A 72,089-nucleotide genomic window follows, 5' to 3' on the forward strand; every position below is an offset into this window, starting at 1 on the left:
TAAGGAATGCAGAAGAAGAACATTTCGAGATTGCATATGGCTTATTATGGGATGCGTAGGGGAGGAACCAAAGGCAAGGAAAGCGATAAGTTCAAGTCATTTGGGGAGAAGCAAGAATGGGAAATTAGAGGAATAAGGGTGTAAAAGAGTCTGGTCATGTGCGAATAGGGTGCTGGTGGGTACTCTTGTCTAGCTGTGCCCTGTGCCTGATCATCACAGGCTGTCCTGTCTTCCTGTTAAATTCCTTTCTAACTCTCTCTTGGGTAAGGGACTCTGAGGGGAGAGGGTATACATCTCAGTGCTAGCAACTGGAGTCAAACTGTGTTCATGGTGCTAGCAACTGGAACAAGTGAAGGCCTGGATGCCAGCAGTTAGGCTGGGACTCTGGGCTGGAAGACTGGGTGCCAGCTACCAAGGACACTTCATGGAGGGAGCAAATCCACATGTCGGCCACTGGAATGGGATTGGGGACCTATTTATTTGTGTTGCAGTACTGGAGCAAATATGAGTGTATGAGGGAGCATGTGGCTGCTGGTGAAGATGAAACTGGAATAGCTGGTGAGTGGGTGAATAAGGAGGGAGCTGAAGGGTGAGCTTGTATCTCCAAGAGCAAGACCACAGGAGGAGCTGTTGGGGGCACCAGGGAGTCCTGACCACCTGACTGTAAGGTCAAGGTGGAGACACATATGTGTGCCTGTGTGTCTCTGCAGGCAAGACTGCAGTGGGTTGGATTGGGTATTGGGGGACCAAGGAGTCCCAGCCAGCTCTGTGGGATGGCCTGTACCAGCAGTGGAGTTGGGCGGAAGACTTGGGGGCTCCCACACCTGGCTGGAGACAAGAGCAGGATGAAGCTGTTGGTGTGAGTACTCTGTGTGTCTGTCTGTGATTGCTGTGTCCAGCGGTGTAGGTGCATGGTGTGTGCATCTGCCTCCTGGGAGTAGATTTTCAGCCTTGCTGCTGGTTGAACCTGGGCATGGAATTGTGACTGCCTGGCCCCTTGGCTGTCAGATCCTGCACGATACATCTGCTCCTAGCAGTCGTTTGTAATTACAAACATTGGGTGGTCTCTGTAATGACACGGTGTTTTCATTGCCTGTAACTGTATCAGACATACCTCTATTACCAATTATTCATTTTTTCAGTCTATCAATTTGATCTTTTGGGAAAAAAAGATGAAGCTCTTCTCCTGAGTGGGGAATAGAAAATAACTCTCATTTTGCCTGACTTGGGAGCCTTTAATATTCTCCTACTCTTTTGGCACATGCATTTGTCATACAGGTTATTAGGATTTATGCAACGGGAGCTTCGCCTGTAACCTTATAATATAGAGAGAGGAAAAAGTCTAATACCTTAGAAATGTAAATAGGTCTTGGACCATAGTCTTGAAGATAAAAATATCACTGCTTGTACCTTCATATTACTGTAATTCTGCAGCTTGATTGCTCAAAAAGAATTGCCACAGAAAGTTCTAAGTGGTGCTTGCTATAAAAGATGCCAGAATGATGACAGGTTTCTTAAATGTGCTCCTGTCCCTAATTTTTCCTCCTATCAATCTCCTAGTGTTCGGGTGGTTCTCATGTGAAAGTTGCATGCTGCATTCCCTTTGCTCATGCTGCTGCTCTTTGAATTGAAGCTGGCAGCCACGGGACTGTATTGTAACCAAGCTGTAAAAATGAAGATAGCAAGGAATGTGGAGTCCCACGAGGCCTCTAAAAGCAAATTTTAAAATCTTGTTTGCGTAGCTTTTGGCTTACTTGTGTAGAGGATATAAGTTCAGTGAGTGGAAACACGTTATTTTGAAGAGGATCTGAGCATTGTGTTTAATTTGCCTGTGCAAGTTGAAAGGGCTTTGTAAAGGTGCAGTGAATAAGAGTGATGTTGAAAGACCATTATTAGGGAACAGTGTTTGATAATGAAGGCAGGTGTGGACTTAGAAGGCTTCTAAGATGAATGCCAAGTCAGTCTGATCTTCGATACAACAAAAAAAAAAAGTCTCAAATACTTAATGGCCTGTAATTCCTACCTAAGTAAATAGAATCGCTGTCACCATATTAATTTACCGTGGTGTTTTCCCTAAAATTGAATTGTAGCTGTTTAAAATATATGTGTTTTATTAGTGCTTTGTAGCTCATCTCTATTATTTTAGTTATGAATTGTGACAGATTTTGTAGGCTTTTTGTAGGATTTTGACAGGCTTTTAATCTGCCTCTTAGTCAGGTTTCTGAAAACAGAATCACCAAGTTTGGTAATTGCTAAGTAAAATCAGACACTTTTTTCTTCTTTCCTCACCTTTGTCTGACATTGCTGTTTGAAGGCTCAGGGCAAGCTTTTATAATGCCATATGTTCTTGCTGCCATCACTGTAAACTAGCTTAGGCTGCTCAGATAGCAGATTCAGGGTCTGGGGAGAAAACAAATTTTGCTATAGTTTCATGAAAACCTGTGTATGCAAAATCTCTCACGTTCCAGTGGTAGAGCCTGATTTTGCACTCTTTTTTTTTGGTGTTCTTGCAAGTAACCATCCCACACACACTACTTCCACTACCTGGGAAGGCATCAGTAGCTGGTGAGGTCGCTGACACTGTACTTGGCATCTTGGGGCAGCAGCTCTAACAGATGGTAATTTACCTGGGTAGTCACTTGGTTTTCATGAATGCCTGTGGTATGACAGGATATGCAACATGTTCTCACAGTCAGATGTCTGCTTACAAAGGATTTGAAGTACCCCAAGCCCAGTTGCTACTGAGACCATACTAATAACCTTAGATAAGAAAGACTTCTGTGAGGAACTTTAAACCAATGTGCCATTAATAGACTACTGCACAGAGAAGCAATACTGCAATTTTTGATGCATTTCTGTACTGTTGTTTCTGTGGAAGTCTTGGACACTTTCCTCTGCAAAGCCCTTCAAATGTGAACTCTTAAGGAAAAAGTTATGACCTGTGAATATTTGAAGCCTGCCTGGCACAGATCTACAGATCTCCGTTTTTATATATATATACATACATACATATATGTCTAGATCACAGTCACAAAGATGAGCTCTCTTCTTCCTCTGTTACACAAAGTTAGTACAGTTTGACAACTTGTAGTTGCAGTGATTTTACTGTCATCTGACTGCTTGCTATTTTACTGGTGGTGTTCAGCTGTGCTCAAAATAGGTTTGCTGTGGTTGAAAGACTTCAGGAAGAACTTAAGCGAAGTGACAGGAGGGAAGAGCATTCCCAAAGTGAAGTGACAGGAACTGTGCATTTCAGCGTAATACACCAGTTTTGCATACTTTATTTCTGTTCTTCATTTAGTATGGCTGTTGTTGTATTTGCAACAACTTTAATTGTTTTTAATATTTCAAAATGTTTCTTTCAGTCTTGGTGCATAGGAATCCAAATTATCTTAAAGTCAGGGTGATTTTGGTAGCTTCTTTAATGCTTAACTCACTGCAGTGAAGAAGCCATCCACTTTCCCTACATATGTGCATAAAGTGGCAAGTTCTTGTGTTCCGCCAGTGGTGACTTGTTTCTTTTTCTCATATTTAGGAAGGCTGTGGAGGAGTTACTTAAAGAGGCAAAACGTGGGAGAACCAGGGCTGAAACAATGGGAGCTATGGGTTGGTAAGTTGTGCCAAGAGGAAATGAATGCTTTGGCTGATGCCAAAATAAATTTTGTATTTAATGCGTGACAGAAGTCTCTACCTTTTTATGTGCTTTGTGTTTAAATAATTTGTCTTCATCCACATATTAATTTGGGCAAAAAATTGAGTCTAGGTAAGAAGTTCAAGTAAGTTCTGTCTGCATGAAATTGCTTGTCTGAATGTGTTGAAGTCAAAGCAGTTGGAAAATTGAGAATATCTTTTGTAATAATATGTCCTTATAATAGATGGAATTGCAAAGCTTGGGTTGGAAGCTCGTGAATCTTTAAAATGTCAGCTATCTGAAGTGTGCATGTGCTTACATACTATCCACATATTACTGGGTTAGATTCTGTCTTAAGTGAAAAGAATCCATAGCCTAACAAAGAAACCTAAAGCCTTATATTGAAAGTAATAAACTATCCTTTAGTAGAGAATTTGTGTGTAAATTGTAGCCAAAACCAAACTCAGTGAACTCAAGTATAACCCAGTTTTGGAAGATGGCTATTTTTTAATACTAAAAAAAACCCTAAAACCCAGGGGCTAGGCTAACCTTTATAGCAACTGGGAAAAGAATCACAGTATTTAAAACTTAAGTGAAATACAATGCAGTAGTCCAGATTTTACAGCTAGATTATAATGGAATGTAATGCAAGTAATTGTAATTTAAAAAGTAATAACATGCTGAGAAGAGTCATTCATCTTAAAATAATGTGTATGATTAGCTATTTGGTAAGAAGCTGTTGGATCTAGAGATGTTCACACAGGTAGTGCACCAGTTGACTGCATTAAACTTATTTGTAGATAAGGTTTGACTTCCTCCACCAAAGTAGTAAAAGATAAGTCTGCACTGTTAATGAAGTTCTCGGCTAATTTTAGTAGCTCTGAATAGTGTCTTGTTGAAAAAAAATTATTTCTTTATGTTTTCTAAGCAGGTTTGGGTTTTTCTGTGTGTTTTACTCAGTATTTCTTCTAGGAATGCAGTTGATACCGTTTATGTTAAAATAGCTTAATTGTTTGAATCCCCTAGAGTGGCTATAACAATTCTGATCCATCATGCTTTTACTCTGTCAGCCTTGCCAAAATGGCCAGGTAAAGGAGTGCAGATAATTAGCACCATGAAGTGTTATATGCATTCATTTACTGTGAATTTGCAAGTTAATTCCAGGCATGGAGACTAAAGATTTCTGCTGGGAGATAATCAACTGTCCTTGTGCAACTTCGCTGCAACTTGTGCAGCCTGGAATAGCTGCTGGGAGTGTACCTGAGCTTCTGCTCCTGGGTCTGGCTACTTATTCCTTGTCTGTAAAACAGTAGTGGACATGTTCAGCTGGCTGTGATGATCAGCTCGTGGCACCGGGCAGTTTGCTAAAGCCTGATCCCAAGACCTGCCAGGGGATGGGATAGCCAAGGGTGACCTGTTCTTCAGAGCAGCTGCAGATTCCACTAGAGCAAAGTAGTGTCTGGCTAGGCCAGGATTGTGTTAAAGGTGAAGAGGATTGTTGAGAAGGCTTCAGGCAGATGAAGACTGTTGACATAGGGGTTGTTGTGGTGATATCCTAAACTGAGACTGTTAAGTGAGGATCCTTTTCTCTCCAGAGGTACATGAGAATAGCTATACTGGATCAAACAAAGGATCCATCTCTGCAGTGCCCTGTCTCCATCAGTGGCTGATACCCAATGCCTAGGAAGCGCTTTGCTGAATATCTTTCTTTCTGAATACTCTCTATAGTAGCTTCAAGGTACTATCCCAGCTTCAGGCTGTCTGCAGCTCAGGATATCATGCTCTCAGAGGTGATTTCTTTGTAAGTAATGCATCTTTGGGGACTTTCCCCTTTCTGAATTTATCCTTAGAGAGACTAGTAGTAATCCCAGTTGTCACAAATCTGCTGCTGTAGAGTTTGGCATAGGGTACTGTACAGCTGGCATGTGTTGCTGTAAGGAAGGTATAAAACCCCCCATAGGCAGAATCCTGTTAAGCCTTTGCTGTCTAGTTCTGCAAGAACAATGGACAGAACAGCAGCTGCAAGCTGCCACTGCTCTCGTCCCTTTAATATTATTCATGTCCTGTTGTGCTGCTCTGGTGCTTCTGAACTGGCCCGACAAATAGGTATTGCATATAGATGTCAGAAATTATATAATCAGTAAGATATTGGAAGGAAATTTAACTATGCTAGGTTGAGTATCACACTCCAGCAAAATGCCATCAGGTGTAACTGATCCTGGAACAAAGTAAATCCTAAAGGGCTTCAGAGATTACATCCAGGGCTGATATGTAACCTTCCAGGGTGTGAACTACTGAGAGGAAAGTAACTGCTGCTCAGAGCTTTGTGGATAGCAAATGAAATGAGCAGAAAAGTTGGTTCATGAAAATGTGTATTAATGGACCAGATCCTGCAAAGCATAACTGATAGAAGCAGAGATGAGGTCATCACCAACTTGTCTAAGAGCACAGCGTTAACAGGTGAAATGCAAAAACTTCCTTCCTTGCCAAACTCGAAATGCTTACAGGTGTGTTTCATGAGGACTTCTGGGATTTCCTCAACCCTTTGTCAGAGGAGTCCTGGAGAAGAGATGCACAAACCCTGGAGACATCTAGTGTAAGGCCATCAGTCCTGCATTGGCACTGGAAAGTTGAAGCAACTCGGACTGTGAAGAAAAGATATGTTCTACCATCTGTCTTTGGGTAAGGAGAAGCAGAGGCTACTACTGCTCATACTTCACTGATTCCAGCATATGTTGCTCTCCAGCAGCCGTTCAATACTGGGAAATACATTTCTGGAGTCAGTGGCATTTGACAGGAGTTGGTTCAAGGGAGGTGTATGGAGAAGTGGCGTTCCTGGGGAGGGAATTACGTTGTGCATACCATTACAAAGTAATGTCTCCTAGTGGATGTTGGTGGCAGCAAAGTCTTAGCCAGCAAGCCTCTGAATGCTGTTTTGGGACTACTTTCAGGTTCAAGTTGATACTCTTTTGCCATCTGGAGTGATTAATTCTCCATAGCTCAAGTGCACTGTTTGAAAAAGTTCCCCAAGCACCCCTGCTTAACTTCTTGCTATCTTGTCATTTGAGATGGATAGTCAGCTGCTGCTGAAGCCTAAATTACAGGCATTCAAGCTGGCTTAGCTGACAGGTACATTAAAAGTGTACAAAGCAGTCAACCTTTAGCTCAGTCTTTCATACAAAGATTCAGCCTTCAAATATGGGACAGCGTTGCAAGTATTTTTTCCAGTTGGGGAATTTTTTGCTGCTGCTACATTGTCTTACAAGTTTAGTGTGGATGACATGGGCAGGAGATGCAATTTGTACAGGTTAGAGGCTAGTAGAAGAAAAACTTGTCCCTGTTTGGAACAAGCAACCAACAGGGAAGTTGGCAGTGATATTGGGCAAGAACTTGTGCAGGAAGGGAAATCATCAGAGGCTCTCTGGACATGGAGCAACTGTCAGTATTGGCAGTGGACTGCATGAACTCTTAATTGGTTAAGAGTCTCAGCTCCCTGGTCTCCATACTCTCAGGACTGCTCAGATAGGTAGTATCTACATCCATGGTAAATGAATCTGAGAAATACTGGATATTTGTATTTGTAGATTTCACTCAGCAATGCAGTCTTTCTAGTTCCCAGAATGTTTCTTTTGTGTGTACTCTATGGCCATGGTGACTCTTTTTGGGGGGTCTCCTACATCCTTATGATAACACATGTAGATCCTGTTGCTGATGTATCTGGCTCAAGCATTAGTACAGCTAATCACAAATAAGGAAATGTCTCAGAGAAGGGGAAGGGAGAATCCTCTTCTGAAGCTGTCTTAATCCTGGAAATCTTGAGCAGAAGAGAGCAGAAACTGTGGCTGAATCTCAGTGACGATGCTGTGATGCTGGAACTTCTGAGATAAGAAAATATATCCAAGCAGCTGTTTGGAAGTTAACATTTGAAGGACCAGCTGGATCCAGAGTGAGAAGTTGTGAACAAACAGTGTGAGAATACTTGGAATAGTTAGATAAATTTATTCTTGTTTCATCAGAAGCTATTGGATATAGATGGAATAAAGGTATAGGATATTTGGGGGTTTCCACTGTGTGTCTAATTAAAATAAAGCTAAAAGTTCAGCTTTCCTTAAATGTTTCTCTTGGCGCTATGTACATAATTCATAAGCTTTTCCATAGCAATGTAGTTGGGTCCCATTTTAAGCAGTTGTTGTCATTTAATTAAGAAACGCAGTTAAAATGTAACAAAAGCTACTGTGTGAAAAAAGTTCTAGAGGCTTTTTTTTCCTCTGTTGTGTAGGTCTGATCCTCAAAGATGCTGGTAGCTAAACTGAATGTATCCTTCTTGGCTTACTTGAGAAGCTTATGTAAAATAAGAAATGGAAAACAGGATATTTTTGGATGGTTTGTTCAGCTCTGCATTATAAGAGCAGATGAAATTGCAAAAAGATAAATTTTGGAAGCATTAAATTATTTTTAACTCTATTTCTTGTAAAGCAATCCTAAAATTGCTTTCATTCCTATAGATAGCTTTCTGCTCAATACCAAATCTTTTAGAAGTATAGCAAAATACGAAATGATGATGAGGGCATCGGAACTGTGAAATGCTGTATTGCATCTTGTCTTTGAATGGGTGTTGTGTGACTGTGCAGAAACACTGCAGTGTGATTCCCCTGTGTCTTTCATTTGAATGTGAGGAGAAGGAGGAGGAGAAATAGGGCACAGTTAGAGACTGCAAAGTAACTATGTTAAAATCTTGTCACCAGAGCAATGTTCTAATCCCAAGTCAAGTTGTCACTGAAACAGGTTGCCCAGAGAAGATATGGGTGTCTCCTCTCTGGAAGTGTTCAAGGCTAGACTGAATGGAGCTCTAAGAAGCCTAGTCTAGTGAAAGGAACCCATGACAGCAGGGTTGGAAGTAGATGATTGTTAAGGTCCCTGCCAACCCAGGCCATTCTGTGGTTCTACAAAGCCCTGCCAGCTGTACCTAGTTGCCAAGGCCATATTTAAAAGCTTGCAGTGTCCTCCCAGGCATCCTTTTCTGTGAGGTCCCCTGTGAAAGGGTAATAGCATAGATTAGTTGGTTTGGCAAAACAACCTCTAGCTGCCTTTTTTTTTTTTGCCTTCAGTCGCTCTTCTGTTAAGTTTGGTATTTTCCATGGCATTTTGGAAATGGTAGAAATGTTCTTGCCAGTTCATCCATAATAAACTTTGTTTCCTGGAAAGATATGCTTTTACTCTATATGATGAGCCTTGCTGTGCCAAGCCTGTTTGATATGTCCGATTACTCAGCAAAGAAAAGACTGTGGCTCATGGCACTGTACTCTTGTGTCTTAAACAGTGTTGGCATGTTTCTGCTGTTAAGAACTTGTATAGTATATATACTTCTGTGCTGAATGTCACTGCTTCACTGGATGGCAGGTGTTGGTTGGAAATTCTGTGTTATTGCACAGAAGTTGACTTAAAATGTCAAAAGTAGAGTTAAGATTTGACCTACATTCACAATAACAGATTTAATTTTTCTTTTCTCAAAATACAATGCCATTGCATTTTAACATTAACATTGTATTTTGACAATACATTGCAACTGTTTTGGTCTTTGCATAGTGGAGAGATTTTGGGGTGTGTGAGACTTACCTGTGGAGGGAGGCAAGATTCTCTTGGTAATACTAGGTTGGTTTAGCTTATTGGAGCATGTAAAGCAAAAAATGAACCTTATTGCTGAGTGAACACACTGCGACAGAACTGGAGTCTGTTTTGTAGACAAGACTGCTCTAGCATTGCAGGGTGTGTGCTTGCTTCAGTCATGCCTGCAGCCCTGCTTGGGGCACGCTCCGGTTCAAACTTTAATGTTCTTTAACATGTCTTGGGGTTTTTTTGTCATTTGTTATAAAGAAAAGCTTCTCAAATCAGTTCTGTGGCACTATTTACTAATCAGCAGTATTGTATTCCACCTTGCATAGGCTGAGCTTGCCTCTCAGCCCTTCAGAACTCACATTGAGGGCAGAGCTGTCAGTGAATTGAGCATTGCAGGATCAGACCCTACAGTGAGCCAAAGGCTTGTCTTTGGGGTACCAATTTTCTTATGATTAGAAATGCTCTCAAAGATATTGGTGGATTAATACAGTTCACTTTTAGAGTTCTGTATATACCATGGATATATGTAAACATGTGCTTGTGTGTAATGTAGCATGTGCCATACATCTCATTTCCTTTAAGACTTGAAGGCAGAATTTGCTTTGTTGAAGTCTGAGGTCAATAAAACTAAGGGCTAATGTTTTTCTTCAGTGCCATGACTTACTGCTGCTCCGTGAAAGCCTGGTGGCTCACTTTTATCACTGTATGATGGTGAACTAATGGCATCTCTTAACTGACTCTCAAGTCCTGCATTTCTCATCAGTTTTCATTCTTAGTGTAGCTCAGGCAGCACTCATAGTGTCAAAAAGAAATAAATACTTCAGCCAGATGAGTTTATTTAGGGCAGATTGTCTCCTTCTGGCACTATATATATTAGCACTTAAATCAATGCATTAGCTCTTAAGAAAAAGCAAGGGGAAGGAGAACAAATGTGAAATAGTTTTTGCCTGAATGCAGCCTAGAGAAAACTCCATTCCTGAGTAGGAAATGTTGAGTTACAACAGTTTAATGCTCGCATAAGATACATGGAGAACTTAAATGTTGGCTGGTTTGTGTTATGTCTACAGTGTAACCTGTGCCATGGCATGTTCAGCACCATGTTCATAGGTGATGTAGCTTGAAGTAGAAACCCTGTTCTACTGACATTTATTAGCCTTGTGTTTTTACTCAGTAATACAATTAATGGATAAATATTGTCTCCCTAATTTATGAAACAGCTATACTAGATAGAGATCTAGACTTTTTATTATTATTTTGAACCAGGGTTTGAGCAAAACAGTGGAGATTTCTATGCAGAAAGTTTAGAAAATTTTAAAACTAGCTATGCTACAGGAATGTCTCAGGAAATACCTAGTGGAAATAAAACAGCATGGCTGTTCAATGTATATACTTGTACAGTTAGTCTCCTAAGTTCTTTGAGGATTTAGGACAAGAACAATTTTCAGGAATTCTTAGTAGGCAGACCTGAAGCAAAACATCATGGTAAATGCCGTGTCCAGTTAAGTCATGAAGTGTACTAAATAATCAGATGTGATCTTTTTTGCAATTTGCTTATTGTTCTGATACCTCTAATTGTTCAGAGGTGTCAAAGGTTTTTAAATAGGGTATGGTTTCTACACTTACACAGAACATGCAAGTAGAATAGATGATCTTAACGGTGTGGTGTTAGGATTCCTGTGTGGTTGATTCAGTAAATGGCACTGTGATCTCCAACAGCTCTGATTTTCTTACAGTAATCCTGTAACCTCTGTCAAAAATGTTGTAAAGACAAACAATGCAGTGTCTCCAACTATAAACAAAGTCTTCAGAGTGATTTCTGCTTTCTGTAGGAATATGTTCAAACTTGTTTTTTCTCATTCCATTCTTTAAAAGGTGATAAACTGGGCAGGAGTACAGCTGATACCAACAAGATAAATGAAATGTACGATACTTGTTTACTGAACAAAGCTGATAAATTGCGTGCAAAAGTGTTAAGCTGTGAGAGGAGACAGTTAGAAAAAATGGAAAACAGTTGGATAAGTATTCTTTCTGTTTAAGAAAAAGAAGTAGTACACTTTGGTAGTTTCCAGATATGTTAAAATTGATATACCTCATGTATATGTTATATTGCTACAGCTGTTTGGGTTCTTCGTGCATATGTATCTCACTTCCTGAATATCAGAGTCCAGTAGATAATGCTGACTTTAGAAGGTGGTCATTTTTATAAACCATTCTGATTCGACTTAGAAAATGTTACTAAATATTTGATTCCTGAATAGCTAAGTTAAGCACCATCAACCTTAAATTATATTGTCATCCTCTGTCTCCCCCGAACACACGACCTTGTGAAAATTGTGTGGATTTTCACTATGTTGAAGTAAAATAATTTTCTTCCCATAAAGAGTAAGACAGAAGGAGAATGGAGATAACATTGAACATGTTTTACTGTACTGAGAGTTTACACTAGGTGGCATGCAAGGAAAGCCAAAATCACAAACTTATCTTAAAAAAATCACAAGTTTAAATCTTAGACTTGTTTCAGGATGTTTTTATCTTGTCTTTTGATCACTTTTAAATGTCTTTACAGGTTGAAATGTCCTCTTGCTGGTACAAATAAAAGATTTCTTATTAATACCATCAAAAACACATTACCATCTCAAAAAGAACAAGACCAAGAACGTGAGCAAAAGGAAGACAATAAGGAGTCTGAGCCAAACAAAAGCAGAAAAGAAGAAAAACCAAAGAAACGCAGAATTCACCCATATACACCCAGCTTTCAGTCCAGAAGGAGAGTCAGCTACTCTCCTCCAAGGCACCAAACCAGGAACCAGCACACAAAGGATAAGCATGAAAAGCGATCAAGCAAGCGATGAGAAGAAGACAGTGACAAATGCACGCTGTTACAAGTCAGGAATGTCATGAAGTGTAGGACAGCAGGGATGTCTCAGTTTTTCAGGAAGAGATGCTGTTCAAACCTGAGTTTTGAACCAAGTTGCTTGTGTGAGAAGTAACCTTGAGGTAGCTTTAGAAAACTTTTCTTTGGGACCTTTAAGAGAAAAGCGAAGTGCAGCATAAATCCTTCAGTCGTTTTAGAGCAGACATTCCTTTCCCTTTGTTCCATTGCTCTGTCCCCTTCTGACTAAGCTTAGGGTCTTGGTGATGGAGTGTGATTCGTGTGTCTCTGTCTGGTACAAATCATTTAGTCATGTCACTCTTTTGGAAATAGATTTAAATTAAGCAGAAATTTATTCATTGCGTGAAGTTTACAGAATTTCTTTGCTGCTAACCAATAAAAAAGTTTTGCTTATTTGGGTTAGTTTAGTTTTACAGAATCTTGAGGCAGGGAAAGCTGGTCAGTGCCTGACCAAGCACATGCATTTTTTACAGAATATAAGAGATTACTTTCTTTAGTATGAAAAGAACAAATTTAAGATGGGCAACACCAGCTTTGCTTTTCAGGAGGAACTACCAGGAAAATTTTAATTTTGCTTGTTATTGTATATGCACAAATCTATCATAGATAGCCATAGACATTACCCCTAAAAAGCTGTACCTGCAATAATTGTCTCTGTTTAGACTTCCCTCTATAAGGAAGTAGTTTGAACAGTCTGTTGTCACGGTGCTTTCAAAACAAACCCTGAAGACAAAATTTTCGCATTCTCTGTCCACTGCTAGGAAGTTTCCAAGTAAATGTGTAATACTAGAAATGCAGAGGTGACGCTCAAAACCAGTCAAATGCTCACTTTCCAAGCCTGTGTGACAATTCTGTAGTGGTACAGTTCTTAAACTTGTGACTGGGAGCACAAATAATACACATTGGCATATTCTATGTCTCACTTCTGTTTGTGTTACAGTAACAAACTTCTGTGTGAAATATTTTGTATTTCACTGTTCTCAGAAATAATTGTTTTGAACACAGGTTTATGTTTTTAAGTGTGGTGACAATAAAATCGAAAATGTTCGTTGCACGTGCCTTGTGGAATTAGTGCTTTAATGCATTTCTTGACTCTCTGCTCCAAGGGAACCGGGGCTTCGTGGTCCTTCCGTGTTGAGTCAGGGCAAGAGTGCCACCTATAGGCGTGTCTGCTCCTAGCCTTGCCGCACTTACCTGTCTCTTGGAAAGCTCCTGTTAGCTAGGGGGTGGGAAGACCAAAGTGGTGATCTGCTGTGGCTGAATTTTAGTGCATGAGCTGGGAATTACTCTTCTGAGTAATGGGAAGGTAGTTAAACTGGCTTTGAGCCCACCGGCAACTGCCAGGATCAGCATACCCAATGAAGTGGGACACTTGTACATTTCCACAGAGGAGCTGTGGACAGTTCCTCTATCTCCCTGCAGGAACTATAGCACTAGAATAGAAGTCCCAGCCTTTCAGAAAATTTATAATAACTCAAGTGGGATCAATGAAAGAGTAGTATCTTTAGAGAATGTAGGCCTGTCTTTGGTTTAAATAAACTGAAGTTGTTTGCAGTCCTTATTTTGCTGGGAGCTGATTGTGAACTCTTAGTAATCCTTTTTGGAAGGACGGCAGCTATAATACCAGCTGGACTCTGCTGCACTGACGGTGCTGGATGGATGTAACTGCAGCAGAGAATTATTCTCACCATTGGTCAGGACTTGGACTGGGGATTTTCCGCAGAAAAAATTTTTGTGAATTCTTGCTGGTCTGGCTCGTGCTGATAATATGCTGTCCTGAGAGCTTTCAACAGTCAGACCTTCAAACACCTCTTTAGAATAAGGACTGTTGTTGATTCTAAAATAATTTATGCCAGACTTTCAGGTAGGGAAACTGATTAGAGTATGCTTTCAAAATTAGTCTGGATTGTTGATAATGCTTACATACTGGAAATGCTCAACTAAAGGATCTGAAATGACCAACACAGATAACTGGAGAAAGCCTGTTTTGGTGGTGATGGTGGTAGGTTCAGATCTAATTCCACATTTTTCTGATTTAAAGAATATACATGAATTATTAATCTTGCATTGGTTAATTCCATCCTTTAATGCTGTCTTTAATAAACATACCTAATAAACACAAAATCCTGTGCTGCTCATTAACTGTTCTTTAGGTAACTCTTCATAGAACCACAGAATGGGTAAACTTAGAAGAGATCACAGTGATCATCCAGTGATAAATTTTTTAATAGAAAATTGGGTGCATAAAGCCAGGTTTGTATTGTGTCTGCAGTTGCTCATATTGTGCAGCACCAGCATCATGTTTATAAGGTACCTTAAATGTAGTATTTAACCCTGAAAATTAAAACTTGACGTGACTTTTCAAAATGTGTTACTAACTGCTGTAACTCAGCACTCTTGTTACATGTAAAAGTGCCTAGTCCTTAAGTATAAATGTGTAAATAAATAACGTGCTCTTGGTGTTGGCTTCCCGTAGTAGCGCAATGCAGCCTAGTTACTCACATGGGAGGGGAATGCACCTTTAGTGTTCCTGCAGTGTCACTTCACAGGTGTTTCTTGTTTCTCTATGAGCTACCAATGTTGTCTCTGTTTAGTTTCAGTGCACAGTGTGGATGACGGAGTTTATTCAGATGAAGCTATTCTCTTCCCACAGCCAGAACAACTTGCTTATTAGATTTTATTATTATGTTGGACAGAAATCTTCCAAATGTTCATTTTCATCAACCTGATACTGAATGTAGATCACAAAACAGTATGAGGGGAGGAGGAAAAAACATTTTATGTAGCCTTTAGGAAATGCTTTCGTTAGTTTTGACTTTCAGAGATAAAGTACCATGCAGTTCTTATGTTTATTGTACAGCCTCTTCTCCTTTGTAAATGCAGTTTGAATTATTTACACAAAATCATGAACATCCAGGAAAAGCCCAACAGATTTCATGTATAACACCACTTAAAGGCAAAACCAGACCCTCTTTTTTAGACTGTACCAGTCTAAAACAGGAGTTTCTTGAGGTCCACTTGTAAGAGCATTCTTTACTGATCATGAAATTTCTACAGAAAACTAGTTAACAAAAGAGATGTAAATGTTTGTAGATCAATGGAATAATGTAGCAGGAGGGGGTTACTTTTCCTGCACAGAACTGGAGTTTTTTTGTTATTGTGGCTGCAAGTTGATCACCAAGAAGCATGTTTCCTTTCCTGTCCTATCAGAGCTCTCATTAATAATTATGTCTTTTCAGTTAATTAAAGTGGAACAACACAAATGCAGACTTGCTTGGATAAGTAGCAAGAAAACATATCTGGACTGTGTTTGGAGAAGGATTTTATCCATTTTACCGGTGGAGTCACTGATCCACCAAATCTTTATTCATGTGAGTGATCTTTGCACTTGCAAATAATCCTGTTGTAGCTCACCATCTATGAATGAAACTCTTGTCTGCATTAATATACACTCTTTGTTTTAGTGACTGTCAATAGGAAATAATCAAGAGTAAATGTTAAGGAGTGCATAGCTCCAATTAAAAGAAAGCCTGAAAAATATGTATTCACACACTGATTTTCAGATGCAATAATCTTAAGACAAAAAAAGCTCAAATACTTTTATGCCAAATATTTAACAGCCTCTCAAAGTCTCATATGAAGACTATGGATGTATTTTCCTTGTTTATTTTACATCATTTCAGTATTGCTTAGACTCTAAATTTATTAAATGCGGTTTTGTCATTCTCAGGCCATTACCTTATAAAATGTTTCTAGAAGGCAAAATCCATATTGAATCTCAAAACATTAACTCTCTGTCTGCAGCAAAAAATATACTTCTGTTTGTAAGAGGAAACAAAAAGAATGTGCTATATTTATGCAAAATTGCTGTTCATACAATATTCACTGCTACCCAAAATGATGAGCCTTGTGTTACAACTGGAACGTTGAGCCAAAGAGTTTTGGCTAAGGAACGGTGCAAGTTCTGCATAGCTCTCCCAAGAGCATCCCGTATCTTTTATATTGTGGTTGTGTAGGGTCAGCTGCACAAACATTGTGTGGGAAGTGGTGTGGTGCCCTGGGGAGGGGATCTGGTCCCCTGTAGTGTTACTGTAGGTTTCTGGAGAAGAGTTCAGTTCCCCATCTATGACTTCCTTATAGGCTCTTAGGTTTTCTCTGTGGATATGTCTGAACCATAAAGAATAGGTTTTGCATGGTCATAAGTATTGTAGGCTGTGTTCCTCACCCATTTTCCATTCTGTTGGGCTACTCTGCAGATGGCCATCAGCTTTCCAATGTGGCCATGTTTGGTAAGGTCCCACAGGCTAGTGGAGCCCTGTCGTCTCCGGACCTGGTAGGAACCAGTGCCGTGAGCCTTGGCTGTGGTTGTGGACAAGCCATGGCTAAGCGTGGCTTTGGCAGTGAGCAGGGCAGGATTAATTTAATCTTTATAGTGGGAATTTGAGATAGAGGGTTACCCAGCATAGATACAGGTGGATGCTTTGAGAAAATCGTATCACAGCCTCATGTTGATAACCTCAGGCTCTCTGTATACCCATGAAGCACTGTTACAGTCTGGAGTATCACGTAACAAACAGACTCGTTTTCTATCATTTCAGTGTCATTGCAGGCTGGAACACAGTCACGGGGAGTGCCTTACAAGGGTATGACACTATAATCACAAAGGCAAAAATCAAAACTGTCAGAAGGTGAAGGCAATGGCATCTTTAATGGTGTAAAATTGTAATGGTCTTTAATTCATCTTTGAATGAGAAAAGGCTGTCTAGACCACTGTAGAAAACCAGCATAACTGGGGATTTAGTTGAACTCCTAAGTCTTTAAACAACAACCCCAAAGAGCTGAGAAAACAGAAATCCTGCTGCTCTCTGCCACCCTCCCACCTACACCAGTGCACCTTTGTGTGGGAGGAACTGTGATTACCCCATCACACCCAGTTCCTGTTCCCTTGGGTGGCAAACACAGCACAGTGAATCTTTCCTGCTTTCTCATCAGTTCTGACCCATCTTGGGTCTGTGCTGAGATCGCAAAGATCCATTCTGTTTGTCAGCGTTAAGGCTAAGGGCACAAGCCCTGAAACTTGGTGGAGTTGATTCTGATGCTTGTCACAAACATAAGATAATTAGAATAATACTGAAAAAGTGCCACATGATGCAGCTGCTTAATCATTAATCCTTTTAAGTTGTATGTTTAGCAGTTTCAGTAAAGTTCAATTTGTGGAGATCCTTCCTTGGTTTGTGCCTCCATCCAGTTGGCCACTGCAAGGCTCTGGCTTGGAGGTGTTCAGTTTTGTCATGGAGTATCTGAAAGAGGAGCATGAACACAGGACTGTAGTATGAAGAGAGAATTCAGGGACATGACCTGTTGTTTACTTGGACAATCAGCAGCTGCAGTATTCTTAGTGTGGTTTCAGATCTCCCTCCTGCCAAGCAGGAGCACACACATTTGCCTCCAGGCGGGCATGTCCCTGGTCCTTCACTCGCCATGAAGCCCACGGCCCAGCCAGGCTGTTCATGCTTTCCTGGGACACACAGATGGAATGGTGAAAGCCTGCAGAAAGTGCTACAGCAGTGATATTACAGTCAGCTCAATATCAATTTTGTAAATGCAACCGAAGTCCGGTTTTGGGAAACATGAGAAAGGGAGAAAGAAAAATGCCAGCAAGCAGCTAATCCAACAGCAACGACCAACAGTTGCTGTAATGAGCTGTTAAGTTCAATAATAACAATATTAAGAAATAAATATAACATATGAAGGAAACCAAGGCTCTAAGCAAGCTATTACTTCATATTAATTCTGTATATTATATTCCAATACCGTTTTCTCTCCCTACCACGTTAGCAGATACCAGAGTAATAGCAAAAGCCAAAACGAAGGTAAGCAAAATGGTTGGCATCAATCTGGATGTCTAAAGTTTGACGTATCTGCTGCAGCAGATCCCTAAATTAAAATATCACTTTTCAGCATAATCCATGGCATTGCTAAAGCTGTGGTGTTGCTGTGGTTTCATGGCATTGCTGGTTTCTGATGCTCCTCCATGCAGCAAAGGCATTTGCAAAGTCCTTGGAGAACAGAGTGTGTTTTATCTAGAAAAGAGTTTGACTCCGAGTGTTATGCCCTTCTTTCTCTCCTGGTCTCAAGTTACTAAGTTGGGGGATGCCTCAAGGAGAGGCGAGTGAAGTTTCCCATGGTCTGGCCCTCCATGTCCCTCCCTGAAGACTCCCGCAAGATGCTGTGTGGGGCATGGCTGCTGGGAAGACCTCCTTCGTGTCAGATACCTGAGACCATTCCGGTTGAATGAATCTCTGTGAGAAAGCATGGGCTCCTAGAAAAGCAGATGGTACTGTGCCAATGGGTAAACCCTCATCTGGTGTGAATCATTGAAGCTGTGCTGCCATCAGCAGAGCTGAACTGGTTGGCACACACTCAACACCTCACTGTCTCCATTGGGCCACTGACATGTAGGTTAAAGGGGGAGGGCAGCCAGAAGAACAGTGTAGGATCACCAGCACCTCCTACTGGTCCCATTTTTCCCCCTGGGACTCACAATTTGGGTGCTGCTTTCCCCAGCCTTCAAGACTGCCTGTCCAGCAGCAGAATTTCACATCACCTTTACTTGCAGGTGAAGACCGCAGGGCTCAAGGCAGGTTCTCCCTGAATTAAAAGGGAAAGGGTCTGCAAATATATTTTCCCTCCGTAACACCAGGCTTGGATATAGGGTGGTTTGGTTACCTTATTGAAAATTTTATATCTATAATGTGCTTTGCAAATACATACAAGGAATCACAGTCCTCCATGCTGACACCTGACATTTGCCAGGTGTTAGGTTAGAGCAGGATAAAGCATCCCAGGCCTAGTGCTGCATGAACATGGCTTTTGGTCTGCCCTGAGCTCCTGCACACATCCTGCCTGCAAGAAGTGCTACAGACCTGCAGGTAGATGTGCAGTTCCTTGCATCATCTGCCGACAGAAGGACTGAGGATCGGCCCCACTGTGGGGGAATCCCTTCCTTAGGGTGGTTCTAGGTCTGCCTCACCAACAGTCCCATTTAGACTTGGATCCCTACAGGAAACTTGCAGCAAGGAAGGGACCAGGAAGGCACAGCTCTACCTTTCTGTAGCAAGACCCATTGCATCCTGCCCAGTAAGCTCTCTGCTGTCTGAGAAATGAGTTAAACTAGCAATAAAAGTCCACTGGAATGAATTTCATCTAAACTTCATTTTTCTTTGCCTGTTGAAAATAATTTCCCAGGCATCTCCGCCCTTGGGAAAGAGCAAAGAGCCCCCACCGCACTCTCATTACTTGAGATCCACCTCCAGCCGTCGCTGCCAACATTTTTTCTTTTTTTTTCTTCTTTCTAGGTTGAGTTCTTTAATAGCTCCATGTCTCTTTCAGTCTAGGCTCCAGCCTGAGAAAAACAAACCTGCTAGCCTGGCGAAAGCCAAACACACACGGCCCAATTACCAGCTTCCCCACTGTTCCTTTGGGCCGGCTGGTATTCTCCCTGCCTTTGTTTTGCTGCCTGCTCCCTGCCTTGGAGCAGCTTCCTTTGACTCAGCTCCGTGCAGCCGGGCAGAACGAGATCCAGCAGGTAAACTGAGGAAGGGCTATTGTCCGGCTGCCCCTCGCCTGCGGACCACTGTGGTTTATCTGCCAGCAGAGCTTCCCACAGCGTACCTCTGTAAAGAGCTGCTTTGCTTTTGGATTAGGGGGAAACGCCTTGTTCCTTTGCACCTAGAATGTTTGTGCATAGGAAGGGCAGCGCTGGTGTGTCAGTAACAGCAGACCTTGTTGGGGTGCTGGACGTCGGTCACGTTGCTTTGGCCCTGACTGTGTGGGCCTTGTCTGTTCTCCAGCCAGTACCTTGGCTGGTGCTTGTTCTGACAGCCTTGGGAAGAGTCAGGGAGGATGGATGGGACTGTCTCCACTGCTGTGCACTCCCACAGCTTTCTGGGAGGAGGGAAGGTATGTGGGAGCAGTGCTATGAGGACCTGGCCTGGCTGTCCTGTGGCAGGGAAAGGATGGTGCCCATTGTTACCTGTCAAGTTTGGGAGGTGAGAAATGGCAGGCCCTCATGGTAGGTGCCCACCACGGTGGGGTCTCAGCTCATGCCACCGCCGAGCTTCCCTGGTGCAGCGGCAGGGTGTCCACTGGAGGGTACAGGAGAGCAAACTGTTTTCCAAATGTGCTGCACCAACTGAGATCCCCAGAAATATTGGGAATGAAGAGAAATGGCCAGTCCTGTGTCTGTTTGTCGGGCCGTACCAGCTTGTCCCTCTGCCCCTGCTCCCCCACCTTGCTGTGACCTGAGCTCCCATGCAGCCCAGGCTATCCAGGCAATGAGGGCTTGTACTGAGGACCAGCTCTCTGCAGGTACATCAGTGGGGTCCTCCAGCCCCGAGGCTTCTGCCTCACATCTGCCTGGCTGCAGTACTTTAAGCAGGGCAGCCCCAGGCAAACTACCCATGCTGAGCCTGGGCACTCTCTGGGGTGGAGTCAAAGCTGTGTCAGGGTCACAAGGCTGGAGTTAGGTGGGTTTCTCCCTCTGACTCTGTGGAGCAGTGTGAAGGTGTGAGGTGTGGGCCATGCAGCTGGCTGCTGGTACCTGTCCTGGAGAGCAGGGTGCTTCAGGAGGTGCACCCAACACAAGAGTTCCCCAAATGCACAGCAGCTGTGTGGCTGTTCTTTGAGTTAACAACTAAGAATCAACTTTGAAGGGTGAGAACTGACTGGAAACAAAATATCTTTACCATCTTTCATTAGCACCAGTACAGCTACAAATACACTTGTGCTGCTCAGAGGGATTTACAGTTCTTGAAGGATTTATGTGTTGGGAGGTAGCCAGCAAGGGGAGCACTGGGGAGAAGCTTAGAATTGTTAGAACATATCTCCATCTCAGTGCTCAGTTTGTAAAACAAATTCTTCAGGCAGGTGCTTGAATTCACAGCCTCTACAGAGGGAATTTATCAGCTTCAGGAATATACTGGTTAAGAAAAAAAAACCTATCACCATCAGCTGCAAGGAGGGAAAAGCTAATCATCTAAACTTTATGGCAGGAGAGGTGCAGCTGTCAAAGCAATAAGGTAAATGAGTCTGAGGCTGAAATGGTTTTTGCAGCAGAACTCTGCTCCCTGTTAAATAGGAGAGATTGAACTATAGCACCATTCCACTATTCCCTGGTAATGCACCATTTTGGGGCTGACTGGGTGGTCTTAAGTCCATTGCCACAGTGGTTATATCGCTGATACCAATCAAGGCCCCGCAGCTGAGACCCTGAGTGACCTGCTTCAGCAGCTTTTTTCAAACCCCAATTCACTCATTTGTGTGGGATGCTTTTCTGCTACTTTATTTATGGGATTACATAAATGAGCCATTAAAAATGTAAATCTTCAGAACAGTTGAATAATACAGATTTAAACAATAAGCTCAGGGCGGTACAGTACAGAAACTTCCCTGAACCAGCAGTACTGCACCATCGTGGCTATGGCAACAATAGTGGGTTAAGGGAAAGAGAGCAAGGAGGAAAATAAAAGTCCCGGCATTGTTACAGTCACTGGCACCACAGAAAGATTAGGGATTTTTTTTTTCAGAGTATTAGAACAATAATGAAGATGTGTCATTATGCGCTACAAAGGAGACCAGGCCATCCCACACGTAGTGCAGGTGTCAAAACAATCAGGCTGGCCACAGAATTGAGTTTAAGTGAAGTTTGTCCCACCTCACCACAAAGCATTTAACCCTTCCAGGGCCAGAGCCAACTACAGCCATGCCATGGCTAGCACAGGCTCTTTTCCTCTCTCCCATGCCATTAGGCATCTAGTCTGAGCACCTCTCTTCAGCAGCAGCAGCAACGAAGCTGTACACTATGTAACTTATGGAGGAGGAGTTGGCTGCAGGTTTTATTTACCTTTCTTCTGTGCTTATGTCATGTTAAAGTACCTGGTGAGGCAATACACAGTGAACTAAAGTTTAGTTAAGTCCACTGCAACCTTCTATCTGCAAAGGATAAGATCATGGAAGTAGCTTCTAAGCCCTGTTTGTTCACAATTTGTGAGAAGTGGTAGCAGTCTACTGATTTTCCCTGTTCAGCAATGTATTTTAGGTATCACGTAATAACCTTAATGTGACAACTGTAGTGAAGAGACATGCCTACCTTGAAGACAAGCTCTGAGACATATCAGTGCTCTTCCTAGAAGTGGATTACATCATGTGGCACATTATTTTAGTAAGTTTTTCCTATCATTTGGTTCTGGAACTGAGTAGATATTTCGTATAAGTAAATTTGGGAGAGTAAATTTGGTAATTTATATAAGAGGCATGTTACTTCTCTGTTTCAAAGGTCACCACACCCTGAATTTTAATATGTCTAACCTAAAGGTAAATGTGTATTCCTACCATCCTAATTCCTATGCTGTAAGAAGGGCAAGGTTGCTGCCCAGTGAATCACAACTCACTCTCAGGAAAGACCACGGTCCCACCAAACCAGAGCTGTGTTTATAGGTCTGACCATGATGAAAACAGCTGAATACAGATACAGTATTTTGAATTGCTTCGGTTTGTAAAACTTACAAATCAAGTGCCATGTGGAAAAAAAAAATTAAATTCTTCTGCAAATAAGTAAGCAAGGTATGAAATGGATTGCAAGTGAAGGCTTCTACAACAATAGTTTTTCATGCATCACTGTGTTTGACTGACCTTTGAGACAACTTCTTTTTTCAGAATTGTGGAACCTGGACTGGATATATATATTATAACATCCAGCACTCAACTTAGCATCACAGGGAGGTTGACGTTGACGTCTGGAGGTCACCTAGTCCAACCCACCTGCTCAAGCAGGACCACCTAGAGCTCATTGCCCAGGACCATCTCCAGAAGACTTCTGAATATCTCCAAGGAGTTATGAATATCTCCAAGCATCATAGCCTTAGTTCATCATATTGTGATGATTTTTTATAGGTTCAACTGCTATTGATAACAGTAGGACTGATTTCACTGTACGTAGATAAAGGACACAATAAAAGCTTGCCAACTCCATAGTATTTTCTACCTGCTGTAATGTGAGAGGAAGAATTCCTGGTAGTGGAAATGGGGAAGTACCTAAAGAATACTATGATTATCAGCTGTGCTAGCATGATGGTTTATTTTATTAATGGTGGCTTTCCCAATGGGATTGTTTCTTTGGGGCAAGGGAAGGGAGAGTTGAAACAGGAATTTTGATTTATTGGCAAAATAGAGAGGTCACAAGAATGCAGAGTGTAGACAGCTTTGTTTTAATGAAGAAAGTCTTCCTCTGGGTTGCACATGAGACTTTTTGAGATCACTAGATTTATCTCAGGGCAGCGATGAGTTTTTAGGACAGATAGACCCTGCTCCCAGTCAGAGTGGTGGTATATCCAGATGTTCCTGCCTTATTGTGGTGATGTTGTTAGTTACAAGTGGTTACAGTATTGCTTTGTGCAGATGTGGGCACTAAGGAGGCAGGTCATGGACTACAGCCCCGTCCAGCCCACCCACCAGGGGGGTAGCACATTGGAAGAGGGGCACATATTGGACAGCCTCTTCAGAAGTTCCACTTCAGTGCAGAAAGTAGGAAGGGCAGTACACAAGAAAGCTGACCTTGAGGAAGATCTTCCGTGGGTTAATGAGCCATGTGCATGTTCAGGCTTCTTAGATATTGTGGCCTGAGTGATCTGGATCCAGGTCCATAAACATATTTAAAGAAGTAGCAATGGGCTACAATCCTGTTTGCTTCAGGGAGATAGCTGAATATTAATCTCAACTATTCAATCTAAAAGCAGGGAGTTCATTGCAAACAGATGCTTAAGATCAACCACTCCACCATCCTAATGTACAATATTTTCTTTTTTCTTTATTCTACATCAGCTTAACTCATTTATTTCTGAAAAGGGGGAAGAAGATCCTGCAATAAATGCGGCCAAAGAGATTTTTCCCAGTAGCCAGTTATCCTAATCCCCATTCTGGTTCTTAATAGTGTGACTTCGAAGTGCCCGCAAGGAAAAGGTAAGGGCATGGGGTGAGCTGGAGAGCTCCCATGGCAGAGGGTACTACCTTCCCTGGGGCTTGGCTGGGTGAATAATGTCAGAGACTGTCAGCTGGTGGGCAACACCAGCTCAGTGAAGGCATTTCCATGGTCAAGCAGCTCAAATCGGTCATGGTCCTGGTTGCACTCCAGCCTGGTTAAAGTGAATTCGTGTGGCAGTATGGGACGTGCCCACCAATCTCACAGCTGTGAATCCACTCTGGAATGGAAGAGCAAAACAGACCAGATTCCAAATCAATTAACAACATGCCACTTGCAGGAAAAATCCCTCTTTGAACCACCACATTTGGTTAATGATGTTTTTGAATATTATATCATTGCTTCAGTCTCTGTGTGAAAGCAAGTGATTTTATTTCATTTCCAAAGTAGGTAGAAAGATAACTGCAGTCTTCATTAGCTTTTCCTGCATCTCATCAGCAAGCCAGGATTTGGATCCTGAAGATACTAGGACACAGAGTTGAGAAAGGTCTTGTTTACATAAATGTCAGGTTCACATGGTGGAGTGCACAATGAATTAAAAGTTTCCCAGTACTTTGTGTGTCTAAGTCAGACTGTAGCCCTTCTGATGTCATCAAAGTTATTCTGCTCTGTTCCCTCAGTCACCAACAGTGAAGGAAGCTTTCGAGTCCTGTCTAATTTGGAACCTCTCTTATGATTCAAGAATGAAAAATTTGGACCTCACTGTGAGGGAGGGAGTGAGAGGGGGAGAGAGAGAAAGGTGGAGGGAGGGAAAGAAGGGTAGGAGGGAAGAAGCATTTTAATGATCTGGTATTGTGTAAGGCAGCTTCTGTCCTTCAGACAGGATCTGATACCAAGCTCACCATGCTGATGTCACCAAGAGCACTCTCTCTCCTCCCACCCCATCTTGCTTTTTCTGCAGGCAGCTAAGGGCACTGCCAAAGGTCACCTGCACCAAACTGCTGTCCTAGGTCAGGGAAGCTCATAAATAAGAGCTTCAGTGGAGGAAAAAGATCAGGGTGACTGTCTCCTCTAGGATATGTTTCAAGGAAAAGAAAAGCCAAATTTCATGTCTGGATTTATAGAAGGGAGGCTTCCCTTATAGCTTTCCCAATATGCCAGATTTTAAGTACTTTGGCTGATATTTAAATGGAGCTGGAATTCTTCAGTGAATGCAGTTGAAGAGATGTGTCAAGATAATATTGTGCGTCTCTCAAAGCCCTGCTGGAAGAGCAGGAAAGTCAGAAGAGGAGCTGGTGGGAACATGAAACTTGTGTCTGTGTCCTGAGTTCCTTGAAGACTTCAGGGCAGCCCTGACCTCGGGACTGGCTATGTGAGGATGGTGATGGAGACGGAGGGCTGATCAGAGGTATGATAGCAAATGCCAGCTCTAGGCACGATTCATCCTGGCCTTGCTCCTTTGCATTACCTCAGGCAGGAATGTCATTGCTGCCTGACTGAAATCCGAATGTCCTGTACGTACCCAGCACCAACATGAAGGCTCACCAGGGCCAAAGACCATGGGACCTGCAGCTGCAGAGCTCCCCTGCACTCTCTGCATTGAAAACTTGCTGCCAGGATCAATGGGGTCCTCACTTTTTTACTTGCTTCGGGTTACAAATGCAAACCAATACAACAAGCTCTTTTGGGGGGATGAAGGAATGAGGGATGAAAGGTGACTCTCAGCCTCATCGCAATTGCTTGGGTGGGTCCGTCCTTTCCCTACAGCCCTGAGGTTAGCAGAAAATGACCATAAAATATCAGAAAATTGAACTCCCTTTGAAATCAATCCATTGAAATAGCCTCCCCAAAAGCTGTTATTTTCCTTTCCATGTCTGCATCAGTGCATCTGTCTCCAGTCCTCTGTTGGAGGACCCATTGCAGAAGGTGGTCAGGAGACGAGTTCAGTGGAGCCTTTCGGTTAAGCCACGGTCAGGTGAAAGCTGGGATGCTTTGGAGCAGCAGCAGCTGTGGCTAAAGAATGGCCTGGGTGGGTGCATGCAAAGCACAGTATGCAGGGAGTAGTTGTGTCTGTCACAGCCTGGAAACATGGGAAGTTCTTGGAGCAGCAAGTCTTTCTGCTGATCCAGAAAAGAGACAGAAACCTTCTCTGCCTGAAGTCTGCGGCTCCTGTATAGGTCTGAAGAAAAACTCCTATGCCTGAAGGTTTATTTCTCCATCTCTGTCCATTGGTTTAATAAAAATCTTCCACTATACTGACATAAAATACTTTCTTTCCTTCTTTCTCCTTTCTTTTTTAAACTGTTTCCCCTGAAATGAAAGTGACAATCAGACACTCCAAATAAAGCTGGAGTTTGCCCTCTCATAAACCACGAACATAAGTGCAGGAACAACTTAAAGTAAAAAAGAATCAAACAACCAAATATAACCAGTGTGAATTCAAAGTGAAAATGAATGGAGTCTGTCTCATTCATAAATGTCATACGAGACTTTGGTTAAAAAGGCAAGCCTGTCATCCCAAGGCCAGCAGCTGTTGTTATGTTGAACAAAATGGATACAAATGGGTATTATTTTAAAGTGAAATGCTTAATCCAGGCCTAACAAGCCCACTGTCCTCTCTGTAACCCTGTGTCATACAAGCCATGATCTCCAGTAGAGGGCTTGATTGCACAGGAAATAAAATTCCCTGGCTATGCCCTACCAAACCGACAAACACCCTGGCAATGTTTGAGTTACTATGGCAATCACAAAATAGGAAGGCCTTTTCTTCTTTTCCCCATCTCTGCATGCAGCCGCAGGCTGCTCCTGAATAGCTCACATCTGCAAAAAGTTTTAACACGGTACTCAGATAAAGAAAAGGATCCCAAAAATGGGCATTGACCCGTCTCAAAAAATGTTGCAAATTTTATATACAAGAATTGGGGAGCTGTGCCACTTTGCGCAGGTTATGTCATAATGTGAACAAAAAGGGATAAAAGCTGATGAAGGCTTTTGCTGTCAAATATGGAGAGAGGGGAAAAAGCAGAAGTAAATGACAGCTTTAATGCAGATGTAAGAAGAAAAGTCAAAGATGGGTGACAGAAAGTTGCTGGTCAATGAATAAAGGAAAAATTTCTAACACAAAACCCAGACAAAAGAGTAAAATACAATAAAAATCTCACTATAGAGAATACTGAGAATAGTCCCAAAAGCACAGTGAGCAAAATCTTGGAGCTATCAAACCATGTGAAACAGACATGTGGTTCTTTAGAGTGGCCCATTTCAGGCATTAATAGCTCCCATTATAAAAGGGGAACCTGATCTCTGGCCTGGAAAGCTTTCAAGAAGCAGACTTTTTACAATAAAATTGAAAAGCAAAACAAAACTGAACCTTTCTGCCTTGCACAAATTAACTAGGATTTTGGTCTTCCTAAACAAATTTGGTCTTGCATAATGAACTGTTATGCATTTTACCAGTTTTCCTTGAACAAATGCTTTCTGGTAATGAAGAATAATTATGTATTTAAATGGAGATTTGCTTTCTGGCATATCTGGCACTTTCTGACAGTATGTTGTCCACCATTAAAATATATTTATTTTTGATAATAGAAACTTACCTTTACCAACAAGCTGATTTCAAACACCTAATTTAGATGCCTGCATAGAGTATGTGAAGTGTGTTAAATGCCTTATGGTCTCACCAGGCTATTTAAGCCCAGTGAGAGGAAAGGTATGAATCCAGGATTTAATGTACAGGCCTGCTGCTCTGAGCTAGCTTTGCCTCAGATGTCTGGATCTGTGCTGTAGGAGCTGGAAAGTGCCACCACCACCTTCACGTTTGGTAGCTCCATCTCTCAAGACGGTTCAGTAAGAGTAAATTTATTCTTAATTTGTTCTTAATCTTAGGTTCGATTGACATGTTATAGCTTCTGTAAGTATTATTGCACTTTAAAAGCTCTTACTGACAAGTCACATTAATCATTAGCTTCTGAGAAAGGCTTAATGTGGGGAAATGAATGAAAATGGCATAAACTGTTCACAAAAAAAGTCCAAAGGGCCAAAAGAAACCCCAAATCCAGTAAAAGTGGGACTGCATTATACATTCATTGACTCTTGTTCTTTTGGGGGTGTTTTGGTATGGAAAGAAAGAGACAATGGAAGACAATAGCAGTACCTTATCAAAGTTCATTCAAGCAGCTATTTCAAATACTTTTAACGGCTTGTCACTGGGTCTTGCAAGTCTCTGAGAGTCTAAACACTCTGTCACATTTGTGTACTAACCACTTAAAGTGCTGCTAAAGCCTTTTGACCTGGACTGACTCTCCTTTATCTAGGTCAAAATGCAAGGCAAAGCCTTTGTGTTCCATGGCCTTCATTAAATTCATTGATTTGACCTGTATTTTAAAGACCAAAAGTCAAATGGAATGGGAAGTTAAAGTTCCCATACAAAATCTTCCACTGAGCACTTCACTGCCTCCTTGAACTATGTAACATACAGAAAAGGCCATATCACAGCCATTTGAAGTGTGGGCTATAGCTGGAGTGGCAGTTTTGTCCAGTTTTTTCAAGAGCTTTGAAGGAATTCATCGGAGCTTTCCCTCTCTTAAATGAGGACAAAAAAGTTGAAGCTTGCAGGCAGTCCCTCTGGCCATTTTTTTTTTGCTCCAACTTATCTGTTCAACAGGGAATAGCAAAATTCAGAGGTAGATAAATAATATTTAAATCTCTAGCACATAGATGGGCAGGAATGAGGTTTGTTGCTTTAAATTAGACTCTTGACATGCTCACGGTCAACTGCACTCTTGGAAATAGAAGTGATCAGCTTTTACATATATAGAAATAAACCCTCTTCTGTGTTTGGAGGCCAAATTTTAACACTAGTGTTTACTCTACCTGGAAACACATCATAAAACTCCGGGCTTTTAGAGAATAAACATTGGCTTAAGTCTTAATTTAATCTTCAACTAGGACTCAGACATCAAACAGCTTGAAACCTGAGGGTTTTGTTCATCCCTAGTAAAGATGGACCCAGAGGTGTTTCTGCATGTGTCTGATCCAGTTGATGTTGTGGGTCTGAGAAGGAAAAGACTGCTTATAAACTGCCAGGGACAGTCCAGATTGGCCAGAGAGGCAGGTCCTGCCCTGTGGAGATAGGGACAAGAACAGATGCCAAGGGCCCTGGTTTGCCTCTGGAATGTCATTGTGCAAGTCTGGATGACACTGGTCACCTTGCTTGTCTGGCAGAAGTTCATGGTTTATTTACAATGGGAAGAATGGAGAGAAATAAAAATAAATTACAAACACGAAAGTAAACTTTAGTCAAATGGCAGACCACACAGATCTTCAAAAACAACAACTTGCCTTGAGAAGATCTGCAAGTTTATAATGTCAATAAAAATTATCATGCATGATCCAAGTATCTGGCACAATTTTCCAGAAACTGTTGTTTTCTTGATCAGCCTTAGGAGCAGGATTCAGCTGCCTGAGATATTAGGCTATGTGACTGAAAGCTTATCCCTGTGAACACAAAGAATCACAGAGGAACAGTGATGACAGGGCAGGAACCTCCATAACCCAGTCAGAGAAAACTAAGATAACCTGATGGAGAAACCTGACCTTTCCAGGGCTATCACAGACCAGACACCAGGCCCATGGTCTGGGGGTAGCAGCTCCTAACCGAGCATCTCCCTGCTCACCTTAAAGACTGAGGGGGTTAGTGCCTATGGGGGTGTGGGACAGAGTATGAGAAGAGTGGGAAGAACATTTTGGGGTAGTACAAAACTTGCAGCAGGTCCTGTAAGGGAAGGACTAAATGTAGGATGAAGAGGTAGAAGTGCTTTGAGGAAACAAATGTAAGAGAATGGAAGGAAAGAAAATCTAAAGGGCTAGTTGTGTGTAATGAAGCTGCTGGTCTGTCTCTGTGCCTGATCACTGCAGTCTATTCCATCTTCTCTTTAAACTCCATTTCTACCTACTTTCCTGGGCACAGTGGCTCTGTGTGCCTGGCTGTGTGTGGAGGCCTGAGCACCAGCAATTGGAGCAGAACTGCAAGCCTCGCATGCCCATGTGCTAGCAACTGCAATGGCCTCTCAGACAGTCATGGGATATCAGTTCTGACACCCAAGTCATGCACCTGGATAAAGCCCTTTAGCTATTGGAGTGTTGTGCCAAATGCTAGATGCAAATCTCCTCCTTCCAGATATTCGAGTGCTCACCGTCATTTACACTCCCAGGAGCTGGAGTTGCTTACACATCCAGCTCCATGTCACCCTGTACATGGAATAACTTGCAGGCAAGACAGACATGGGATTAATGTGTTTCAGAAATGTGGGTGATCCTTACTACTGAAGAAATTGGGTGGAACCTGAAGAAGGAGTCTCTCAGAGTATATCTCCACAGGATCTGAAGACACTGATTTTCTTTTCCAGAGGTCTCACCATTCATTTTTCACATCTCACCTGCTGGAATCTTGAGGGCTGTTTACAGGCATGAGCAACTAAGAAGTTAAGAGATATTAAGGCAATTGGGAGTCCAGAAGACATGCTGGTGTGAAGACAGCAAAAGGAATGAGCAGAGGGGAGAGGTGTGAGGCAGTGCTGTGTTTGGATTCCTGTTCATGCAAAGTTTGGCCATCCCACCCTTTCTCCTCTTCCCCCCTGAACACAGCTATCTCTTCATGGTCACCTTGGATTGGCAATGCTCTCAGGAGCTTTGAAGAGGTTAAAATGCTTTCTCAGGAGCTTCCAGCAGAATGCATCCAGCTCTGACCTGATGCAGAACCAGGGCAAATCCAGTACTTTAATCCATAAAATGGATGACCTCAGTAAACACAGCAGCTCATATGGGGATCACTGATGAGTCTGAGTGTTCCAAAGAAAGTCCAGGAACAGGTTAAATCCCCTTCATCTAGCAACAGGCTATAAGAGAGTAGACTCTGCTTCTACTTCTAGATTCACATAATTATGATTTTGTATATCTAACCACATCAAAGATGAAAGAAAACAGCAGAAACAACACATGGAAGGTCTTTGATGTTGAGTAGGGGCAGCATGTTACCTTACAGAAAGGTTGGCTGGAAAAATGGAGGGATAAAGGAAGGTTTCTTTAGCTTTTGATTGAATTCTGTAGTTCCCAAATATCTTCCAAGGGCATAATGTTCATTCAAAAGAAGCAATTACAAACTTAAGAAAAAAACCCAAATACCCCAACCCATATCTGAAACAGGCCTTTGAGCCATTATTTTTATTATTCCAATTTTGTACAAATCAAGGTTTTAAAAACTAGAACAGGACTTCTAACCAAGTCTAGTTTATCTGACATTTTCTTGTTTGCAAATTTATCTGTAAAAGGATTTTGTTTGCATTTATAATTCACCTGTAGCGATCTGCTCAGCAGTTGGGCAATCACTGGATTGTCTGCAGATTCCTTGACTATTGCTTTGTGCATTCCTAAGATACTTCTTTTTTATATTTTGTGATTAGGCCATAACTGGTAACTTAGAGACACTTTTTTCCTAATGTGCAATTGGGCAATTCCTGGAGCTTTGAAGATTTACCAGATGATCCCTTCCTACTGTGATTCTTCATGGAGGAGCATGTTTGACAAAGGCTCTGTGTCCATGAACATTGGAACAAACCATATTCCCCTCACATCTCTGGAAAGGAATGATACGAAGGAGTTGAATGCCACCAAAGCAGATTTATTATTTTGTATTTGGGAAAACATTTGCAAAAAGTTGTTTGGAGTTGGCTGTAAACAGAGTCACTCTAAACCAGTGTCTTTATTGAAGGAGTATTGTTCCCGGCCACCAAAGCAGAATAAAAGTAACTCCAGGACCACATTCAGAGACATGAGAACCATCTACTCCATGGCATGCCCCCCCTTCCTGCCAGTCCATGGTGGTCCCTTTGCAAGTGAGAGCTTTCTTTGGGCTCTGGGGAGAGCAAGAAGCCGTTGGGGAAGAAAACTGCAGAAGGTGAACTTGAGAAACACTCTAGTGGGTCTGACCAGTGATCCCTGACCCCCCTACTCTGTCTCCTTTGTGGGCAGTAGGAGCCACTATGAGGGAGAGCACAGGATTTTTACCATTTGCTGTGGTCCATTCGCACTGCTGGGAGCTCCCAGCTCCAGAGGTGATGGGATGCTAGTGGGAGGTACCTGCATGGGTCCTGAATGCCAGCTCATGAGCCTGCTGGCCACAGAGGTGTCTACTCCTATTGAGAACCTGCTGATACTATTCACCTTTGCAGCCTCCCATGGACATGATTTCCGGGTATTTGCTACCAGCCATGCACTGGTCCGTGTGTGTTTTAAACCAATCTCCCCAAGTTTCCCAGAGCACTCTCTGGTGCTTGAATTAAGGGATTTAGTGGACAGCAGTTCCAAGTTTGCCTTACCCATCACCTTCATGTTTTTGTGAACTTTGTACATAACCCCTCAGCCTTCTCTCCTCTAAACTAAGGAGCCTTTTTAGTCTCTCCACGTGAAGTGGCTGCTTCACCCCCACTCATTTTCATTGCCCTTTTCTGTATCTTCTACTTCAGTACATCCTTCTTGAGATGCAGAGACTTGAACTGCACCCAGTACTTAATGTATGGGAGAAATAAGGTTCTCGGTCTCTCTTTATCCTAAAAAGAAAATGAAAAAGAATACAAAATGAGTTAAAGGTAAAACCCATTATGCACTAAATAGAGTCATGTTATACCATGAACACCATAGTAATCTCACTAGTAGTGTCCTGTGAGTACCCTTAGTTCAAACAAGGCTCACAGTGGGAGAGATTTTGTCTGTATGACATCTGCTAAGTGCTCTGGTGACTGCAGCACACATAGGTTGCCTCCTGAGTCAGAAGCTGATTAAAAATATGAGCCTGAGTAACAAACCCTGTGCTCAGGCCACCCATCTGTCAAGTACAGATGCATGGGTAAGCTTCACACACTCCCCAGGTGTGATGTACAGTTGATCGGCTAAGCTTTTTTATCTCTTTAAGATAACAATTTTTATGTGTCTATTTATTTTAGTACTTGCTGTCTTTACTTGTAAGTTTGAAATCTACAAATTGTGAATACCACAGTTAATTCAAACTATGGCTATTTGAGGGGCAGAAAGGAAAAAATAAAGTATTTAAGGCTCATTTTACTCTGACAAACCACAGCCAGCACTAGAGGCATGTTATGCCAATTCAGACATGTTACAAGGAACTTTTCCTGCTCAAAGAACATACAATCAAAATGGGCAAGGGAGGAAGAGGGAGAACAGGACCAGTGAGGTGAAGGGTGATGCTACACAGGGAAACAGAGAGATGTAAAGACTGGCTCTTTTATTTCAAGATTTACAGTCTTAGAAGGAAGATTTTTCACACAAGAAAAATATCTTCAAACGCTCCTGTCTTTGTCCTCCCTGACCCTCTAATCTCCTTGTCAAAAAATCCTGCAGCTCCTTAGAAATTTACTCTCAGAAGTCACCTGTGAGTACACCACAGCTATTCCTGCTTTGCAGGAAGACAGTGAAACAGCTCACTCAGGCTGGAGCCATAGCTCAGACTGCCAACCCCCTTGATCCAAAACCACAGCACTGTCAGGTCTGATTCCTGGCCCAGTCCCCATCCCAGCGCAGGTCAGCACGGTGGCACAGCAGGGAAGTGGCTCTTGACTAGCAGCTGACCCTCTGCTCTGCCAGCATGAATGTGAGTCACCTCTGAAACCACTCAGTGCTTCCCAGGGAAGCCAGCATGGCAAAAAGCACTCAGGACCATATTGGTCATGGTCACAGGGATAACCACCAGTATCTCTGGGTTTGCTGGAGGCTTGCACTGGTGTTCACAGAACAGGCTTTTTGCTCCTTACGGACCCTTAGAGCTTTCTCTTTCTCCTTGGTTTCACTTCTCTTTTTGATCCCTCTTCAAAGGTATGTGGCTGTACTTTACAAACAGTGATCAGCTGTGTACAAAAAAGGGCCATCCTCTGCAGTGTATCAGCATATGAAGGAGTAGCTCACATTTTTGATGCAACTGCAAAACAACAGCACTTGAATGCCAACATAAACACCTGAAACGGTTGGTTTGGGCTCCACTGCCATCATGAGAGTTCTTGTAGCTCCCGCTCCCTTGTGTGCATCCTCCCAAGCCACCTGCGGCAGCTGGGATGACACCTAACAGATACAGCAAGAAGCACTGAGTCCTGTTGTTTTACCTGTCACCTTAACACTCACACAGGGAAGGAACTCCCTGCAAAGCACCCTGTTTGAGCCCCAGCAGGTGGGAGCCCGTAGCTTTTTGCATTAAGGAGTTTGGGAGAGTTGTATTAATCTGCTGCACGGCCACGTCATCTGACAGCCTTGGTTGCCAAGCTGTGAGCGAGCAGGCAGCACGAAGTGTACCAAAACCTAATGATGTACTACCAACATCCACGCCAAAGACAAGGCCATTTAGAGCAGAGAGACAAGCTGAGTTAGCATAAAAGAAGAGGCATCAATCACCATTCCCCCAAGACAATGGCGATAATTTAATGGCTGTTTTTTAAGAAGAACTGACACTATACAAAGATTGAGGAGAAAGGTCTGGTAGGCTTCACCTGCAGCTGAGAGCTATTTGTTCCCATTGTGCCAACCAGAGCGAGGTTTGAAATGGCAATTTCTGCAGCTGGCATCATATGCATCAAGTTATGCAAGCAACTAAGGGTTTACTTTAAATCGCTAGATTTTCTGTCTCAGACTGTTATTAGTCAAGCTTGAGTGACTTTACTAATGAATTAACTTTCTGTTGAATTTTAAGTTAAACTGCAGGGCTCTGTAGTGTGATTTTTCTTCTGTTAAAATCATTTAGCTGTTTTGGAATTATTTCCCTTTACTAGTTCTGTAACACTTTTTCTATCAGGTTCACAGAGATCAAATTCAGACTTAGGACAAGAATTTGCAAACCTATTACATTTATCTGAGTTATATCCACAAACTAGAACCTTATATTTGACACTATTTTGTTTTTAGAGGAATGAATCTTCGCAGACATCCTTACACATGGTGTAAGGTGACTCTACATAATCAAACCAAAAGTACCCAGAAAGCTGAAGTCATCAAAGTAGATTCACTCTAAAAGAGTACAAAAATAAGGCTGAAGGGGTTTTCAAGCAGTCTTTTAGTACAAACCATCACCACAAAACACAGTCACCCTTACCTGTCAGTTGGTGGTTTCTGCAAGCTGGACAGCACACACTTCTCCAACACAGCTCCACTCCTTCACTGTTCATACTGTTAGCAAGTGTCTCTAGTGTCTTATGGGAGCCTCCACACTGCACCTAAGTATGTTATTTCATGTCCTATATGGGCATGAAGAGCATTTTGCTCCTTCTTTGCAGCAGTTCCTGTAATGTTTGAAAAATGTTATCAAAAAATCCCTGGCATACACTAGAGTAACTCCATTTTTTTCATTATATATCACATTTTCCAAACTTACTGTCATTCTTATTGTCTTCTTCTGGGCTCTCTGTTTTACCTGCACCTTCCCAGGTGTGCAGGTCCCAGTTCTGAGTGGAAGAGTTAGAGGGAGAGTTAGTCAGTGTCCAGCTCACCCTGTAGCTCTCCTCACCAGATGTTTGAATAAACACCTCCTGTTTTGCCAGAGACCTTCTCAAGATTCCACCTTAAACAACATATTTGGCTTTTGCAGTCTTCAAGGAAAATGTGTTAAGGACACTGAAATATTTTGAAACATACTTAGAAACAAGCAGTGTTCAAGGTCCTGCAGTGAGGACTTGCAGGACTCATCAATCCCAGAACTGTTTAGTTTATTTAAGAGCTTTTAGTTTCATTTTAGCTTTTTTGAGCTGAATCTTTCCATCTGCTCCAGCAGCTATGGCTCTGGTCTTGGTAACCCTTTTTAGTGATAGCTGCTGAAACATGTGCCAGGATGATAGCAAGCTTCTTTAACCATATTGAAGGGTTTCTAAAGAAATTGCTGGTTTTCACAGATGTTTTCTTTCTTTTTTTTCTTTTTCTTATATTAGCTTCCGTTTCTACTCTGCTCATCCAAACTCCCTCAGCATGAGCTTCATGAGCATGATGGGCCAGAGAACAAACTTAGTCCATCATCTGCCCTGTGGTCATCCTTATGAGTGGGACTTAGGAGGCCCAGCCTACTGCTACTCTTGTGTATGGTTCATTGAATTCAGTCCACCTACACACCACAGCTACCCCAGACAGAGAGTGGCAATTTCATGCAACACTGGAATGTGAAACAAGCAACTTGGTGGTGAGCATCTCACACACTGGAGATGGGGCAGCTCTGGGTCAGCAGTGATACAGCAATAATAGAAAAACTCTGTGTTTAGCTCAGACTTTTTCTTCTGCCGTGTCAGTATGAAGAGGAGGCAATTTTGGTTCTACATTAAGATTTCAGGTACCAGTCCAAATGTAGCTTACATATCAGGGCCTGCCCCATAGAGTTCTAGCCTTGAGTCCCTGTTCAGACCCAAATTTGGATTATACCTGCACTGAGAAGGCTTGCGAGGAGACAGAAGCACCCATGTTTGTGAATAAGTTTGTCCGATTGATGTTGAATGTCCAACCTGACCTTTCTAAGTCTTTCACTCTGCTACATTGCTCAGACCACTGCTACTTCCAGGGAAACATCCTTCAGCGAAGCCTCTGGTACCTGCTCAGGAAAGAGCTCTTTAAAATTTTTTAAAGAATGTCTCATGTGCTTCAGGGTTTAATGTAATTAGTGCATCACCTGAATACCTGCCTTATAGGTATGACTTTAAGGTGCTACATTTTGACTATTTGGTCTTCAGAACCACATAAATCTTGTCTTCCTAATAAATATTTGTCCTATAAATTGCCCATGGTTACTAAAGAGGCCACTGCCAGATCAAGAAAAGGAGCTAATGACTTCCTATCATTCTTCCATTCATTCTTAGCTACTGAAATATCAGCAGGAACATCAGGAGCAGTTTAGGACTTCTGACTGTGCTGGAAATGGAAATTATCCCAATCTGCTTTGCATAGAGGACTGAGGACAATACTTTGTGTCAGCTTTATAAAATCAAAGCTCAAGTGCGATTGTCCCAGTCCTTGAGATAACTCCTGGCTGAGTCACTAATGCCTTGGAATGGAAAGATCAGGTCTGTCTCGCTTGTAGCAGGGATCAGGTGGTATGTTTGGGTCACTTTGGTGGTGTACTCATGCAGCTGCTTGGCAGTTGAGCTGCCACAAGTTAGACCAACTTGCAAGTCCTCAGAGAACCAGAAGGAGCTGAAAAATTCCAGACCTTTCTGTTCCTGCACGAACTGTCAGCGTGCCCATTCTATTGTGTGGTTTTGTGGGGGTGTTTTTTGTCACATTTCCCCAAAGATAGAATCCCTGTCATGAGAACAAAAGCATGCCTGAATTCAGAACCCCAAAGGGGTTAGTCCAGATTTACTGGACTTCTATACAAGTAGAAATCAGAAAAATTCTGTTGAAGTTACTGGGTTTGATTCCCAAGACTTGCACTGGGAAGACTTGTCTGCGCATGTTCAATAACTATCCAGACCAGAGGGGTTAGCACACTGCTGATTGAGGCCACCTAACTATCTACAAAGACAGAAGCTTCACTCAGACTAGAGTAATGATGGTACAAAATTGGAGACTGGCCATTTCCCCCCTTCCAGGAGGGTGGAGGTAGTGGGCAGAACTTTCACTGGTACAACTAGAAGATAAAGGATCCCCAGCCGTTTCTTCCAGCTTCATGCACTTCTACGGTGGTATGACAATCTCTGTCTGAAAGTTTGCCCCTATGAAATACTTTATATAAAATTATTACAGTTATGTTTTATAATTTGCAATTAAGTAGATATGCCATCAGCTGGCTCTCCATGAGGTTGCTGCACTTGCTCTAAAATGTTATAATCTCTTAGAATACACTGGAAGAGTAGGTGGAATCTGAAGTGACCTTATTTTTACTGGAGTTTTAATTAAGCTTTCGAAGCAAAATAGGTGAAGCCATGAACAGATGGTGTGGAATCACACATCACTTGTGCAAATATCTAAGCTTTGGCCAAAGGAATAACAGTGACACCAGTATGGTTCATTTGAGCAAACACACAGAAATACTTGGCTTAGACAAATGCATAGCGAATTATTTTAGGTTTTTCCAAGGAAGTTTATCAGATTTGCCATCAATCATCTAAACTGACCAAGGATACAGTGTCTTTGCAATAAGTGTTCATGCTTGTCGTCATTAACATCATTTAGATTTTAGACTTTTTCTAATTAAGAAAGGTTCCCACCAGCAACAGCAAAAATCCCCACCACCTCTTTCATTATCTCAGCTTTTCTTCCCTTTAATTACTATTGAGCTCCTGGCTGATTAAATTAGGTTTTTTAGGTCTTTTCTGAAATCTTAGGGAAATTATCTAAAAATCATGAAATCAATTCCCTTACGCTGTTTTAATCTTTTATGTTTTGGGCTCCAAGAGGGACGGGCGGACAAGTGCAGCCCCTCAGAAAAGTGTGCAGCACTAGACTGCTTGCCAGCCTTCTATTGCCTTTGTGGACCATCTGGGTCAATTTCCTTCCAACTAAATGAAATGCAAATAAAAATTCCAGCAGTTTTTCAGCTGCAGGCTGCCCAGCTGATTAGCATGACAGAGGCCGGGAGATGAGGCCTGACCCTGTGCACTTCCCCTCATCTCATTAAGTTGTAACTCTACCGTGGCTGCATTCATGGTGTTTATTGACGCTGAAAGGCGTCTTTATCCAAAACTAGCTAAATTCACATTCAGAGTTTTTCCATGAAGGCTAGCCTGCTACAGCATCCACATGAAAGTGAACCTATTGTAACTTGGTGATGTGTCCTGCTGATTCCTTAACAATCTGAGCTTTCTCCAAAAATGTTAGATTCGCAAGTTAAAGTTCCATTTAAAAAAAAAAAAACCACAAACCTAAGCCCCAAACATTTTAACAACTTTGTAGTTTAAAACATAGAGCATATAAACAAATCTTACTGTGGTGATGACAGTGTGTGTATTAAACTGTACACATGAGGAGACAATCCTGCCAAAGTACAGTAACGAGCAAGTGCCTATATCATGTAGGACTGCAGACAATGGGGTATTATACATATTCTCACATCCATCAGCCTGGAGAAGGATGTAAGATTCATGAAGGCAACATCTTCAGCAATTTATAGTGCTCTGAGAGTCACAGCTGGACAATGGAGAGAAATAAACCTTCCAGCTGCCCAGTATTTCATGTCCTGTCACAACTCTACATTAAAGAAAGGGAAATACTGTAGAACCAAAGTCTGGTAGAAATGAGCATAATAATGATTATGATTCTTTCACCCTTCTCTTGAGTGCCATAACTAGCATCCTAGCTGCATGACAGCAGTCACAAAGCTAAGACACTGCTTCTAAAGTTCTAGAGTGGACAGGTCTGGTGGGCACTGCATCATCTCTTCACTCTCATGACCAGTGACAGGACTCAAGGAAATGGCATGAAACTGAGTCAGAGAAGGTTTAGGCTGGATATCAGGGAAAATGTTTTTCACCCAGAGGGTGGTTGAGCACTGGAACAGGCTCCCCAGGGAAATGGTCACAGTACCAAGCCTGCCTGAGTTCAAGAAGTGTTTGGACAATGCTCTCAGTCACATGGTGTGACTCCTGGGGTGTCCTGCACAGGGCCAGGATTTGGACTCAATGATCCTGATGGATCCCTTCTGACTCAGTGTAGTTGGTGATTCTATGATTCTCTGCTGTCAAGTTTGAGGACTAGATGGTAACTAAGGTAGATGGGCTGTTTCCAGGAGGCGTGGAAAGGAATAGAAGCTTCCTACACTTTTTGGAAAGGAATAACCAAGTGTTCATGCTTTCCCTATTATTTGGGTCTACAGGGGATGCACAGTAAAGACTAATCACTCTCTTACAGGGCTCCCAGACTGCAAACAGGAATTAGGGAGGGTCCACCCCTGATACCAATGCACTTCTAGAGTCAAAGCCTCAGTTTTAATTGTTTCTGCTCATGGTAGTTGGATTAGAACAAAAGGACAAGGGAATTTTCACTGGACCACTGCCAAGTCTCTCATGAGATATTTAATGATTTCTATGAGAAGGAGAGAATGTGGGGGTTTTGTTGTTAAAACCAGCTTTTTTTGCTTCCACTGTGCCAAGGCAGATACAGGTGAGCAAATGCAGGAAAGTCAGTTAGAGATCAACTCTTTGGATGAGGTTGCAAGAAGAGGTTACAGGTCTGTAAGCATTTCATCAAAGTGATTTATACCTGTGTGGGGCTAAAAGGTTAAGTCACGGCATAAAACAGACTGGCATCACAGTTGTGAAAAAAAAAAAAAAGGAGAAATTTTATGTCATCTCTACTCCATTCAAAAGTCACATGGATCATACTGAACATGATCGCTGTTAAATTATCCCCTGAAGAAGAAATTCAATAGTAATTTGCCCATGGCTCTTCCCTAGAATTCCAATCTCAGCAGCAAAGTTCACTTTGCTCCATACAGACTTGTACAAAGGTTATCTTGATCTGAGAAGCAATAGAGAATGTTTGGACAGGAAAATTAATTTTTAGAAGTTCATGGTACAATAATGTCTTCCCACTGAGCCATGTCATGTTTCAGCTTTGCAGAATCTTGGAGATACCTTCCTTCTACATATCAGTTCAGCCTCATCAGTGACAGAACATGGTTAAGGTTTGCCTGAAATCAGGAGTTTGAATAGCTTTAGTCAATCCAATGAAAAGGCCATGTGAACATCCTCGTTTACTTTAAATACACATCCCATTTCAACTAAATTTAATGAAGAATTACTACTGTGAAACTGAAACCAAAAATCTTAAGCTGTAGTGAGCATGTAGTCAGTGCACCCTGACTTGGTGCAAGTAGATGAGTTCAAACATTTTGGCATTTTATTAGAAGGGTTTCATTAAATTCTGCTTCACAGAAGTCAAAAGGCAGAGAACAGATATTTTGTCTACTCTGCACTGATGTGAACTTTATTTGCTTCTGTGTTTTCCTTTGAACTAACATAGTTTTTTGTTGGTTTGATATTTCCTGAGCACAAGCAGATGATTTTTCTTCCCATAAGTAGCTATGACATGGTTTGTGCTTGATGCATTTTGCTATCAGACACATCAACCTTAAAGCCAACCTATGGTGTTACTGGCAGCTCATGAATTGTGTTTCACAATAATAGCAGATTATGATAACCTGCTACCTATAAAAGGAGTCCCATGATGGATAGGAGTGTACTTGGAGCAACAGGAAGCCAACTGTTCCATTCCAAGGCGGTTGGAAGAAGGGAGAGGAGTGCTCTGAATACTCCTTGGCATTTCATATTGAGCAAAGCCAGTACCTAAAAATTTCTGCTGAATTCACATTTCAATAAAAAAAAAAAAAGTATGACTTAGGATCCTTGAAAGATTTTGCTTTGGTAATTCAGTACATTTTCATTTTACAGTTCATTTAACTTTAATACAGAGAAAACATCATAATAAAATGTTAGGTAATGATATGTGCTACAATAGCACCAGTACTAGAATAAAAATATCAAATCATTTTATTTTGACTTTATCAAAATTGAATATGTCACAATATCCTTTAGTGTGGAATAATAAAGAATAATAAAACCACTGCAAGTTCTTCTAACTGAAAATTTTTCATGCTTGGTATCTTCCCTAGGCACATTTTGATTTTGACAAAAATGTCTATATGATAGATTTCTATATGATAGAAAATTGTCTTCAAGAGTTTTCACCAGGTTCAGTTACCACTGTTATCCATTCAAGAGAACATGGGAGTTTGGATGTTGTTTACTTGGGAAGGTAAAAGCAGTTATGGTTGTGCTTTTTTTTAATGTGTCATTTTCTTAGCTTATGAAACAAGAACCAAATATAATTTTTTTAGACCACAGCAGGAAAGACAAAGTAAAGAGTAAAGAAAAAAAGTGGAGAAAAAACTAAATCTAATTCAGAGGCTCAATGGTGGTTGGAGCTGGACTTGTTCTGTAGATGAAAAGCAGAGCAGCTACAAGCACAAGCCTTGTGTCCAAGGTAACAGAAATGAGCAACCAAATAAAAAGGAGCAGAAAGGAGAATGTCTTGAAGACATAGGGACAGGGAAAGAGCGCTGTGGGGAGAGTCTGCAATGGGACAGAAAGTCCTCCTCTGGGTTACCTTTTGCCAGATCAGCACAGCAAATGGGACAGGCTGATCTGACAGCAGCAGCAGCAGCAAAAAAAAATGAGCTTTACCGTTTACTAGGTTTGGCAGACTTGATGAATGTCTCTTGATTTCTAATTTTTCTCAGTCCCAGTTATAAGATATTCTTGGCCTGGGCTAAGAAACAGCCATAGCATGGTTGCATGGTGTCCAAATTGCAGATGAGAGTTTGAAAAGGTGGCTGCTACTGGTTAGAAAACACCACAAACAAAGAAGACAAGTTCAGATTTATTATTGCAAACATAATATCTGGGAGCTGGACTCATTATTCACTGAGATCTGGAGCTCTCTGCATTGCTTATCATTGAGATGAGAGGCAGAAGTGATGACTACCCTCATTCTGAACCTGAGGAGGATCCTGAACCAGTGGAGACACTGTCTGGTTAGGAAAACTGAACTCACTCCTTAGCATGCAAAAAAGGGAGTTTGCAGGTGTACACTTCACTGCAGTGCACCAATCAAAAGGAATCATACAACAGGAGACCTTAATCTCTCTCCAAATACAAGTTAAAAAGAAATGAAAACTACAAAGCCAGTCTTTGAGGATTCTGGGTAAAAATGCCCAACTTGATGGGGGATGCTGCAGGGTTACACAGAGGAGCAGGTCAAGAAGCCCGCAGAAGGATGGGTGCAGAACAGGGTGCAGGCAATGGCCAACAGCTGTAGTTCTGAGGTCCCATTGCCTTGCAAAGCTGCCACTATATATGCCCCATTGATATTTCTTGGATCTTGGTCTTGAATCATAAGGGCTAATGTCCTCCTGCTTGGGGACTGGTTTTGTTTCCTGCTGTGTTTTGAGGTCCAGATCAATGCAAACATGTTTGTTTGCATCAGACCAAACATACCCTGCCTGGGACTGGATCCAGGTTTCCCATTCCTCTGCATTCAACTTTGGCAGCCGTAGGGCAACATTTGTTCTGAATTGCAATTTAGCAATTCATGGATCTGAAGTGTGCTTCTTTCTCCCTTGCTTTGCACAGAGAGTGCTCTGCAGTACGTACATGAGAGCCCAGGGTATCAAGCCAAGCTGAGAGTTCATGACATCTTTACCAATCCGTGTGCATCTCAGGCACAATGAAGGAGCAGAAATTCCCTTTTAAGGAAGGTCTAGTCCTTTCACCACTTCATAGTGAATAAAAATTTTGCATCAAGCATAGGTAGAAATACGTATTTTTCTCAGAAATGTCCAACTTGCTATTATTGGACCATCTGTAGTTATGCGTCACACAACTTTGGGTAATCCAAACTTCAGGATTACAGGCTGCTGGGTTGACAAGAGGTGGGACCAAGGGTTTTTCAAAGGAGAGGTGCTAAGCAATCTGTGATAGGGATGGTGTCTACTATAGGAAAGTGAACTTTCCTAATAGCAGGCGCAGCAGACCGTGTACAGGACGGGATACTTGTTTCAATTTATTTGGTTTCTGATACTTTCCATCACTGTGTTTTTCCCCCTTTGACATCTCACTTTTGAATCTTTGCATACATTTCACAGGACCACATTGCTGTTGGTAGCTGAGGAAGACTGGACAGGAGGGTCAGATACTTCTGTGTAGGGGTCTCACCCTGAGTTCAATGTGAGGGGACATGTACTCAGTACCCTGGAGCCTGGAGGACAACCTTCTCATTCCTAAGATCAATACTTCCATTTATTGCTCTCGAATCAATGTTCACTGCCTCCATGCTCCTCATCTCCATTTTTCTTCTGGTGAAGGTTTATTTTTTTTTCAGTTGAGCTATATGTTGTTTTCAGGCCGGACCTAGAACCCCAATGACATACACATTTACAGGATCAAGAAAGTTAGGGATTTCAAAAAGGGCCAGTATTGTAGGTCATCTATCTAGCCCATTACACAGAATAAATTTTATCAAATAAGAAAAATTGAATCATTCAATTGAAGAAAGGATGGGCCCTTTTTTAAGACACTCTGACTTTGTGAAGGGCAAAAGGAACTGAAAATTGTCTTAAAGGCTCTCTGTCTTCAGTATTGCCTCTAAGAACTGCTGCATGTTCTTAACTTCTTAACACCATGTGCTCACATGTGGAAAGTCAGTCATGTGCAGGAGAGTTTTCAGCTTTGGATAATGTAACTGCAGTGTGGTCACAGTCATTGCTCAGATGTGGAGTGTGACTCTGACAGGTGATATATGTCACTGAGTTTTGGGATGGGGTTCTAGGGAAATGAGATTGCCCTGCTGGGGGATTAGTTAATGGTTGGTGATGCCTCCCTCCCTCCATGAACTACAGCAGAGCCCAGATGACTTACCTCCCCTTGACTCCAGCATCTGGGCAGCCAAGGGTAAATGTGATGACTCCCACTCTTACATAGTCAATGACTGTGTCAGATGTTTCTGGAGGTCTTACCATGCCACTCTGTGCCATCCGGGGCCAACAGCTAAGACAATGAAATGGGCATTAGCAAAGGGCTGTTACTTTGATTTCACTTTAATCCTCTTCAACACCTCTTTCCCTCCTGCCCCCTGCCACCCACACCAGCTCCCTGTCTCAGCCAGACCCAGTGCTGTCCCTGGTTGCTCTCGCAGAGCTGCAGGTCACAGAAATTGGTCACTGAAGATGTATCAGCTGGCAACTTGCCTCTCACCCAGGCTTGAGAGCACCTACCTTCAACAAGGAAAATACACTCAAAGGACTGGTGAAAACATGAACTCAGTCAGTTAATCTCTGTGAATTTTTTACCACACAGTTTTGGCACCTGTTTCTTTCCAAAGTCCAGGAGTGAGGTACCAAATGTCCCACCATACCTATGTGTCTGAGACCAAGGTTCAAAACACCTCAGAGATTTTGTCTCCTGGGTTAGCATTCTTGACCCACAGCTCCTCAATGGCCATCCACAGAGAAAAGGCACAAGCTGTCTTTACCTACAAAATAGCTGTCCTTGCTCTCCCAGCAGAAGCACCAGCAAAGGTGTTCTTGTTTGCATTCAGTTGCCAGTCAGACCTTCCCAATGCCTTGTCACAGGCAACTGATATTTCCTCTCCAGTCTCCATAAGTTTTGTCCATCAAAGTAGCAGCCAGTGTTGTTTTATGATGTGTTGTAAAACTACCATGCTACCCTGAGTGTGCTCAGCATGGCTGCCTCATTTATCACTGCTCAGCCTTCACACTGGGACATCATCCATCACTGCCTCCTTAGAGCTAAGAGTCAGAACCTGGTCTGTAGTGCTGCTATAGCCCAGAGTCGTGTGAACACTCATGAGCAGGTCCCTTTGTCCTCAGGCTTTTTTTTTTTCCAGGAAATGTGACTTCTTCTTATATTTAGTTCCCAACCAAGACTCCAGAATAGAAAACCCAACTTCAAAATTCAATTGACTGTGCCTAATGGAGGGGATTTTAATGTGTAGCCTTTGACCCTTATCTATTATTGAAGGAAATAAAGACTTTTTTTGTTCCATATTAGAAGTTAATGGCAAAAGAAAAATTTGGAGGTTTTAATTTTTTGATTCTAATAGTGACCTCCATGTCCATTGTGAAACCATGAATAATCACTGCTTGAAAAAGGCATTTCTAAGAGCAATCTAGAAAGTGGACAAAGGAATCTTTGAGACATATGCAGAAAAAAAAGCTCAAGAATATATTTGTGGCTGGTTTTCATCTTCTGCAGTAGAAAGACAAGCGTCTTTCCTGTTATTAATTATATTAACTAATTGCATTGAACTTATGTCCTTATGTCTCATGAGTTTATTCTATTCTAATGACACTAATAAAAAAATGAAAAATGTCAACCGATGTAAAACCTGTAAATTCAGAGCCTTCTCTGACTCCTAGTGTCATCAAAGGTTAAAAATACCATAGTTTTCATCAAGTCTGTACAGTAAGGTGGAGATATTGTACTGTGGTTAACACAGAAATAGGGCTTTGGTTGTTCTGGGCTCTAACACTTGTTCTTCAGTGCTTTCCTACTTCTGGATGCAGAGCTCTGTAATGGATGACAAAGTAGCAAATGTGACTCAGGCACATTATTATTCTCTCTTTGGGATTTAGCCTCCTGTGCTGGAAGGCACTGTGCACAGCTTGCAGGGCAATTGTCCTCCAGAAGAAGCCAAGCAGTGAGCATGTACTCTGCTTTACACTCTTCTTTTGGAGGTGAAGCTTCATAAAAGTGGCCTTCCAGGAAATAGTCGCTACTGTGCAGGTAGATGGGGACAGGCCATACATTGATTGTGGTTTCCTGCGTTCCGTGATTGATACGTGCATTGTGGAAGTCACGCTTATGATTGTCAGTGATGTCCCAGCAGAGAAGCTAAGTTTAGTGACCCAGACCCTTGAAATCTCTTCAGCAAAGGGGTCAAAACATGGCTACTTATAAGGAGTGAAACAAACAGTATTTAGTTTTTAAATGTATTGCTTTGCCGTTGTGGTTCAGCTTTCCATCCACTCAATAACTTGGACACAAAGTCGCAGACTGAGCATGGTGAATTTGGATGGCCTGGCTATGGAGAGAACATGCTTGTCCTCATGGATGGGTGTACTTTGTCTTCTGGGGCTGCACTGGCCCAACCAGCAATGCAGCATAGTAGGGGCAGGCGTGTAGCCTGAAGCCTCTGCAATCTCATCTTCTACATTCATTTTCAGATGAGGGGCCATCTTCTGAGCAAGATTTGGTCCAAATGTTTCCACTGTGCCTCTGCTTTACTGCTTCTTGAGGGCCCAGTTACCAGTTCAGGTCCTCATGCCCATGTTTACAGGCTGTATCTCACTTCACATGCCTCTTGGGCAGAGCTTCCCAATTTGTTTTTTTCCAGAAAGCACTTGACTTGCATATACTCAAACCATTCTATCAACCAAGCCTAAGTGTGATATAAGCAGATAGCTAGGGACTTGCTTGAAAATAATGCTATTGCTCCCTACAAAACCCCTAATGTAGTAAACATATCTTAAGAAAGTTGTGTTGCCTGACATGAGCTCCTACCTTGGATTTGGTCACACAAGACTTCCCTTCTCTGAAGGCCCTCTAAAGTGTGAGCACAGCTCAGCAGCTCCTGCTGTTGCTGTTGGTACATTCAGGACGTGGGGTGCTTGGCTGCATAGTGCTCCATGAACCCTCTGATGTTAGAATGGTGTATAGAGCTTTGTGAGGATAAACCATGAAGTGGAAGGAGGATCAGAGGATGCTGAAACTTATTCCTCTTGCTGGTGTGAAGAACAGCACAAAACAAATCCATTGAAGAGGGGACAACTACAAACCCATGGAAAAGCATTGCAAGGTGGTAGGTGTTCAAAAGCCATTGTGAGCGGTGGCATTTCTTCCACTGACTTCAAAGCACATTTGACCAGAAACCCGAAGATGTGATAATATTTAAGAAATAAAGTTTAATTTGAGGCAAAGAAGCATAGATGTAGTTTTTCCCTTGTAAGGACATCATCAGCACTGGTCCTGTTGGAGGCTGAGAGGTGGACAAATGCCAGCAGCCATACACTTTGCCCAACTGCCCAGAGGCTGATGTTAAGCAGCAGATTGGAGCAGTGACAGAATAAGTATGATATGCTGGTCTGAGAAATAAAAACCAAATGGGGTATGCATCATTAATGGCAACATATTTTTTTTCCAAACTTACAATTTTAAAAAAATATCAAATGAATGGGTTATTTTTTTGTTTGATGTCCTTTGTTAATTTTTAACTCCAATGAAACATGTGCCTCTCTCTCCTGAGCTATTCTGTGAGACTCTGTTAGTGACATTTTTCCATGGCCAAGGGAGAACTTCTCCTAATTATTACCTCATTTGTACCATTAAATTTTAAATAGTAACAATAATATTTGTTGAAACTGGAGGTGGTAGTGCTCTTACCTTGTGCACACTCTTATCTTGGCTGCCTTCCCCTCCTCTTAAGAGAACTGCAGCAGTGGTAACCTTCACTATTTCTCACTTGCAAGCATAACTGAAGGGGCCGCCAAAGGGACATGTGCAAGGGGTGTTGAACTTACACTGCTTTTCCCACATAGCCTGGGTTGAACAAGCTCATATAAACAGGAGAAATACAATTCAAATGTAGAAGAAACACAGAAAACAAGGTAGTATTCTTAAAACCTCAAACAAAATTTCCAAGCTGTGACAGAGATGGGGCAGGACCTGCAATGCTTCCCAGGCAAAGAGCCCACTGACAGCAGCTTCTGAAGTGATTGGGAGTCTGCAGAATGAGCTGGTCTCAGAAGAGCATTACACTGTTGAATTGATTCCTGACAAATAACCTGAACTAACAAGCAGTTGAATTACATTCTGCATACTTATAGGCTTTGTGGAAACCACAACAGTGATTTTCAAACTCAGACTTGCACCTTTGTATGTGTGGGTTTAGTTTGGGGGTTTTTTTCTTATGTTTAGTTATACTGACATATTTTGTATTTCTTTGACTTTGTTTTTCAGAGAGTGGAAAACATTCGTCATGATTTTGATTCTGTATTAGCAGCCTTCACTGGGTATTCAACCTACTTCTGGGCAGGTTTTACATGGGAGTTGCTGTCATGTCTGCAAAGTATTTTAGATTTAGACCTAATTTAGATTGCAAACATCTGTCTCAAAGGAGCAACTCACCTACAGACAAGCTTGGAACAGTCCTGAATAGACGAGCACAACACACGCATGCTCTCGTGCTCTTTTTCCCTGTCCCATGCAACCAATACAGTAATTCTCTCAGAAGGTCTCCTTCCTTCGAAGCAAGATTTTAGCACTGACCTAAATCGTATTACTCTAGGAAGAGGCAGAGAAACCTTTCTGAAATATGCAACAACACAGAAGTTGTGGAGCTGTTACCACCATGGACACCAAGCTTGAGGACTCCTGGTTATGGCCAGCACTGTGACCTGCCAAAACCCAGCCAGCAGCACCACAAAGCCACTGTCACTTCAGAGGCTATCCCCAAGCAGCCTGTGTGTCATTGTGTGCTACGTGGTGATGGCCGTGGTACAAACAAGAGACCCCCTTTCACAGCCACACACAAACATCCCCCATGTGAGAAAAGTGAGCAGCAAAAGTCAGCAGGAGAAGCTGAGGGCTGCACCCCCCGGGCCTGGGGAGCACCCTGAATGCTGCTTGTTCCTGCAAACTTGCTGTGGAGAAACAAATTACTCTGACCCCAGCCTTTTATCCCTCTGGGGATGTCTTAGGAAAGTATGTCAGGGACTCTTGGAAAGCCTCTCCAGAAACTATGGGCACAGCATCCTGGCTGGTCATGCAGGGTGGTAACTGATGGGAGCAGAGCTGACCATAGGGGTACTTTGCCCAGGATCCCTGGCTGGGATGGGGCCCCTCTGCTTCATGCTGACCGTGATCAGCCCCCTGGATGGACCCATGGTGCTGTGCATTGCCCTCCCCACAGGCCATTCCCCACAGGAAACTCATGTTTACAAAAGTGGGATGTCCAAATCCCACACGAAAATGCGTTTCTGCTGGGTCACCCAACATACCAGGGAAGTGAGCAACCAGCATACAGACACACACCCTCGTGTAATAGCATGCCACAAACAACACAAGTCCTGTAGTTGTGCCTCCTTACAATAAAGCCTCCTTCCTCTTCCTTCCTAACCCTTTTTAAATTCCTCTAAGAAATACATATATGCTCCGTTGAATCTATTGCTTAAATAAGATGGGGTAAACCTGTCAGATACTTCCTCTTCCTTTTAAAATACAGCTTTGATGAGTTTGTAAAACTGTCTAATCCAGCAACCCCAGGCTGTGCAGGAGCACGTGTAGTGGCCATAGGGCAGGGACAAGTGGTCCAGAACCTCAGGAGGCCACGTCTCCAGGCCAGGGGGACAGTAACAGCCTGCAGTTGCAGCTGGATTCACCTGCAGGTTCTTTCTAATCCTGACAACCTGAGGGGCAGAGCCTAAGCCTAAGCCTAAGAAAGTCTGTAAGAAGTAAGTCCTGCACTTCTGCTGCCTTGGGAGAGACACGTATTTATGCTCAGTGTCTGCCTCTGTGTATGTGCATGTATATGTGCAAGTTTTCACATTAAGTACCATAGTAAAGTCAAAAGGTGTGTGCAAACAAAATGCACACAATTGATTTAGTAATTTATACAAAGTTGATTTAGTAATCAAATCTAAAAATAACTCTCCCAAAATGTCTAAAATAAGGGAGAGCTGTTATATGGCTTTTTCTCCGTGGAAGCACTCAGTACTGCAAATGATTTGTTTTTTCTCTCTGGTGAGACAAGCCAAGCTTCCCTAAGCCAAAGATAGCATTCTGACCAAAACATGGATGGACCAGGTGGTGAAAAATGTGGTACCTAAAAACAGATCAGCCCAGGTAAATACCCTGGGCAAAGAGCTTCATGAAGAGGATGACAATAAGGCCAGGACTTGTGAGCTACAAGTACCAAAATGACTGCAATATCGAAGAGGAAAGCCCAGCAATGTCAAGGTTTATCACTGTGTCCTCCAAAGTACTGCTGCCCTTCCTTAAGATTAAGGTGCTTCCTATACTGAAGTGCTGCAGAATCCTGCCTGGAACAGCAAAGCAAATTGGGCTCAGGATCTTTCCTTCACTGCCTCAGCTCCAAAAGGAAGATGTAGTTTTGAGACCACTAGTGATAAAAAACTCCTATCCCTTCTGAAGGGAGGAAGAACTCTCCTGATATGAGGAAACAAAGGGATTTGATGGCATGAAAGGCAGATAGTGTCCAGGACAAGTGAGGTGGAAACTCATGGCAGGCACATTTCAGTCTGTTTTTTCTTGGTGTAGGACAGCTCGTCTGTCAAAGGGGATAAAACTGAAAATGCAAGTATGAGGGCTAGTTCCGTTTTTTCTTGCTCTGCCTTTGTCAGTGCTGAAGAGTCTTTGTGGATGGCAGAAAGGCTTCAGAGAGGGCTCTGCACTGCCTGCCGGCTACCAGACCCAGAAGTGGCTGAGGAAGAGATGTCTGTGTCATACCAGTACTGGTGAGCAGATATTTAAGCTCCTTTATGTGACCTTGATTCCTCCGTTGGGTCAAGCCAAATCTGTGGCTATTTTAATGACCAAACAACTGGAGAACATGTATTGATCATAGTTTTACCCTTCAAACATTGCTGTAATAATGATGTTCCTCTTGCAGAGAGTCTCCTATCTTTTACTTAAGCAACTTGACCAGTATATTACTTAGCAAAGAGGATGTCCTAGGCACTGTTGTGTGTACATTAAGTATACTAATGAACACACAAAAAGCCACCCTGGATTTGGAATTTTGATACCTTCCCCTCTTTCAGTCCCTTTCCAGCTGTTTTTAACCAAGAAGGAAAGTATTTCAATATCTGATCTAAGCTTGGTCATGAAAAAAAGAACAAGTGGAAGTTTGGTTAAAATCTCTGAAGAAGAAGAAGGGACAGTTTGTGCAATTGCTGAGCTTTTTCATTCTATGCTGAAGACTGAGCTTAAGTATTTGTTCACCTCTGGGCACAATTAGTCTCCTGACATCTGCAGAAATTTCTGAAGTTTATCTCCTCATCTTTCCAGATTGCAACATTGCTTTTCTGCCAGCCTGCTCTTTATGGCAGTATTAACTTATTGTTTCTTTTTATGGGTCTGTGACCAAGACAGTAGAATCTCCTAATCTGCAGCAGACAAAATACTGCCCTTTTGTGGTATGCTCTTTTTTTTTTTTATCCCTAACCCTTCATCGGGATAATGTGAAAAATTTGGAGAAGACATTATCAACCCTCCTAGTTTTATCTTTTGGAGGCAATAATTGGAAGACTTCTGACTCAAACCTTTTCTCTCACACTTCTGGACAAAAAGTGATTAGATTTGTTCCATTTACTGAGATAGTGATCTGACTGAAGAGAAGAAAAGAGATACAGCGAGGGAACATGGTGATGGAGAAAATGACAAACACTCTGAGGAAGAGAAGGAAAAGTAGGGAAAGCATGCAAAGAAGCAGTGAAACTGAAAAACTAGAGGGAAAAGTGAGAAAATACAGAGTAAAGAGAAATGGCTAAAATCTAATGGATCGGTTTTGTATCCCAGGACAGGGAGACCAAACCCACACAGGGTTCTAACTAGTTTCCATACTCTGGGACAGGAGCAGAATTAAAAGGCTCTGACCTCACCTATACAAGCTGCAAGAGGTGTCAAAAAAGCAATGATTCATGTGTAAAAGTCAAAGTGGAAGTAGAGGGGTTCCACACAGCCCACACTAGGCAACCCCATGGCTTCTGAAGAGTCCATGCTCCGAAGAGTTGCAGCTTCCATCCATGAGAAAAGGCAACAGCTGAGGCAGAACAGCACAGAGAGTACAAGTGGACTTCAGCTGGGCACATGCATTTGAGTTAGGCATTTTGGGATACTTCACAGCACCAGGTAGGCATTTCTGGTGGGATTTTTTTTGAAACTTTAAGGATTTCTGAGATAAGTCAAATTAATTCCTCTGTGCAGGTGTACTGACTACAAAGGCGGCCAGCAATGACCAGTTCTTATTTAGACTCCCTCCTCTTAAAACAGTGCGTTCCCTATATGTCTGTACTAAGTAAAGTGGAAGGTGACGTACTGAGAAGAGTTTATATATCCACAGCAGAACTACATGAGGAATAAAGTTTGACTAAGATTATTTAGTTTCTTACAGGGGTTAAAGAGTATTTTGAAAGGCTGCCAATAAGCATTTATATGGCCATAAATTTATCCTTTCATAGACAACTGTTTCACACAAACTGCAAGAACTGAAGTTCAAGGCTCTGACAAGTTCTTTGGGATTCCAGAAGTCCATGGTACCCAACTTGTATTTTGGAGTATACTGCCTTCCTATTAAACTTTTCTGGCATAAGACTCATATTTTGGGATAATCTTTTCCATATCAAAGCACATGGCTTTGGACTATCTTCCCAAAACATGAGACAGCTCTGCTTGGGATCATGTGATGGACAGTATTGCTGAAACATAATGGAGGGAACCACCTTAGCCCATGATGGGAAGGACTGGGGCACTAGGCTAAAGCCAAGAAGTGAACTCTTCCAAGAGGTGCCTTGAGCCTCTTTGCTCATGTGCATCCCCAGCGGTAGCTCAGCTGTGATTCTACACACCAGGTACACAGGGCCACAGGACACAGGACAGCCACAGGACAGTCACAGGATGCTACTCTCCAAATGTGGAAGATGAAGATCCAACAGCAAAAGGGCATGAATTCCAATTTGTGATGTTTGTGTTTTGAGTAGGAAAATTCCCAGGTCTGCTACTAATCCAGGACAGACTATAACAACTACAAATCCAAACTTAGTATGTGTTGGGTCATCATACTTACAAAAACAGAGAAGCAGAAGAAAGAGGTTCACAACCTTTACTTGCATTTGAAATACACAAAAACTGCAGTGCCATCACATATGTTTGCCATGTACTGACTTAATATCCCTGATGTTGTTTTTGTTAATCAATGGTTGTTTCATTTCTCTAGAAAATGTTCTGCATGAACTGGAAGATTTCCATGCATTCAGCTTCCAGGAAAATATTTCTATAAAATTGCCACATTATGGTTGTGCATGGGTGTACTCTCTCATCCTATACATTTGATATGTCAATTGATATATTTAATAATATAATATACTGGTTCATGTCCAAATATGCAGACACAAACACATGTGACCTAATATGTTCTGGATACTCTAGTGTGTTCAAAAGGGTTTTTTAAGTCTTCAAAATGTAATTAAAAGAAGAAATTATTTTCTCAGTTCAAAGTGTTCCTTTTCTCAGTCTACTGTCAGGACTGGCAAGTTAAAGGAATTAATAAGCCTTGGTAAGGTCTGCTTTACACAAGCTGAATAAACACTTAAAATAATCATTTGACATTTATGTGTGATAAACACTTGAAGAACACATATTTGTCAACACAAAAGAAGGAACTGAGCTACACAGTTCTGATCTGGAACTTTCAGGCTCTGTCACTATGCCACCAGCAGTGGCCAGGAAACCCTGGGGCAGGTAAGCCAGCCTCCCTCTTTTCTCAGAACCCTCACCACTCACCGTGTGCAACCTACCAGGAAAACACCCTGCCCCATTTGCCATATTCCTCTTTTGGCAACACTCATGGTGTGTTTCTGCATGTGGCTGTATAGCAGCATTGCAAAAGCATCTAGGAAATGTCTTCTGTGTGTTGGGGAACTCCATCTGGGAGTTTGTTTTCGAGTGACTTTATTGGCTCAGCATCTTCCACTCTCTGGTATTCTTTTTTAAATGATGGGGAAAATGCTTTTTCCTGTCAGCTTCCTGTACACCTTCATTTAGAAGTTGAAGAAAGATCTTTAACAGTGAATCTAATAAACATTTATTTGTTTCTCTTACGTCACAGAATGCACTAACCAGCTGTCTCATTCAGCAATAACCACAACCACTGCAAAATCCTCCAAATTTGCCAGGAAGGGGACAAGAAGCCAGCACTGAAACCAGTGTACCCATAAGCTCAAATACACATACTACAGATCAATAGTTTGTTGAGTACTTGCCACATGAATGTGATTAAAACTTGAAAAGAAGTACATCAGCTACAGAGAAGTGTTCAAATGCTTCATATAAATAACAAATATGATATGGTTTCTTACCATACATGATGACAGAATTTCCTCTTGGATGTTCTCAAAGAGCAGACTGACAACCTCAATAACTTTCAGTTTGTAGAGGACTCAGAATACCTAAAGGTGAGAAATTTGGATAAAGAGGAAGGAGGCAGTAAAAAAAAAGCTGGGAAATAGGGGGGATTCTGAGGTTGAAGGATTTTATGTCTAATTTCATAATTTAATCATGTCTGCAGAACTAATATCCGGTTCCTTTTTTGCAATTCCTTGTCTTCATTACTCTCAAGTTCTTTTCCATCCTGTGTGTACTTTTGTCTTGCAAGGTTTCCACCAATTTGAAATGTGGTCTCTCTAAAAGCAAAAGGTTATTTTAAATTGCTTGATTTTACATATTCCTACTTTTCCTGTTACTTTTCCACCGTTTCTGTACAACTACTTCTTTGAGACCTCCTCCTCAGTGAAAGGTTCAAACCAAGGAAGACAAACAGAACAGGATAATGTCTTCTTAGAGGATGAGTACAGGATTCCCTTGTAGACCAACCCTGTTAGCAAGCAATGGGATTGAAGAAGATTCAAATGGCAAATCTCTACCCTAGATATCTGCTGTGGAAAATGATCAGAGAAAAAAAAAAATAAAGGTCCTGGAGATAAACAGCTTTGATTTGGTCCTCCTGTGACACAGGCTTTACTGGCAAGATCACTTATTGACTGGATAGCTTACGATGGCAACTAGATGAAACTGAATGAACCACGATGGAAATGTGGCAGGGCTGGATCACAGAAACATAGACTGGTTTAGGTTTGAAGGGACCTTAAAGATCATCTACTTTCAACCCACCCCCCCCACATTGGGTAGGAGTGCTACCCACTAGACCAGGTTGCTCAGGGCCCCATCCAACCTGGCCTTGAATACTTCCAGGGATGGGGCATCCACGACTTCTCTGTGCAACCTGTTCTAGTATCTCGCTACCCTCTGAATCTATTCCTAATGTATAATTTAAGTCTCTTCTCTTTAATTTTAAACCCATTCCCTTTTATCCCATCATTATCTGTCCCTATAAATAGTTTCTCCATCTTTTTTTAAGCCCCCTTTAAAACCATTGCTGGTAGGCTACCAAATTTATAAAGTTATAAATTTGGAAGGAATTGATAGATAAGACAAGAGATGAGGGAAAACATAAGGCAACTCCATGGGGGGGAAAAACTCCAACCCTGTGTTTTAGCCTTTATTTTGGAAAAACTGAAATTAAACATTAACATCGCCTATGTTTCTGGAATTCCTCGTATTGCATATCAGTGGCTGCCAGGAGTAAACTGTGGAAGGATCACTCTATGTTTCTTGTTTTCCCATAGACTTCCTTAGATTTCCGTCACAGCCACTGCTGCAGAGAAGTTATGGCTGTAGATGGGCTTCTGGTCTGACGTGATGTGGCCTGTCTTCCAACTGGGTTTTATTCCTGCTTCTCTGATGGTACTCCCAGACAGTGTTAAGTAGATCACTGAGCTCATGACAAAAAACTGGGGTTTGGCTTCTTTGCAGATACTTAATACTTGCATTCTTCTCATTGACTGTTTCCCTTCCCTGAACCCTGGCTTTGAGGGTGACAAATGCTTCTAGCATTTGACCAAAATCAGTGCACAAAATATACACTGCAGTTTTCAAACACTGAGTTTCATGTAAACATAGGGTGACATGAACACTCCACAAAGCATCACCTGCTGGTCCCAAATAGGTACCAGCCCTCTTCACTTCACCTTGGCCCAGCAGAAGAACAGAGCTTTCTCCACCTCTCCTCTGAGATGCTGTGGAAATAAACACTGCTGAACTGGCTGGTCACACAGGCCCTGTTGTGTCACTGTGCAAGATAAGCCCGTGGGAAACACTCATTCTGTACAGAACATGGCTGTAAGTAAGTAGCCAGTAATAACAGTAAGTAGCCAAAAATAACATTTCGTATATATGTTAATGCAGTTAGTCCTGTACTATAAAGTAAGAGACCAATGAAGCAAGTACAGCATCCAAAGAAATCAATTTTGCTGATCAGGCAGTGATTTTTAAAAAATCTGTTTCTAGTTAATCAAGTAAACTCAGAATCATTCTTTGGTCAAGCTAATTAAAGGGGTGCACAAATATCTCACAGACTTGCTCCTGTCTGTGTTTGTCCAATGTAAAAAGGCATATTCCTGGGACAATCCATCTCATGGTGTGTGGCTTGTGGTACAGAACTGGTTTCGATTTACATTTTGATATTTGCCATTAGAAAATCACTTCTTGGACTAGGCTGGGGAGTATTACAGTCACTCACAAATCATTAGTCCTCCTCAGCTAGCAAGGATGTGTTCCTCTTGGAAATAGTGATTCCATCCTACCTCAGCCAGATTGCATCCTCACCTCCTCTCCTCTTTCAGATTAATGCATCTCTCCATCCTCTGCTTAGGGATTGATGGTGTGTGTCACTTCCCACTCCCAGACAGTAAGGGCAACTGTCCCGGAGAGAGAAGTCGTCATTATAAAAGGCGGTGACGGCTGGTCCCTCAAAATGATGGGGGAGCTCTTTTCAGCCGATGCCCACACAACTACCCTTAGGCAGCCGCAGTTTGACACCTCCTCTCGCAGGCAGCGGTGCCATAGGCCACCCAGCCCCGGGGAGGAAGGCAAGGCTCACTCAGTGCTAACGCTGTTGCCCTCTCTCTCCTTCATCCCCCGCAATGACCCCTGACGCCCTGCTCCCTGAGGGTCCCCCAGCTGATGCGCACTCTAATGCCTCCCTCTCCACATCCTCTTCTCCGGGGGGTGTGATAGCGAGTGCAGAGCACGGGGGTAGCAATTACCACCCAGCGTTTCTTTCCCTCCGGAGCCCAAGCGACGGCGCTTCCCGGTGCCACCGGGGCCCCTGTCCCGACAGGACCCCCCTCACGACCGGGGCAGCCGCCCTGCCCGCCTCACGCAGCACAGGCAGGGCCGGGCGGGGGCCGCCCCGAGCATCGGAAGGGGCTCCCCCCGACCCCCGCCACCCGTGCCCCTCGAGCCGCCTGCTGTGCGTACCCCTCCGGCGGAGTTCTTTACCCCGCTCTCGGTGCCGTTTTCGTTTAGCGGCGATCGCTTCGAGACAGCAAATATACGGTGAGAATTTCCACTATCAAAAAAAACCAAAAAAAAACTCCAACAAAATAACCCCCAAAATGGTGGGGAGACGCAAAAAACCAGGGAGGTGGTCTAGTTTGAAGCGCTGGGATTAAAGATCTGTACTAGTTTCAAACGCTTATAAAACGGCCTGAAGGATGCTATTTTGCTGCAGTCTAGGTTATTTCAGCCCGCAGTTGCACAACAAACCATTTAAACATTTCAGCACAAAACAGATTCCATTGTTGGGCTGCACATTAAAAAGTGTTATTCGCTTTGAAGTTTTTGTCTAATGGTTCTAAACTGAAAGAAAATGTTTTCCTATTACTTAATTCAATCATAGCGAAGAGGCTTGGTAAAAAGCCCACGGATTTTGCCCAAAGTGTGACAGAGTTCTCTTTGTGTTTGCTTATCCTCTGCTGTCACACACTTTAATTCGCCTCTCTTTATCTGGCATTCAAAACTTTCTTCAATGACATTCAATAAGGTCCAGCGGCTGGAAAAAAAACTGGTTATTTTTTTGGATATTCTTTCCCAGTAGCTTTGGGCTTGGTGTGCATTCAGAAGCTGTTAACCCTTTGCCTCCCTGCGGCTGGGAGCCCCGGGGTTCAGCCCCCGGGCAGCGGGAATCCCTCAGCATAAGCCTGAATCCACCACCCCCCGGTGGCGAGACACTTCTCAGCGGGGAGAGATGCCCCTTACCGGGCGCCAGCTCCAGCGGAAAATGTTTTAAAATACCTTTCCCTTAAAAATAAAACAAACAAACAAACAAAAAAATCCAAACCCCGTTAACGCTTTCAGGGGAAGGGCACTTGGGAATCCTTTCTATATCGTTGCGGGACTGAATGTTTAGTAACATTCGTTTTTGTTCGCTCTGTAATTTTCGCCTTTCATTTTTGCACATCAGTTTATTTCTAGGCTCGGGCATCAACAGTGTCTCGGTAAAACTTCCGTGGATTTCAGTGAGGAATGTGAACACAGACACAACAACCTCTGCACAGCCGGAGACACGGGAGTACACTGCTTTCAAGGCTTTTACTTCTTTTCCCTCTGTTTTCACCCCCTTTAATAAAAGTCCATTTAGTTTCGAGACGGGGAGATTACTTCAGGGAGTAATCTCTCCACGTTTTGACAGGAGTCTATGGATGCGTTTGTCTTTTTATTCCCCGTATATTAAAATCGGGAAAATCGGGGAAGATATTGCGATAATTTTTTTCTTATTTGTTGGCATTCCTTATTCTCCTACTAAATCAACAAGCTCCACAGAGCGCGACGCCGGGAGCCGCTGTGCGGAGCAGCGCCGGTGCGCGTTAGCTCTGACGGACGCGCACTCGCTTTGGAGACTGCCGTGAGCTTTGCGGATCCCTGCGCTAAAACATTCAGGCACCGCAGCAGTGTTTAGGTTAAATCCCATCGTTCGGGAGAAATGAGCCGTTTCCCTGTCGGTCCCCACGGCCCCAGGGGCTCCCCGGCGCACTTGTGCGCGGCGATGCGGGGCCGAGCCTGATCGGCTTGGTGGCGGCCGGGACCGGGGCCGCCGCACGTGGAGAGCGATGGTGCGATGGCAGGTGTTAGCGGTGGCAGGTGCTAAGACCGAGCAGAGGGACCAGGGTATAAAGAATGCGGAATGCGCCGACGCCTCTTCTGCCTCTCTGCTCGAAGCGCCGCCGCGGGTGCCGCCGACACGGAGCGGTGTCTGTGTGTCGGGTTTTCTATACCCGCACCAGTGCAGCCGCGATGCTTGTGGCCCTCCATGCCCGTTATCTGTGCCCGGGCGCCTACGCCCACACAGAGGCCTGGCGGATGTCCCTGCCGATGGAGCAACGGCGGGCACATCTCTGCGGCCAGAGGTTTCGCCCGACGGCGGCGACAGCGATAAGCGGCAGGTCCCGGCACCGGGCTGTGAACAAAGACGCAGGGTTGGGGACGGCGGCAGGCGCGGTAGTGGGGACGAAGCATCCCGGAGGCGAGAGGAGAGAGAAAGGCCGTCGAGGCTGGGGGGCCGACCTGGTGCCACGGTGGGAAAGGCGGCCGGGGCCTGGCAGGGGAAGCTGGCGCCGGCGGAGCCCGCGGCTGCAGCCGGCAAAATAAACAGGGGGGAGCGGGCTGAAAGCTGGGCTGAAAGCGAAGGAGAGCGATAAAGAGAAAGAAAAGAATATTAAATCGCGAGAGAATGAGAAAATAACCCCGCCAAAGGGAGAGGAGGGGAGAGGCCGCCTGCTACGGCGTGGGTGGGGTCGACAAGAATAGAGTACATTATGCAGTTCATTTAGTTAACAAGGGAAATAATGAGGGAGCGTGCGGCGTGAATGCCAAGAGAAGAGCCACAGAAAGCCCATTGAGCGCCCGGCGCCGCCATCACATGGCGCGTGCGCTATTAATAGCGGGCGCGGTGCCCCGTTCAGCACCACTGCAGGCCTGGCCAGCGGCGCGCGCGGGGCTGCGCGGCGCGCTGCGTGGGGGCCATGCCGCGCTCCTTCTAGTGGATCGCTAGTGCTGCGTGGAGGCGGGCGAAAGAAGGGGAGGGCAGCCGCCGCCGAACGCTCTTTCCCAATACGCCGTGCACCCCTCGCAACCCGTCTGCCCGGCTGCCGGCCGGCTGCCTGCCAGCTCGCCAAGGCCGGGCTGCTCTGCGTCTGTCCGCTCTGTGTCACCGGCCTCCCACGCTGCACGCGCCGCCGCCTGCCATCCCCCTCATCAAGGCCTCCTTCCCCCCCTTCGGCTCCCAGTACTGCCACTCGCCCCTGGCCCGCCAGCAGCACTCTGTCTCCGCCGTCAGCGTCGGGCACGCACCGGCGCTCTACCAGGGCGCCTACCCGCTGCCAGACCCCCGTCAGTTCCACTGCATCTCCGTGGGTAAGGGGGCAGGGGTGGGAAGCGGGGTGGTGCATGCCTGCATGACAGCACTGAACCGGAGAGGTGATGGGGATCCCGGGGGAACCTGCCGAAGGTACCGGGGGAGGAGAGTCCCTACCCAGCACTAGCAGGTTGGACGGGGAGTCCCGGCACCTCTCTCTGCTGGTGCCTCGGACGATGCGCAGGGGAAACCCTGCTGCTGCCGCCGAGCCTCCGATCCCAGGCCGTGCGAACGGGGATATGGCGGCCGAGCGGTACCCGTGAGCTTAACTCCAGCCTGGCAGCCACTTGCCGGTCCCACGCCGGCTTCTGGGACCGAGGAAGGGTTGTGGAACCCCAGAGCGGGCGGCGAGGAGGGCTCAGCGGGACGCGGGGGAGACCGACGTCGGGGTGGGGCTGCGGGCGGTCCGGCAGGTCCTGACCGTGCGCTCTGCTCCGTTCCCAGACAACACGTCCAGCCAGCTGCCCAGCAGCAAGCGGATGCGCACCGCCTTCACCAGCACACAGCTCCTGGAGCTGGAGAGGGAGTTCGCCTCGAACATGTACCTCTCCCGGCTGCGGCGAATCGAGATCGCCACCTACCTGAACCTCTCCGAGAAGCAGGTGAAGATCTGGTTCCAGAACCGACGGGTCAAGCACAAGAAAGAAGGCAAAAGTAGCTCACACCGGGGCGGGGGGAGCGGCCACAGCTGCAAATGTTCATCCCTTTCCACCATCAAATGCTCGGAAGACGACGAGGACTTGCGCATGTCTCCGTCCTCCTCGGGGAAGGACGACAGAGGTCTCGCAGTCACGCCCTAGCCCCCCGCACACCCACCCCGGCTCCCCAGGAACTGTGGCGAGAGCAGGGGAAGGAGGCCTGCCTGCCCCGGTGCTGAAATGCAGCCGAAGGATTTTATAATGTTTTGTATAATTTGTGTAATTTACAAAGGACTTTCTAGTCTTTCTAGACCCCCGGCCCATGAGGACGGGTACCCTGGTACCCTGTTGTAAATAAATTGCTCCCTAGGACCCCAGGCGCCCCCCCGTAGTGCTCTCTCACTTGTCTCCCCGCAGGCACAGCCCCAAGCCCGGGAAGGTCCTCGCAGACCTCCCCGCGCACCGAGACGGGCGCGGATGCTGCGCAGTGCCGGGAGGTGCGTCCGCCTGGAGTGTTGCCTGTCCTGAGCTTTCTCCGGTAACTCGGCGGTGCCTGAAAGCAGGCGGATGGGGAGGGTCGAAGGCTGCTTGGATTGTTATATTTTCCTTTCCCCCTTTTTTTTTCTTTCAAAAATTGCTCTCGGTTTTGTTTCGACTTAGTCGCTGCCGGGCACACAGCTGTGGTTGTACCGTTCCGTCCCACTCCCTCCCCCTGGGAGATATTTATTTATTTATTTATGTGCAGATGATGGCGATGATAATAATGATTATGATAACAATAAAAGCTCGTTGGTGGTTTATGTCCTTCCCTTCGCGTAGAAAGCAGCCACTCGGTGTTTGCGATCGTGCGCTGGGAGCACCGTCGCTCTCCAACTCACCCCGCGGTAGCCCGGCACCGGGACCCTCCCGCCCCGGCGAGCGCAGATGGCGGGGACTCTTCCTTTCCCCCGGTCTAGTTGAAGGTACGGGGTGCGGGGGACCCTTGCCCCCTGTCCCGGGAGCTTTTTCGGTCCTCCCCGCGAAGCTAAAGGTGGGGCTGGGGAGAGACTGGGCTGAACACATTTCCTTCCCACCCCGGTAGCAAGTCTGCCGGAGAGAGATGCACGATGTGTGCCCATAGATACGTACGGCTGCACGTGAATACAAACACCTGGCTGATGGAGGGCTCGGCTCCTCTCTCCATGTGCCCACTGCCATCAGCGGCGAAGGACCGCCCCGGCCTCTCGCTAACCCGTCGGGGCTAAGGCCGGGGCTGGCCGTACTAGGGCTCCCTCACGACCACCGGGCTCCGGCAGCCCCTCTCGGCCGCCGCATCCTCCCGGCACCACTTTGCCGTTTTTAAGCGCGGTGCCTCATCCCAGTGGCCCTCGGAGAGCCCTGTCGGAAGCAGCCGGCAGGTCCCGCAGATCCGGGGGTGCCACACGCGGCGGCAGGGCCGGACCGGTATCAAACTCCCGCGAATGCGGCACCCTCAGGGCCCGGCGCTCCCGCCGCCGCTCCGTCTGTGCAGGGAAAGGCCCTTTGTGCGTGGAGCTGCATCACCTGACCCGGCGGGTTTCAGGTCCGGGGAATGTGCTTGGGTCTCTGGGCTACCATCGGTCCCTGCCGGGACGGGACTCATTCTGGAGCGTGTCCGAAACAACGGAGGCCACCGGGAAGAGTCAGGAAGGGAGATGTCATCCCTCATGGGAAATCCCCGTGGAAAAGGTCAACAAAGCTTCGCACACGGGCTGAACTTGCTGTGGGAAGCTGTGCGCTTGGGATCCCTGGGCAGCAAGGATGAAGGTACAGCAGGTGAAATTGCCACTGCTGGGACAGCCTCAACTCCTGCCCATAAAACAAATGTGTTGTCTTTCGGCCTTCCCAGGTCCCTGAAGCTCTTTGTACAGCTGTGGGTCCAGGAGATCTACAGGCTCCTATATCTCCATCCCATGGGGGAGCAGAGACCATGACCTTGCAGCCCACTGTGAACCTCTGTGGACACCCAGGAAAATGGGAGGTGGAGGGGAACCGTAGACATGACAGTGCAGGACAGGCACAAGGCAGTAGCCATGCCCTACTGTGTCTGGCCTGATTTGTGTTCCCTTGCCTGGAAGGTGCAAGAACTTGGTGACACTAGGCAGCTGTATTATCAAGATGGGGACACGTGGACAAAATCTTTAGGCTGCTTTCTCTCCTTGGTGGTCTGCCTTCACTCACTGACTCCTGGGACCCTTAGACCTCTGACTTCTTTCTCCCTGCTCCCTCCTCTGCTTGCTTTCCACATTACCCATGTGAGATGGGATGGCAGGACAAGCTCGAAGTTTGGACACAACATGGGCATCATCTTCCTACCTCTTTTTCCCGTGGTTGTTGGGGATGAACTTGGCAAGTTTGAGACCAAAATCTGGCCTTGATATAAGAGTCAGTCAATCTCACTCCGTGCTTGGCCCCATAATCCCTGTGTGCCCTTCCTTCCCCAGTGGACCAGTTTCAAAAGGAAAGACCCCTCGGGGGACCCTAATTGGCACAGCAGGGCCCTGCAGACTCTCCAGCACTCACCTCCCATCCTGTTCACATTTACCAGACTTGTTTTGAAAAGCTGTTGCAAAATAGAGGCAGAAACAGCCTCATGTGGGTTTACCGAGGGGTCTGGCATCCTCTTTAATAGAGCACTGGCACTAAAGTCAACGAACACCCGCAGAGGCATGTGTGTGTGCTCCTCATGCCTGTTCAGCAGCATGGGTTTGAGCCAGTTGGCTGGCAGTGAGATGGGAGGAACAAGAGAACTGGGCGTTTGAGTGTTGCTATTGAAGTGTTATTGTGGCGGTTGTGTTGAGGCTCTCGAAGTCCTTTCTGCCAACACATCCCCACCATCTCTCTGTCCTTCCTGGTACAAGCTCTGATATAAAAAAGTGTGCCTCCTCGCACTCTTGTTTAGAGGCTGAGCAGAGGCAGATAGGGACAGTTCCTCACCATGGTGAGAGAGATGATCAGGCAGTGGCATTGCCCAGCCAGCTTGCTCCTCTCTGGTTCCGAAACCTGGGCAGCAGTACCCAGACACCTGGAGGACAAAACACGTTTTGAACCAGAGCTGCTGGGCTCCCAGGGTGCAGCTGGAAAACTTTCTAGGTGTGCAGAACCAAGTTCACTATCACATCCTCATTGCAGGCACAGAGGCCATGGACTGCGAGGAAGGATCTGGCAGTGATGCTGTCCCAGTGGATGCATACACTACAGAGAGTGTGGGCACACATGTGACTGCATCCTTTATGGACTGAGTTTGTCAGCCAGACAATTTGGAACTAATCCTCAGCTCTAAAATGTACCTCATATATGTAAAGTAGCAAAGAGAATTCCCTCGTATGGTATAATTTTGTCTGAACAGCAGTAGAGTATCACAATGGATGCCCCCAACAAGACAGTATTAATATTCTCCAATACACACTGGCCTCTGCTGCAGACCCTGTGTACCTTGCAAAGCCCAGTGGGGCTCTCAGTGCACTTGACAGTCATTATGCCACATCCACATGCAGAGATAATCCCTCCTTAGTTGGGCATTTTTCTAATTTAGTGAGAAATCATTACAGCAAATGCTCAGTGTCATTTTCAAGGACTCTGAGGTTGGGCAAATTAAAGTCATTTTGCTGTGGGGAGAGCGTGGGCACCTCTGCTAAAGTGAATGTCATAACATGCCAATTTTCAGCTTTCTATCTCTAGCCATTTTGGTGGCAGGTTTCCGAAAGTTACTTAAGCATTTTAGCATCTAAAATGACCGGTCTCACCCAATTACAATGGAAGCAGATTTAAAAATGCGCGAAGTGAATTTAAATATTTTCCAACATATACTTTTTTTACTATATTTTCATCTTAAAATTGAATTATTTCTGCCCTATCATGCAGAGAGGAGACTCTTTGGATGCTATCGAGGCTTTAAAGACTGTGTCCCAGAGGAAAAGTGGCTATTCTGGCAGGGGAAGGAGGACAAAGGATGATGCTGATTTTCAGAGGTCTCTTTTCCACCCATTGGCAATGTTTAATGTGGGTGTTCCATGCCCCATCCCATCACATATGTAGCCACTCTCCTTTCACAGGCGCAAAATGTGAACATGAAAAATGATAGATTCCTGGAAAAGACCAGAAGTTTGGAGTGAAGAATCTTTTCAACACTAATGGCCTATGTACTTACAACTATTTATTATTAATTTACATTATTTGGCTTTTATATTTATGTGATTTTTATTTCTATATCTAGACTTAATTTCATTCCACATAAAGGCTGCATCAAATAGGTTTGTCAAACATGTACTGGTATTTTAAATGCTGTTGCTCTTAACCACAAAACTAGTATTATTAACCCAGGAATTCCATAATTCAGTTTATCTGTATTTACACAGTGCCAGCTCAGAGCTGGCCCAATGGCTCTGGAATAGTGTTTGAAGTAAATGGACTTTCTGCTCTGGAATAGCATTACATTGAGGGTATTTCTTTCACTCTTGTTTACTTGGAGTGAATTTTACCTATTAATTTACTGAGATAGCAAGGCTTCATTTTTAATCCTTAGGTTCCTGAGGGTGGCTATGAAATTTGATTCTCTAATGACAATATAATTTTGTCTGTGAACATGATTACTCTAAAATGTAGGTGGGTGTTAACAAAAGATCCTAAATAAAATGGTTTTGTATGATATTCCTAATGATTTGAAGACAGGTACATCAACAGTAGCTATCTCTCAATTGCATTAATTTTGAAAGTGTTTTTGGTATGAACATAAAGTACTCATTTATCAGGATGTAATTATGCAAGATCTGGACATCTCCTAGGATACTGACACTGATGATGACAGCAAAAGTCTGGGCCTGGTGCTTAATATGTCTGTAGCCATATGAGAGTGGCTGCCCAGTGCTGGACAGTTAACTACTCTGGAAGTACTCTATGTATTCTATATTATATAACCCATATAAACTCATGTATATATAAATTAACACAAATTAATTAACTAAAAAAAGAACTAGCAGCTATCATAAACAGGAAAAAAAATCTTCATTCTTAAGTTTGCTATATCCCCTTTCTCATTCTGTTGAAAGCTTCTCTAATTTCCCCTTTCCTTCTTTATATTTTCTATTAGGCTTGTTCCCAACAAAGAACACATGGAAAAGAGTACATTTTAATCATATATTTAATACCAGTCTGTATAGATCAAACTGGAAAAACATATCAGTAGAATCTCAGGATGGACTCAATATGTGCCTTGGATTCAGTTGCTCCTGTCAGATCTGTATCTATTCTCTTTCTCAGCCTCAGCTTTCCAATTATTAAGTGTATTAGCATCAGTCACAGACTATGAATACATTATTTTATGCACTTTGCAGCCAGACTCCCATACTTAAACATAGGTGTGTACTAGTATGTTAGATCTTGGGTGGGAGTATTTGGTTTGGATTGGTCTCCAGTCACTGCTTCAGAAGGGTCTGCTGCAGGTCCTTTCTGCCAGTCTGATGAGGATGTCAGATACCCTGGTACATCTAAAATATCACTAGGCACACATCCAGGCACATGAAATGGTTCTTGGCAGGAGAACTTACACCTGAAGCACAAGCAGAGCAGACAGATAGCTGGAGAGAATACATGGTAGCTGTGACTGCAAATACATCTGGATTTAGTTTGATTTAAAAATATTTAAATATCCTGTGTGGAGGGCTAACTGCCTGTACTTGACTAATCCTGGCCTGGGTAGACTACAAAAGTCTGCAGTGTCTTGAATCACAGATGTTCTTTTTTTGTTGTTGTTTGTTTGGGGATTTTGTGTGGATTTTTTTTTTTTTTGGTTGGTTGGTTGTTTTTTAAGAAACCCCTTTCCAGTCAAACCTGAGGTAAATAGTGAAGAATAGTAGATGATCCATATAGACCTGCAACATGTGCAGGTGTCCAGGTGGTTTGTAGTGTGCAAGGCAGAGCAGAGGGATTAAGCATAGTATGGTAAACATTAGGCATAGAATGGTAAAGCATATGTTTGTATGTTGTTCAGGTTTTCTTTAAAGTCATAGTCATTTTGCACTTAATATGGTATAAACTCAGAGGAAGTCCACTGGAATCAGTAACTCTGAGGAGAAAAGGTCTCCACAAGCCAGGTGGTGCAAAGGAGATACATGCACTTAATTGGGCAGAGGCTGTTACTTGAAGAGTAACACAAATACATACCTGGGAGCCATCTCATTCAGTCTGCACTCAGACCTTCACACTAAATAGGCGTCTTTTAGACCAGAACTGTCTCTTTACTGATGTTCTATTGGAGGCAGCCACAGAGATGCCTGATCTGTAAATGCTATCCTGTTGAGCAAGCAGTTCACATCTGATGCAATTGTCTCCTGCATCTACTCCTGTGGTCTCAGCTATGAGTAGTACATGGGATTGCAGAATCACTTATTATAGCAGACAGGTTAACATGCCTCTCCATAAATTCTTTGCTCTAGAGACTTTGCAACCAGAGTCTGAGAGGTTCACTGAGTCCACAAGAGATATTTATGTTCCATGCCACCATGTCCAATACAAATTTTCTTAAGTGCCTAAGCTGTGAGGACACCACACTGTATAAATGGGTAGGTAAATGAAAGTTGATGATGTGGGAAACTTCTGTCCTTAGTTCCTGTGCATCAAGACGCTCTTTCTGAGCACAATCAGTCCCCAGCCTAGATGTGCTATGGGCACAGAGGGAAAACAAAACAGTTGGAGATTCGTTATTGTCAAACCTGCTGGATCTCACACCTCCTACCTTAGATGCCTGTTACTGCAGTGAAATGGTCCTGATCTGTTAAATGGTCTGTGATCTGTCTGTGTCCTACCCTGGCCCCATGCAGAACTGACTTAATCTGTCACAACCCAGATCCTAGCTGCTCCAGTACCCTAAAAGCCTGTTCTGCTCCCACATCAACTCCAGGGCTTTCAGCTTCCCCACCCAACTCTCATCCTCCCCTGCACTGACTGGTGAAATCCCCATCTCCCTGGCTGACCCCAGCTCCAGCTTTGCATGCTTTCAGCCATTCTCTACCATCATTCACAATTCTTCCCCCAGTTTCTGTCTTTTCCCAAGGCCCCATCCTTTCAGAGACCTTCTGGGGCTCCATTTCACTCCCAGCCCTACTTGCACAACTGTTGAAGCCAACACTCAGGTTGCCAGCAGTGGTGAGCAAGCAGAATTTCATTCAGTGCAGAGGAACTACATCAGTTTATACCAGCTGATATCTGGGTGCATCATTCACCACCACACAGGCTTCCCTGTACACAGTGTCGTGGCACAGCTCTCTGTACACCCTTCCAACCCACCAGCTCCTCCTAGCCAACACTGCCTTCAGCCTACACACCCCTCCTGGCCCTTCTGCAGCACTGCCAGCTCGCATGACCAAGCTGACTCCCTGTCATTATTCTCTCTTCTTCTACTAATCTATTTTTTTCTCACTTCTCTGTGTCTTTTTGGTTTTTTCTGCATTTCAGTCTATCACCTGTTTAAAATTAAGCACATGCTTAAATACTCTGCCAAAACGAGCCTTAGATTTTCTCAGTGGTTTTCTATCCTGTATTTGATAATTACCCCCCTGCCTGTTTCTCCAGAACATATGGGGGTCATGTATCTAGCTCTTATGTTTAATTTTGCACACAGTTTAGATTACACTTTGTGTGAAACATGCTACCAAAAGTGAAGCTCTCTTCTCCTTTCTCTTCCTTTCTTTCTCTTTAGTTAAGCATACGTGTAAAGAAACCTTTCAATGCATTTGCAGAGCCCGAATACAGTAGAGTGACACAAAGCATTCTGGATATTGCTATGCAAATGACATGCCAAGAATGTTTAGACTGTACCTTGAAGCAGTAAACAAGTTGATTGTCATGGTGTCATGGTAACTAGAGCTGGATCCGCTTCATACGAATGAGGTCCCAACCTTTGTTTTTATTTGGATTGCTAAAGCAACTCAGTGGTCCAAAGTGCATCACACCCTTGGTCCTCTGGAGAGTAAGAGGTACAAGAAATGGATTCATGTATCAGAACACCATTTAAAAAGAAAAAATGAACTACTCTGACACTCAGCTTCAGGTCACTGAGGATATTCAAGCATACACAGATCTGAGTTGGGTGATGCTATCAACACCATGGGGATTTGCCATGTACCCTGGGCAGCACTGCTGTCCCACTTATGTAGTTACAATACACAGAAATTACGTTTGGGGGTGACAAAAATTGTGTCTATAAACTGGTGATGTGCTCCTATCTCACAGAAGCATGGAAGTATGGGTGCTGGAGAAGGCAGCAGGGCTCTTCTGTGAGCAGCATCTCTATGTGGGTCTATAGGATCAAGAACTCAGACTTCTGGTCAGCAGCTTGTATTGTCCACTCGATACACAATTTCTTGCCAAGCAGAGGCATGACCATTTCCCTGGTTTTGACTCAGCCATCCTTCCCTGGGTATCAGGAAAGCCCTCTATCACCACAGGAGAATCACACCAATGACTTAGAGATTACAGAGTCTTTTTCCTAACCTAGTAACTCAGGGTTGAACTATTCCAGGCTCTGATGAGCCATGTCATTTGCCAAAGTAAATGAACTCCTGGAAATTGTTCATCCAAGCTGAGCCACCAGACTTGGCTCCAAACCTCATCTTCTACCTTTGCAAACAGAAGATACTTCTGACAAAGTATCACTGACAAGACCAGCAACAAGTCAACACTGTCCTATTGTACAAAATAAACTAACTAGGGTTTCCTAGAAGGCTGTGGAAACAGAAGTTCAAGGTTAAAAGATTCTCCTTACTCCAAATGCTCAAAAAGGGAATTCTTTTTTTAAGAGTCATGTGCCCAATGGTAAGCACCAGCTGATCTCAGAGCATTAATTTGGCAGAGGAATTTGCCCTTTTTGCACTGTTTATCACTAGTGATCTGAGCTTTAAGGAGGATCACAGAGCTGCTGAGCCAGCCTGGTACCAACCACAGGGATGAACCAAGGAATCAGCTTGCTGCCTCTCTCTATTGGTTCTTCCATCTCACACAGTTCAATACATGTTGGAAGATACTTTGAAAAGAACCATTCATAATATAGGGCACAGAATGATAACCCTCCATATGCTGAGAAGTGTGCGAGCTCCTTGGCAGTGCACCAAACCTGTCTCACATTGCCTGAGGCCTTGCCTGCTGTGTATTGGTTCTTCTCTGTGCTTGTGTTGACTTGAGATGCTACATCTCACAGTCCTGTTTCATCTCTTGTTATCTGAGGTGACCAGCAGTGATCTGTCTGAATGACTCACGTGCAACTCCTTAATTCACACTATCCGGAAGAGGGTGGGAATCCTCCCACCAACTGCAAGACCTACACTGAAGACATACTGTTTGGCCAGACTCGCCATCCAGAATGAGAGCAGAGGAAGAAGCCCTGGATGACAAGAGTTATCTCCTTCTGCAGGACATACCTTGGCTAGACCAGCTGAATCAGGCCCCGGAAACCATTGCAATTGAGGCAGTCTAGAAAGACTGGCTCCAGTGCAGTTGGATACCTTCTCAATCCCAGGAGGGAGGCAGGGGAACCCCTGGAAACTGATTACTCACTGACCTAGGTTCCTTAGCTGTAACCACTGCATTTATGCAGCTGCACTTATATAAATCAGTTAAGGAAATCAGAGGGAGAGACACTGGAAAGCAGCTGGGACAGGGTGTGGAGGTTAAACATTTTCAGCTGGTTGCAAAAGTAGTGTCTGAGCATTCTTTCTTGTTGCTCATCAGCCACTGCAAGGTATCCCTGGAAGAAGCTTGTGGGAAATATCAGCACCCTATAGGAACAAAGCAAATCCTGACCTAAGAGGAGGGTGGAAAGGATTTACCCCATTGATCTAAACCCATTACTGAGGATAATTTAAGTGCTGTCAGGGACCAGATGCTTACATGTGATCTACTGACTGCAAAATATCTTCTCTGGCACTTTCAGTCTTGGGGTCTAGCAAAGTCTCTTACGCTCTTCACAAATTCATCAGTGGGGAAGTCCTTGTTTCTTGCTGAATCATTTCTTTTTCTGAAGCAGAATTTGTACACTGCTTTATTAGGCAAGTGCAGTTTTGGATGGTTCAGTAAATGCAGTATTCAGTATCAGCATCAGATGGATGCTGTATTCAGTAGGGCTGAGGAAGGCACTGGAGCCCAGGTCAGTTGGAGAGAGAGCGAACAAACTGTGTGTCCAGGCTGCTCCGCGGAACTGTGGAGCCATCCCCCCGGAGATGCTGACTCCAGAGACAAACACTGTTTGTACAGTAGCATTACAAGTGTGTGGAATTGAGGTCAGCAGCTCATCCTCAAAAATGCTTTTGGTTTGCTTGTTCATAATCTGAGCAATCTGAAAAGCAGAGTGTTCTTGCATGCTTATACTTCCAGGTGGATATGTCACACTTTTCCATTGAGATTTCAAGATCCCTTTGGTCAGCTCCCTCTCTAAATCTGCAATTGATGCATCTGTGGGAGAGAGAACACCTTAGCTCCCAGTGAAAAGATGTCCTTAAAGCTCTTTCTGGATGGCAGAATTTCCCATTTATGAGCACCTCCTACCTGTTCAAGTGCTCCTAAAGACACAGCAGTCTGTGTTCCAGCTGCCAGCTCTGAGATTTCCTTGCCCATTGCATTTCAGCAACATCTCCACTGAGATTTGAGCATAAAGCAGTGAGGAGATGATAC

At 43.8% G+C, this 72,089-nt stretch overlaps 2 protein-coding genes across 2 annotated transcripts; both read left to right on the forward strand.

Moving 5' to 3' along the window:
* The first annotated feature begins 3,539 nt into the window (after positions 1-3,539).
* LOC103758364 (protein POLR1D) lies at positions 3,540-13,194 on the forward strand. The gene is made up of 2 exons (XM_008924615.3): positions 3,540-3,610; positions 11,814-13,194. The coding sequence occupies exons 1-2, from the start codon at positions 3,594-3,596 to the stop codon at positions 12,097-12,099; spliced, it is 303 nt and encodes a 100-aa protein (XP_008922863.1). The 5' UTR covers positions 3,540-3,593; the 3' UTR covers positions 12,100-13,194.
* Positions 13,195-59,467: 46,273 nt separating this feature from the next.
* Positions 59,468-61,571, forward strand: GSX1 (GS homeobox 1). Its single transcript, XM_029960905.1, is given in 5 exon segments — positions 59,468-59,932; positions 60,409-60,492; positions 60,495-60,572; positions 60,575-60,770; positions 61,216-61,571. Coding segments are annotated over 5 exon segments (1,179 nt in total).
* The last annotated feature ends 10,518 nt before the right edge of the window (positions 61,572-72,089 follow it).

This window comes from Manacus vitellinus, unplaced genomic scaffold (assembly GCF_001715985.3).
Source record: "Manacus vitellinus isolate BGI_N305 unplaced genomic scaffold, ASM171598v3 scaffold_2_pilon, whole genome shotgun sequence".
Classification (NCBI taxonomy): domain Eukaryota; kingdom Metazoa; phylum Chordata; class Aves; order Passeriformes; family Pipridae; genus Manacus; species Manacus vitellinus.